This window comes from Callionymus lyra, chromosome 15 (assembly GCF_982586985.1).
Source record: "Callionymus lyra chromosome 15, fCalLyr1.hap1.1, whole genome shotgun sequence".
NCBI lineage: Eukaryota > Metazoa > Chordata > Actinopteri > Syngnathiformes > Callionymidae > Callionymus > Callionymus lyra.
This window is the reverse complement of record NC_141832.1, coordinates 17,513,423-17,568,363: the sequence shown is the minus strand read 5'-3', so window position 1 is coordinate 17,568,363 and position 54,941 is coordinate 17,513,423. Positions and strand designations below refer to the sequence as shown.

At 38.1% G+C, this 54,941-nt stretch overlaps 2 protein-coding genes across 2 annotated transcripts; both read left to right on the top strand.

The window, feature by feature from the left end:
* Window positions 1-8,322: 8,322 nt before the first annotated feature.
* Window positions 8,323-10,069, top strand: LOC148065162 (tripartite motif-containing protein 16-like). The gene has a single exon (XM_087808373.1). The coding sequence runs from the start codon at window positions 8,323-8,325 to the stop codon at window positions 9,916-9,918; it is 1,596 nt and encodes a 531-aa protein (XP_087664499.1). The 3' UTR covers window positions 9,919-10,069.
* A 26,927-nt stretch (window positions 10,070-36,996) lies between these two features.
* On the top strand, window positions 36,997-53,212 carry galr2b (galanin receptor 2b). The gene is made up of 3 exons (XM_087809089.1): window positions 36,997-37,046; window positions 41,343-41,726; window positions 51,754-53,212. Exons 2-3 carry the CDS (start codon window positions 41,356-41,358, stop codon window positions 52,508-52,510), a joined length of 1,128 nt encoding a protein of 375 aa, XP_087665215.1. The 5' UTR covers window positions 36,997-37,046; window positions 41,343-41,355; the 3' UTR covers window positions 52,511-53,212.
* The last annotated feature ends 1,729 nt before the right edge of the window (window positions 53,213-54,941 follow it).

The following is a 54,941-nucleotide window of genomic DNA, read 5'->3' as shown; positions in this document are numbered from 1 at the left end:
AAAAATTGCAAAATTCTGAAAAAAATTAGCTAAATTCTGAAAACTGTCAGTCTACAGTCTAAAACACATTCAAATATATATATATATATATATATATATATATATATATATATATATTTATAGTGTTACACATTTGCAAAATCGTGATTCAAATGTTCAACTCTTTGAGCAAATGTACAGTGTTTTCAAACAAATATACAAAAAAAATACAGATTTTAACAAATATACTCATTAGTGAAACAAATTTTAAAATGAGTGAAACAAATTTTAAAATTAGTAAAACAAATTTAAAGATTCTTTTTAATTAATATGCAAATTAGTGAAACAAGTTTTAAAAAGAGGTAAACATAATTTAAATATTTTTAAAGCAAATATAGAAAATCATGTTTTTGCAGGTTGAATTTTAATTTTCGAAAACATGTAGATATTTCTTTCATGATTTAAGAAATTTGTTTGACAATTTTTAAAATGTGTTGCATACAAAAGTCTCAAATGGTTATTTGAGGTCTATATATTTTTTAAAAATATTGCTGACATTTCTTTATGCCTTGACATTTTCTATTATTGTGTTTATTTATTCATCTTTTTCTAACGTTGCGGTGTTACCCTAAATCGTATATTTTATACTTTTTTGAGTATAAACTGTATAATATATGTTCCATAATTCATATTTTGTTGTGTAATGTTGAGTGAAAAAGTGTGTGTTAGGACATATTTAAACAATGATGCTGAACTTTGATTCGTCATCCCCCGGTTGGGGTTCTTGTGTTCAGTAATCCTCTTAATGCTTTATAATTACACAACTCTGAATGTTTCCCTGCGACACAGCATCCAAATCACAACATGTTCTTTTCTAGTGGGTGGAAAAAAAGCGTGTGCACTTGTCATTTGTATTCTCCTGTGGATGCTAGGGAGAGAAACTAACTTTTTATCATGCAGTGGAGGTTTTGTTATGTCTATTAGTCAAGCTCCAGGTCAAGAGGGAGACGGGAAAACACCGTTGTGCCATTATTCAGACGTCCACAAGTGCCCAGTCGGCCTCTCTTACAGACTCATAGATATCATGACACACTGTTGGACTCTTGGATGCTTTTTTACTCTTACTTTACATCATGCATTTAGTCAATTCTGCACATTATTTCCCTCCCTGATCTATCTTTCTGGGTGTTCTTGATGCGTATTTCATCAGCTCCTCGCCCTGCCACGGCAACTGAAACATTGATGCCTCATCTGCATGAATTTGTCTCATCAAAATAAATTGCTTGCATGCGGATTTCGCCGGCAAATCACCGAGAACATAACACCTTAAAATGACACGTTCAAATCCAGATAATTCTGCTCCCATCACTGCTGTAAACTTGTCAAAGTGATAGTTCACTCAAAATGTACTTATTTTCTTCTCAGCCTCATGTCAACTAAGGGTTTGGATTATTTTCAGAGTAATCCGTTTCTTTTAAGAGTTATAGGCAAAAATGTCTATATAGCGTGATGCTATAAACAAGCTTAAAATATAGATATATATATGATAAAATGTTAAAAATATAGATATAGCCCAGTCTTTCCTCTCTCCAGCTACATCATCTAGCCCTTTACCACTACTCACTCCCATGTCGACTCATGATTATTTTCCGAGGAATCTGTTCCTTTTTGGAGTTACAGACAAAAATGTTTGTTCATTTGAATGTAGCGACTGGAGCTTGGATCGAATCTATCTTTGTCCAACATGACCCGCTTAAAAACATCCATATATATGGAATTGTTCCCAAAAAACCTAAAGAAGTCTGGGCCGTCAGCCTAAATCTCTCATGTCGAGGCTACAATAAACGATACGTTACGGACGAGCAGTTTGGTGGCATTTGGATGTTTTTAAGTGTCTTTTTGGACGAAGATGAAGATGAGGACAACTGAGCTACAGTCGCTACATTAAAATGAACTTGCATTTTGTCTATAAAGGAACAGATTACTCTGAATATTGGGTGAACTATAACTTTAAGCATTGATAATTATCATAACAATGTTTAATACTGTATATTTACTGTAGTTTGTCCTGTTGAACGGACTCATGTTTGTCTTACTGTTGAGACTCTGAATGTTTATATACATTAATATACATTATAACAAATGTATCATCATACTTATCATTCCAACAATGCAAAACACTAAATAGGTTATTCAAAATGAAATGATTTGCTATCAAACCTAACCTAATTTAAACAGACACTACCAACCGTTTGAGAACATGTGTAAGTGTTAGAACATGGATTGACGGGGAATACAGAGAGCTTTGCCTTTTGGCTTAGCTCTCTTTTTAGCACCACAGATCAGTGCAGCGTACACAAATATGTGGATTCTGCCCTTACCCATCTGTCAATCTCATGCTCCATTGTTCCCTCATTCGTGAACAATACCCCAAGATACTTCTTCATACAGGATCTCATCCACAATCGTAGTCCATAAACAACAGTGTGTAAAGATAGCTGTGTTCTCTAACTGTGTTCTCGATAAAGAACTGTCAATCCCAACAGCCGGCTGTTATTAAGAGCAATCTGTCTCCGGGGGAAACAGAAGGCTCTTCAATATCCTCATAATAAATCTCAGCGGTGACAGGTTTTATGACGAAACCTTTTATTTTTCTTGCACTTTTATCCGTCAGACACTTCCACAGATACTGTTAGTCCGGATATTCCAACTGCAGCAACAGAACCGCTCTTAAAGGATCTGTTACCGCGATGGGTTCGTCGGGTCGTGATGAAGATCCATGTATTTGTTGCACCGCAAGATGATGCCATTGACTGTGTTTGGCAAAGGTCCTGAAAAGGCTTGAGCCCGGCAGCGTGAATCATCCTTCAGGCACCTGAATGGCCTTTTCAAGCTGGTCTTTTGAACACACTTTTGAATTCTATGAAACCACTCAGCACCTGAATAATCCAAAGGATTGAAGACACAAAATCAAATTATTTGATTTTGTGTCTTCAATCTTACCTTCCTTCTTACCTGACTTCATCAGCTTCTTTGAAAATGTTAAGAGAGGAATATTCTAGTCAAGTTGAAAATGAAACGGTAACAGAAATGGATTGGTGTTCAAAGAAAGAATTGTGAAATAAATGATGGCTGAAGGCAGTGGGTGATGGTATTATACAAGACGTTGTGAAATGCGGGATAAGGTTTTTCCCACTGTGGAAGATAGAACAGACATTAAATGAATGTGCTTCGGTCTAAGAATAGATTTTTTGTCAGGGGTCTGGGACTGTGATAGTACTGCATTTAAAGTTACACTTGGTGTTCTATTGTTTTTAAAAAATCAAATCTTTTCACTTTTTTATGTTTTGCCAAAAACATTTACTATATTAATTGTTTACTGTTAAACAGTTTTTTATCCAAAGTTTCCTTTATTTAATATACTATACATACAGTACATAAACAAGTATAATATTTTTCTTTAAAAAAGTAGGATTTAAGCTGTTCCAATAACATCACGCAAAAACTGTGAAGGAGCCGAGATCTCGAGAAAGATTCCCACATTCATCGCATTCATCTTTTTCTTAGTTAGTGTCTGTTAAGCTTAACATAACAACCCTGACAACAGAACTAGGAAAGTACTATAAATTGTGTCTTTTTACAGGTATTTTTTTAACTGAACGTAATACCTTAGGGCTTATCGAGATGATACCAGAGCTACTTGTCGTAATTCTGATTTCATTCTGACTTTTCTAGAATGATATTTTGTTGCAAATTTTTTCCCAAACTCTTTGATCTCAAGCTGAATTTATTAAATATTAGTTGCTACATTAGGACTAGGCATTAAAGTGTAATAACAATGTGAAGATGTCTTTTGGACTTTGGAATGAAAACGACCCACGAAGTTGTAACACACACATGTAAAAATGGGCCAAAATCTTAAGCAATTGAGGTCGCAATACTGTTTATTTAGTGTGATTTCCATGTTGTTTTTTCCTTTCTAGGATGCTCGATCAATCCTGATTATCTCTTGTTGAAATGCTGACATCAATAATCCCTTTCCATAACTCAGACTGATTCAAGCCCGTCTTTGATGTGAAACATTTGTTGTTTGATTTTCTCAAATAAATCCAATAAAAACTTACACATGACATTCACAAACTCGAAAAAAAATGAGTTTCATTTGAATTGGGACCGTCCATTGCACATGTGTGAGGCAACACACTCTCTTATATATAGCCGTTTTCCACTTTTCCACTATTTTCCACTCAATGGTGAGCACTTTATTTTGTGGTATTTATAAAGCCTGCTGTTAACCATGAAGCCAAAGTCATGATGTTGTTGTTGTGTTTTTATTTGTTTTAAATAAAAACACATCAACCAGGTTTGGTGTTATGTTTGTCTGAATTGGGGGTCACATGAAAAAATGGAAGCATTTTTGCCTTATTTTATTATAGACTAATTATATTAATTTGAGTTGATGTTACATGGAGACACTTACACTTTAATTTTGTTGGGGCTACATTGATTTAATGGGTGAAAAAAATCTTTCTGATATCAACACAACACACTAAACAAAACGACACAATTTGTTTATACACATTTCCCGAACGTCGATTAGTCTCAATTTATGCAGCAGATATGTTTCAGACGAGCTACTTGAGCTCACGGTGCTGCCAACCGTTCAATACAGACTCACTTTAGAAAAAGGTAATTGATGCGATGCTACCTTTTGTGAAGAGCTGCGGCGTGAGAGGAAGTATAATGACTTGTTTCCATCTAAACAATAATCCGGGGAAACCTTGTTAGCTAGAGCTTGAGGGAAGTTCCCCTGATTTTATTTTTGTCCACCACTCTGCAATGAAGAGATTGGTGGACACAGCTGGATGAAATGAGTTTTCTCATTGGACTTACAGAGCCCCCTCGCTCTGTGATTGTAAGACATCATTGTACAAAAACATAGGATTATGCAGTTTATCTTGATGATGAGTATCTCTACAACATAACAATATAAAGAAAAGCCAGATGAAAAGTGATTTAATATAGACGTCAAATGTCTACTTTTTGATGTGGGACATTTATACGCAATTTAGCACATTTATATTCATTTACGACTTTCTATATAATTTGTCGAGCCTTTATTTATCACAAAATTAAACTGATACTTTATAGCAGCATACTTAGAAGGCGACTTTTAAAATAGTCTGTGACTGTTTTTATGCCTTATAACGCACGCTCACTCTTTGTCCCAGTGACCAACGTTATAGTGAGGATAGATGGTTGACTGTCGTTTTTTTAATAATGCAATGCTATTATGGTGACTATATGTTACGGCAAAAATCTGTACTGTCCGAATACTGCTCTATATTTGATTATAATACTTATGTACGTAAGTTAGATTTTCAGAAATTTGTCTCGTTTTTGCAAATGTAAGACCGACATCGGCCGGAAGAATCTAATCCTGAGCAAGGCTACAGGGGGTCGTGTGACGCTATATTGTTGTGGTCAGTGACGAACACGTCTTCTGAATGTGTGCTGAAGGATTCTCTGTCATTGACTGTAAAAATCTTTTCATGGCCAGAGCCATAGCTTTTGACATTCAAGGCTGTGCTGTGGAGATGTATTGTTACCCAAGTGATGGACGGATGAATGCCAGATGGCTTTAGAAACGGTCAGCACTCGAACACAGTTTTTAACATTCCAAATCGGGCTTTCAGTGCTTTTACCTCCATGGATTGACGATTTAATTTGACTTGAATGTTGGCTCAGCTGAACCGTGACGGCAACAGAAGGTTGTCGATGAACTCAAAGATGGAGTCGGATAAAGATTCCAAGGTTTACATCCGGAGGTTTAACCATCGTGCTTGACTTGTCATTTTTAACATCTGAGGCAGAATATTTTGGGTCGTTGTTTGAATTTCGTAATTGCTTAGAAGAGAGTTTTCAGTCAATTGTAAAAGTAATTCTATTCTTCAATAGTTACTGGTTGATTTATGTATTAAAAAATACCTCCAAAATGACAATATTGAAATGGAATAAGGAAATAAGGACTACTGGTGACCCACATCTGGGCAACACTGTCCATGAGGAGTCTTTGGAATTAAATAAACACCCTTGTGTTTCCTCTGGGTCAAAGTCACATTTGTTTTAGGCCACCGGGTCACCTCGACCCAGAGACTGCTCAGGGGTCATAGTACATTTGCAAAAGCCAACATGTAATAATGTACGTAAGAATTTGAAGATGTTAATTGTTCTCAACTATTTTTTTGCATTTTTACAGAGCCCTGGAGGTGACATGAATATATTGATACTCATAAGTCATGATACTTGTATCTGCAGATATTCATATCTCATGACTTCCACGTCTTGTGGTATTTGGACGCGCCACTTCACCACACTTTAGCTTAAAAGGACCAGTGATATTCTCCAGTAGTAATGGCAGAGCATTTTTTAGTGACTTTGTTTTTATGTTTTACAGGTACTTGCACTTCACTTGAATAACAATGACTAAGTTATTGTTGTAGACATTGTTGATTGTTTAAATGTGTCCTTTGGCATCAGGACAGGTCGCCTCAAGCCAGGACTTCCCGGATCTTGTGTGTTTACAGTAATGTCTATTTATGTGATTCAGGAGCGGCAAAACTGGTCCTCAAAAGGCCAGGGTGGTGCAATCAGGTTTGTTCGAACCTATCAAGCACGCACAGTTTAAACAATGAGGTTTCAGCCGAAACAAACAACAGGCTGACAGTCAACTGGTTACACCTGGTGAAAATGTGTCCACTTCATTGGTTGGAACAAAAAAACAAACATAACTTTGTGGAACACTTTGGTCACCCCTGGCGTAAGTTGGACTTTGAGTTGTTTACGCACGTGTGTGTGATCATACATCATTTATTTGTGTATTATTTAGTTACTTAATGACTAAGTGATCGATTGGAAATTTGGAGCTTGAAGAATTATTGATCGATGACTGAGCATAATTAACGTTTTCCAAACATCCTCCGAGGCCTGTTCCTTTACTCGTCAATAAAGTGAATCACTTCTTCTTTTTCGCCAAAGTTGCTGTGCTTTAAGGATCCTGTCTAGATTTCTCCTCCTCAAAAAATACAATTTTTTGAGCTAAGATGGAAAAAAGTAATAGAAAGTACATTATCATGGGATATCAATATTTTTAACTTGGATAAAAAAAAGTTACTTTCATCTCACCTCTCGGTATCATACATTTAAAAAAAATGTTTAGCCCAGAAAAAAAACATAAATAAAAACAACTTTTAATACCTTTTAATCCACTTTCCTGTTGTAGGTTATTTTCAGTTCCTTAAACCTTTACATGGATTGACAAGAACTGCCAAAGTTACAGTTCCTTTCAGTACAGTACAGTTATTTCAGTTATTCAACAGTGACAGGCCTCTCCTTTCTATCCGTGTGAGAACAAACTATTCAGATGACAAACATTTAGAAATGCAAAAGGTTATTACTTTTTCATTAAAATATACCCCAAAATATATAAGTGATGGAAAATGACTAAGCTAGTGTGTTGATGGTTTTCAAATTTTGCTGAACCACAGGTACTTACATTGTACATCATTGATTTAGTTTCAGAGCGCTGCTTGGTTTTCATCTGGTTTTCGGAATGTCGGAGCAAGTTGTAAAAAGACACATTAGGAGACAGGACGACTGATTCTTCGTTTGCTTCTTTAACACCATTTTATCTGTGTTTTCCTGTGTCTCGGATAAGGAATGACTTACACCAGAGTATAAAGATGCAACCGAAACAGCTCTCACTTCAGAGTGAAATAAGACATTCTAAAGAGGAGGTTCTGTATTAAACTCTCCTCATTATGAGTAAAATTGTTGCGATTCTGAGTCAAAAATCGATTTTTTCTTTATTTGAGTTCATAGCCTTAAGTCCGATTCTTGACCTGAGAATAATAAAGCTACATAAACTATAGCCTGACATAGTTACGCTTAATTTGTTCACCGCCTTAATCGACATTTAAAACTAAAATCATGTATTTATTCATTTGTATTCAATTTTATATATAATATTTGCACCATTTTAGCTTCTTTTTCAGCTGATTTCTTAGGAAATAGAATTGCAAACTTACGTTGTAAAGGGTCTTTACTGTCAAAGGGACACTTGGGATGCATATAAAAGCTGAGAAAAATATTTATTTCAAACTTATTAGTTTTAATATTTGTTGGAAGAGTCTGTTTGGGTGGAGTACAAGACCAAGCCCACACATTTCCCGTCACTTTAAGGGAGTTTACTAACCAGTGGAACCACATTCAAGACTGATCATGTAATCATGAAGTTAAAGAGGTTTTTTTTAGATTCTGCATCAGTCTGAACAGAGCACTAGAATGAGAAAGGGCAAAGTCACTCCGAAGAGCAAAACCCCCTCCTGCTCCATCTCTAAGGGCGTCCAGCTTGATCCCGTCGGTCTCCCCTGTGGACATGACATCTGCGAGGCTTGTCTTGAAGGCACTAGCAAGTGCAGCAAGTGTCGAAGGACCATGCCTCTGAGGCGTCCTCGACGAAACAAGATAAAGTTAGCAGAGTTGGTGGAGGACATGAAGAAGTTCGGAATCCAAACCAAGCACCCTGCTGGACCAGATGACGTGGCCTGTGACACCTGCACCGGGAAGAAGATCAAAGCCGTCAAATCCTGCCTGGTGTGTCTGGTTTCCTTCTGCGACCGTCACCTCCAGCCTCATCTGGCAGAGCCGGGCTTCAGGAGACACGACCTGGTCCAGCCGTCCAAACAGCTCCAGGAGATGGTCTGCTCTCTTCACAACGAGGTGAAGAAGATGTTCTGTCGTACCGACGGGGAGGGGGTCTGCTCTCTCTGCTTGGTGGACCAACACAAAGACCACGAAATGGTCTTGGCCGCGGCAGAGAGAAGCGAGCGACAGAATGAGGTGGATCAGAGTCTAGGAAGCATCCAGCAGAAGATCACGGAGCTGGAGGTAGCGGTGAAGCTGCTCCAGCAGGAGGTGAAAGGAATCGGCGTCTCGGCTGATGAAGCCTCGAAGGACAGTCAGGAGGTCCTCAACGGGATGATCCAGATCCTCAAGAGAAAGATGACCGACGTGGAGCAGCAGATCAGATCCCGGGAGCGAGCTGAAACCATTCGAGTCCGAGGTCTTCAGGAGCAGCTGGAGCAGCAGATCCAGGAGCTGAAGAAGAAAGAGGCTGAGCTTAAGCAGCTGTTAAACACCAACATTAACATCATCTTCCTGCAGAACTTGACTTCACTCTCGGGGGCGAGCAAGGACCTGCTCTCCCCCTTGACCGACGACCACCGCTGCTTTCAGAAAGTGGCGGCAGCCGTGTCAGCCAGCAGAGACCGACTCCACGACTTCCTCATAGACGCCTGTACAGACATCTCACTCACGCTGCCCCTCAAGACCAGATCAATGTTCCTCAGATACTCCCAAGACATCACTCTGGATCCACACACCGCACACTCCCAGATGAAGCTGTCCGAAGGAAACAGGAAAGTCACCAACATGGGGAAAGATCAGTCTCCTCCTCATCACGCGGACCGATTCAAGGATTATCTTCAGGTCCTGAGTCTGGAGACTCTGATGGGACGATGCTACTGGGAGGTGGACTGGTGCGGAGAAGTTCAAGTAGCGATCGCAAACGAGAACGTCAGCAGATCGGGAGGAGAAAGTCTTTTCGGGTCAGACGCCAATTCGTGGTCTTTGTGTTGTCGGAACACCGGTTGTTCCTTCAGACAGAACGGCGTCACAATCCAAGTATCCACCGTTCGGCCCCCGAGGGTGGGGGTCTACCTGGATCACTCGGCCGGTCTACTGTCCTTCTGGAGCGTCTCTGAAACCATGACTCTCCTCCACAGAGTCCAGACCATGTTTGCTCATCCTCTCCTCGCTGGATTCTGGGTTTGTTCCAAATCCACGTGCGAGTTCCATAAGCTCCCTGAAAGTGCTTAAAATTTTTTATTTTTTTTGTGGGTTTTCGTGTGAGTTGGATGGACTTTTAATAGTTTCTTTCATGTTAAATTAAATCAAAGGAAGAAGAAAAATGTATTGTAAATTCAGAAATGTCAATAAAAATCTATATATTTATTTTGACATGATTATTTCCTACTTTTAATATAAAAAACAAATAGAATTTTAGCCAAACTCAAACAGCTTAATAAGGACAAAGGTGTATTTAAAAAAATATTGTTGGATTAAATTATATTCCTATATTCCTATTTACCTTATTCTAGTATCACATTCTGCTTAAACACTTGACATTTGACATGCGAGTTCTTTAAACTCCCTGAAAGTGCTTAAAATTTGTCTTTTTTTGTGGGTTTTCGTGTGAGTTTGATGGACTTTTAATAGTTTCTTTCATGTTAAATCAAATCAAAGGAAGAAGAAAAATGTATTGTCAATTCAGAAATGTCAATAAAAATCGATATATTTATTTTGTCATGATTATTTCCTACTTTTAATATAAAAAACAAATAGAATTTTTGCCAAACTCAAACAGCTTAATAAGAACAAAGGTGTATTTTTAAAAAATATTTTTGGATTCAATTATATTCCTTCTATTTACCTTTTTCCAGAATCACATTCTGCTTAAAACACTTAAAACATTTGACATTTGCAAGTGTATATCAGCAAACATGATTTTTTTGCAGCAAAATAACAGCAACATTTACAAATATGCCTTAAATAAAATACTTCTATAAGATTTTATATAATTTAATTTCCTAACCAGTGCACTAAATTAGTGTATCATCTGCTAAATTGTCATCCAACATGTAAGTCCTGCTGCTTTACTAAATAATTTCATTTATTTTTTAAATTATTTACCAAATAAATCCAGGAAAAGACAAAATGACTATGTTTAAATGTCAGGGTCCCAAAAACACACCGAAAGAACAAATAAAAAGCACAAAAAAATATGTATTTAAAACAGAACTGTCAATGAATAATACAGAAAACAGATACATCTTTTCTAATAGTAATACGACTATTTGTTTTATTCATTGTTGCTTGCACTGGACAGCATTTGTTTATCATGTACATAAATTCCCAAGACGACCTCTCGCGGCTCAAGCAAATAAATAATGTAACGCTGCTGTTGAACGTTCAGGCTGCTTTGGTGAAATCATTTTAATTGCTGCTCTACAGTCGAAGTCAATTCGAGATCGCTGGTGCGACTCTGCGAAGAGGCGTCAGAAACATCCCTGCCGTCAATTAATAACCGTTTTTTACAGACTTTGATTCATGCTGAGACGCAGCAGTGGGTGTTTCTGATTAAACATTGAACGTGATTGATTGACAACTTCTATATTTCATGTCGGCTAGTTCGTGAGGATTGATTAGTGCTCGAGTGAGTAGGTGTTTGATGGGTCACTGTGTGGTTTCCAACAGCTCCAGTTTCCTGTTGTTGCCGAGATCCTTGTGAACTTTCAGTATTGAAAAATATGAGTTGTTTTACTAAACACATGGTTATTTTAAGGTACAGAGCAGGGGCCCCCAAAGTTCTTTGCACCACGGACCGGTATTATGTCTGCATTATATTCCTTGATTTTCTGGAACTCCTGTTGTATTATCAGTTTTATCTTGCCCTTTAAGTATATACTTTATTGAGTATTGTTTTGATTGTTTAAGCGCTTTGTGACCCTGGTCTGGAAAAGCGCTATACAAATAAAAATTACTTACTTACTTATATTCACGGACCGACAAAAAAAATGTCGTATGGAAACGAAACCAAGTGTCTTAATGTGTTTAACTTCAGAGAAAATACCATATTTTTGTCAAAACAAAACACATTCCAGTCAGTAATAATCAACGTCAGGGTTTAAGATAAGATAAGAAACGGAGATTATTGATGTCGACAACACAAGTATAATTGGAATTTGTTTGGTGAAGGAGGATATGGACCGGTACCGGTCCCTGTAGAGTTCTTTCTTTTTTGCAAATAGACTCAAAATTGTTTCATCAATGCTCTCTAAACTCTAAATTGGATAGTACGTCATTGTAAAAAATTCTACGGTCCACAATCTTATCATCTTTTGATTCGTAAAACCCTTAAAATGAAGCAGTGTCTTGTCCTAAACCTGGGGTTCCAGCTCCTGATTGGTGTGGCTCTAAGATGACTCGAATGTTTAGAATCTGAAAGTATTATCTCTTACAGTTCTTATCCTTCCATCTCTTAGGGTCTCGGTCGGCCAGAGGGCAGAACGAACAAACCCTTCCTCTCTCCAGCACTCCATCCGCCAGGGCCAAATGGGCAGGAATTGTCTCTCCCTGGGTCTGCCACGAGGTCTCCCCCCATCAAGACACGACCAGAACATATCCAGACGAAGGCATCGGGAGGGAATTCCCGAATTTCCCGAGACTCGCTGTGAGCTGAACTCAATCTCCATGGCAGGTACTGTAACAACCATAGCCATTAGCACCGCCGATGGCTCTTTTAGTACTTTTAATTAACGAGAATATTGGTTCGTTTGGTGTTGTCGTAGAAGTGGTACTTTAGGCATCAGATTTAAGAACGCTATAAATACAATACCTGTGATGTAAAACCACCGCTAGTAAAAGAGTCTAATAAAAACAAGTCATTAGGATTGATGAGATGATAAAACAAACGTGTGAGTAATCTGAGTAAAAGAGGAACACGTCCTAAAACACACACACACACACTATAATTTGTATCTCATCATTAAGTGCAGGCCTAGCTCGATCTGCATTAGTTTCCATGACGACGTCAGAGACCAAATAAGCATCGTGTACAAAGACCTCGGCTGACCCGTGGAAAGTTGTGTGCGACACAAAAAGCCTGCTGTCCTCTTCCCACTGCCAGGTTGATCAGTCAGTGACTCTCCTTCATCCTCTTCTCCTTCATCCTCTTCTCCTTCATCCTTCATCCTCTTCCTCTCAAAGCAGCAGGGCTGATGAAATGCCCGTCGGCTTTTAGAAAGAGATTTCCTTTGTTGTGGAACAGGTTCAAAACACAGAGAGTCATTGTCTTCAGAAAAATAACTTGAAGTAAAACATTTTGATAAAGCAACATTTTTGCTTTAATGCTTCGAATAGTAGGTTTTTTTGAGAGAGCAAAACATTTTTCATAAAGTTTAAATTTGTGTTTTTGTAATGATGAATACTGTTATTGGTTACATGGTGTTACGTCCTGAGGAGGTGCGGAATTTTTGGTGAACATCAGGGCTACTCAACTCAAAGCTTCCCATTCACCTGTAAACAAAAATTAACCATAATCAAAAGGCCAAACTAAACTTCACTTTGCGTCCCTTTTTTCGGCAAAGGCGGCGTTTTACGGTAAGTTGAGAGGCTCCAGTTTTACGGGGCTATTTTTGTCTCATAATTATTTGTTGTGTTTTGTGATATCCACAAATGTAAATTAAGTGTTTTTAACTCGTAATTGGGTATTTACAGATACATTTTTATTTGTAAATTAATCATTTCAATATACAAAACAAAACATACTTATTTGGAAAAATTAAAATGACGTGCGTGAAATTACAGATCAGCGATTACACACATTTGCCACTTCTTTAAGTCTGGCGTTTTTTTAGGAAAATTGTAGCGCAAAATCTCCTTGAGATTCACATAACAGCCACTAGAAGGCAGCGTTGTAATCAACATTGACTCTGAACATCAAGCAGCATCAATCCTCTGTTAGTACAAAATATTAACCTTGTTCTCAATTGGATAAACTAGACCTGTTTGGTCAATATGCAATGATTAAAAATTGAGCTTTGACAGATTTTGGTGGCTGGTTCGTAAATTCCAAGGAGATTTGCAAATCTCAGCTTTTGCGGATTTTGCGCTACAATTGTCTCAAAATACGCAATACTTGTAAGTGGCGACACATGTAAATAAAATTTCACACACAGAATTTTAAGTTTTACAAATTTTATTTTTTTGTTTTACAAATTAAAATACAAATTTACAGTAACAAATGTATCTGTAATCACCAAAATACAAGCTACAAATATTAATTTTCATTCGTGGATATTACAACACACGCGCAACCATTGACTATTTTCCAGTCACCCTCTGTACAAATAATTATGAGACAAAAATAGCCCCATACAGTTTAAATACAATGTACAATGTGCACTCTTTTGTCCGAATGTCAACAACATAAGTACAATCTAAGGAGTAACCTTTCTGTTGCTACTTCAAAACATAAGTGCTAAATGATTCATAAAATTGTGTTCTTTTGAAAATCCGTCTCTCAGGAAGCTTTTATTGAACAGCGCTGGTATACGTAGTTTATCAGAGGTCATCGGAGATGATGGTACTTCTTTTATTCTGAAGTCTGCAACAAAGAGGCAGTTATGTTTGTGGAGAGAATGATTCGATGGATCAGGAGAGGTTCGTTTACTGAGAAAACTGCACAATCTGGATGGAGTTTTAATCCCCTGACTGAAGTCATTGTCAGTATTTATTTTTCAAACTCAATCCCATGCTGGCCAAACAAAATGGAGCTATTATTCTGATTTGGTCTTTTCATTCTTTGATGCTCAATTTCACCTACCGGTAACTATTTTTGTGTTTATTGTTCTTCACCAATTTTACTGGTGTTGTTGACATCCATAATCTCTGTTCATTTTCTTATCTTAACCACCGACATCTTTAAAGATCAAAATATCAACATGAATATTACAGTAACTCCACCGAAGCATACGCTCAGACTCTAGTGGTTTATTAGCACCTGCTTTACGAACAGCTTGATCTCCAAGTTCACAGGAAACACTTTGAAGGATAATAAAGGAAAATAAATGTATTAATATCACACAAACAGCCACATTCACGGCATGTGAAATGAATGATACAAATTATAAATAAAACGAATACAATGTCCGTTTCATGCAACTTGAGGGTTGTTAACTGCCGTAAGTCACCTTCTTCTTCTTCTTTTTCTTCTTTAATTTACTTAAACTTTTGTAAACATTAAACTTCTATGTTTTATTTTACTTGCTCTTTAAGCCGTGGCTCATGTTCTTGTTCTTGTAACAATATACGACTGAATCCTTCGTGACTCCACAGAATCTTAAGAATGGACAAACAAAAAATGTAAATTAAAAACCTAAACTGTACATATTTAACATAATATCATCAATTATTGAAATAAAAAAATAAAAAATGCAAAAATATTCATAACCACAATTTGTTTTTTTCCAATAGCCAGCAATTTTTCATCAACAATAAAAAATAATACATAAAAAATAAAATAAGAAGAAGAACATAAAGAGAAAGAACAAGATGACACAATCTAAGTCTAAAGATAAAGATAAAGAACATGGGTCAAAGAAAAACAACAAAGACAAAGGATACAAAGACTAACATAGAACAGAAGTCTCCCCGTAAGGTAAAACTTTATTGATCCCTCAGGAGGTCTCCTTCGGGAAATTGTTTAAATATATATATATAATATATACATATATTACATATAATATATATATAATATATACGTATATCAAGTATTTTCATTTTATGTAATAATATGTAACAATAACAGAAGTCAAGTAAGCAATACAATCCCTCATCATTTCGACAGAAAGTTTTTACAGGAAATAAGAAATTCATATATTTAATTTCATCCAAAGGTAGTTTCGTAGGGGAAACGTGGATCTGGAGTGGATTGTGGGAGTTTTGGGATTATTTTTTAAGTAAGTAATTAAGTACATTTCAGCAGAACCTAAGTAAGTAAGTAATATTTGTAGAGTGCTTTTCTAGACCAGGGTAACAAAGCACTTAAACAATCAAAACAATACTCAATAAAATATATTCTTAAAAGGTCAAGATGACACTGAGAATAACACAGGAGTCTCAGGAGATCAGGGAAAAGTCTGCACAAATAAAATTGTCTTAAGATGTTTCTTGAAGGAGTCAGTAGATCATCAAACACAGAGGGAGATGAAGATCGTTCAAAAGCTTAGGAGCAACAGTCTGGAAGGATTTCTCTCCTCTGGTCCAGGAACCATCAGCAGATTCTGATCCACAGACCTCAGAGCCCGAGCTGGGGTGTAAGGCTGGATCAAATCACTTCATGTAAGGTCTGACCATGAATAGATCTGAAAGTAAGAACCAGAATTTTAAAATTGATCCTGAAAGAAACTGGCAGCCAGTGAAGAGACTTAAGGATTGGAGAAATGTGAGTTCTTCTACTAGAGCAGGTCAGAATTCTCGCTGCAGGGTTTTATAACCCTCAAGGTTAGTGGATTCAATATGAAGTGTACCTCGGAAGAGAAAAAACTTTTTTCTTCCGCTTTAATTTTAAAGGATATATTATTGATTATCTTCCATTAAAATGGAGGCAAAACGTTTTGTTTTCTGAAGTTTAATTGACTTTAATGGTGTCAAAAAAGAACATTTTGACTTGAGGCCATTCACAGTGTTTAAAGCAGATTGTATTGTCAGGTTTCTTTCATTGTAAACATTTAATAATAATTATAATTTTAAAGAAAAAAAGACAGGCGAGCGATACTCCTCCTGTCTTACACTGCAGTAACCCCCCCTTGAGGTGCAGCATTAAAGAAAATTTTGTTCTTCCTCAATCTATTATCACGACTATAAAAAAAAAAAAAACTAAAAATGAAAGATCTATTTTCTATCTATCTATAATGTGGCTGAAAAACAGCATGTCTTTTTTCACTGCTGCGATCAAATCCAGAGAACTCTGCTGGGGTTATTTTACACGCTGGTTTACACCTACATAATTATTTTTAATTTGACTGTCAGGTGTTACAAGGAATAATCTCGCTTTCAGTCTGTCAATGTCAAAATTATTGTAATAATTAAATCCATTTTTTATGCAACTGTGGAGATAGCTGAAGTCAAATCTTTGTCCGTTTAACATGAATATATCGACCAAATTTGTATCCGTTTTTATCTTTAATTCAAAACGATGCTGCATATTTAATCACTGGATCATCTGATGCTTCATCTTATAGTCTTTTTTAAAAGGGCTGAAAACGTTCAGATCTGGTTCTAAGAACGTGTTTTAACTGCTGTTAGAGCTGTTCCTGTCCAATATAAAGTGGTAGTAAAACTCTCTCTGAGTTTCTTCTGGTAAAAATGAGGAGTACGTTTGGACAGACTGGTAAATATTTACTGATGTCTGCCGGAAGAATCCTAGACGTCTGTGGTCGACGATCAGGAGGAGTTTGTTTGCTTCTTTTCATGCTGCAGCTGAGATACAGCGATGATTCCTTGAAAAAAAAAAACGTTGTTTATCCTGAACCGTCAGTTTCAAAACACCTGAGAAAATACTGAGGGTGGCTGCCAGATATTTTTGAACAAATAGAAACCAATGGTATTTTAAAAGGAAGGACAAGTATCTGTTTTCTTTTCATTATCAGAAACAAAAGTAGACTTATTTTTATTTTATTGGAAGATTTAAAGCTTTAATAGAGATCTTAAGCTACATATTAAACTTGAAATAACTTTTACAATTTCTAATGCTTTAACAATTTCCTGCTAGGGTCACAGTGATTTCACTCCCTTTAAATTGCTTCAATATTAACGTCCTGTCAGGCAATTTCCCTGTGTTAGGGAAGACCTGAGGACGGTTAATCTTCTCCAGCCCGGAGAGAGGAAATCATCTGGCAAAGGTCGAGATGATCTCCGTGGGAGAGGTTAGCATCAGGTGTGTCAAGAACTTAACTGGAAGTAGGTCGACCTAAACCACAGGCTTGCAATCAAGCCCTCCAAAAAAAAAAATGCACGACTGTGCACTTTTTGTGAAAACTGAAAGGTCTCCATGAGTTAGCATATTATTATATTTGCTTACAAAAAAAGTCTATGTTGGTCGGTTTTCCTCTATTTCTCTTCTTAGCATTTTACTCTCAGTTATTCAGGTATGATGGAAATGTAGCAAACCGCCGTCTCTGATCAAGTGTCAAAAAGCAGTTTGATGGTGAATATGTAGACCCGAGACCGACGTAGTTTATGTGTAAAACGGTTAAAACTGAGTCCGTTTCCGTTGCTCCAACACGTCGTCACGTCCGGGTCTTATACTTTGCTTTATGGAGAGAAAAGGTCAATGCAGAGTGTAGCGGGTCGTTTATTCGCCGCTTCAAGACAAAAAATATAAAAGCTTTTACGATCAATCGGACGTGCTCTTTGCCGGCAGCTCTACAGGTCGATAGCTCCGGGAAAGACTGTCCGGAAGGATAGAAACATCGCTATATTGAAGGCAAATTTCCCCTATCGCCCTATTGGTTCCTTCAAACTCCCTGTGTCACGATCTCCTGTGGTGAGTTCTTCCTACTTTGTTTCCTTTTCTAATCATTCAAATGTTCTTCAGTGGGATTTTCTTTCTCCTAGCCCCCCCCCCCCTCACAGATGTGTCCCTTTTTCTTTCTTTTGATCCACGACCCAAGGTGTGAAAAGGGCAGACAAACGCATTTAAATAACCGTTGTCATGAATCTACGTCTGTTCCAAGCTTGCCTTGAAGACAGTGTAAATCAGTCTGAGTGAAATGTTGATTGTGTATTGTTTAAGCTCTTAGATCAGGGATTAAAGTTTTCCGTCAGGGTGACGGAATTCCGTCAAATTAAAATTATGAGACGGAAAAAAAAATCTAAAAATTCTAAAATAAGAATCCCTGATTTCGGCGCGTCCTATGCATTCGTTTGCAGTGTGATTCCAAGTGCCTGGTCTCTGTGCGTTTCTGGCGCCCTCTATCTGCTGGCTGAACAAACCGATGTAGCTCCTTTCCCATTGACCTTCAGCAACCAATCAGAAACAGAGTCTGCCCCTGTGAGAACGGTGTGCTGAACGTCAAGTGTTTGTTTACAGCAGCAGTGACGCTAACTCATGTGTGGTAGTCCTAACTCAAAAGCAATAGCCGTGTGGATAGACCTGATATGGATATGGATATGGTTGGGCCATGGATAAAGATCAGTTTATCAGGTAAGTTAAAAAATGTTCTGCTTTTCATGTTGGCATTTTGTCGTTCTGCTGTAAGCTAGCCTAGGCTAGCGGCAGTATAACCAGTTGAATGTATAACCTTCAGTGTAGCAGTAGACATTTCGCTATATTCTACTTTATGGTTTACGGTAGGTTATTGCGGGGCGCGTTTCTCTTTTTGATTTGTTGTTTGGATTCAGCACGCTTAGTTCGTAAAACCTTCCCAGGTAACTTGACTGAGCCTAATGACAGCATGGAGTCGTTGTTTGCTGAAGAGGGTACTGACACTGGTCAAATTGACGGGAAGATTAAAAACAAATGGAGATGGGCTTGGTTAGACGAAGCGGGGGATGATGGAAAGCTGTTTCGCACATGGTGCAAAAAGATGACATTGTCAGGTGTGTGTATGTGCGTGATTTGTCATAAAAAAAATCCTGTATGGCGGCAATGGCAAGAAAGTGTTAGCACGCCATGCTGCAGATGCTAAACACAAGGCTGCTGTTCGAGCACTGCAACATACCTCCTCTCTGCCTGGTGCCGTTACAGTAACAACCGAGGCCCCTATTTCCATGGCTGATCGTGTGTGCAACCAAAAAGTGCGCATATGTGCTTTCATAGCTGAACACGATCTTTCGTTTACTCTAGCCCAGCCCCTAGTAAAACTAGTTACTGCCATGGCCGAGGATCGAAGTGCTCTGTCTAGATTGTCGATGTCAAATGCACACGCGTCGTACCTGTCTACACATGGCATTGGTGCCCAGTTCAAAACTGAGTTGTCATCCAAGCTACAGGGTCATATGTTAAACATATGACCCTGATGCTGATGCTCCTGCTGCCTCCAAGGCCCCTGCTGCCTCCTCCAGGGCCCCTGGGCCTTCCACTGCCTCCACTTCCAATAGAAAGTCAAGCCAAAAAAAACGAGGGTCAGGTGTAGCCATGCTTGAGACATTTGGCTTCGTGGCTAAAAAGAAAAAGTGACTTAAGTTTTGCCATGTTTGCAGCTGGGGTTCAAACAAAATGTTTACTGTATTCTGTTTTTGTGAGGTTTAAATAAAATGTGCACTGGAATCCTATTTGGACAATTATTTCTTAAATAAGCTAGGTAAAACCTTTCTTGAAATGATTGAAACCTAAATGATTTGACCATATTCTTAAGGGCCTTTTTGAGACCAATTTAAACTAGTAGGATAAAACTATGATGATTGTTGATGATTGTCATTCTGTTTTATAGGTGTGTGCAGGTGCCTATGTGGCAGCCGCTTCAGTCGGAAAAGCACTTTGCATGTAGTGGGCTACTGTTAAATCACTATATAATGCATACCATGTGGGTTGGGCTTGCCAATTTTTTTTCAGTCAAATCATTTTTTTTCACTTTAATCCCTGCTCTTAGATGAAGCTAGTAATTTATACTTTATATTTTGATGATCTTTTTAGCATTAATTATTTTAATTAAGTATGGCGTATACGTATAATGTATAATAATTTTTAATCTAACATGTGCCGGGACTTTTGTGTTTTATAGCCAGGTAACGTGGGTAATTTGGAGAGGTCGCCCTGTTCAGCCAGACTCGGGTTAAGTGACACAGTTTGGGGGACATGAGTTATAATTTATTGAATGTAATCACAACTAATATGAACTTGAGTCAAGTCAAACACGCCACTTATGATACGAAATCAGGAAAAAAAAATGTATTGGCAATATGATCAAAATTGGCAATGTGGAAAAAAGTGTACCCCTGAACCACGGCAGGGAAATAAGTTGTTGGGCCAAAGCTAGGTTGTTTTTTTTTAAACCTGGTCGAAAATGTGTTTTTTAATGCTTTAAAAGGGTTTGTTAGTTTTTTTGCTGTGTAAACTTTGGTATTTCTGCAGCCAGCCTTGAGAGACACTCAAAGAACTGCAGCTTTTTAAACTTCAGCATTGAGTTCACTTTTTAAAATCAGATGTTGCCCTTGGTGAACACTGGCCAAAAAGTTTGCGCTGGAATAGCAACACTTTTTTGGAAGTATGAAGAAAACTAAATTGTGTGGAAAATCTTGAGCTTTTAAGCAAATTTCTCAGTTTATTTAGGTATTCTGGTTGATCCAGGGGGCGCTGGATTTGTCCGCCGCTGCAGACAATCGAGCTTTGTTGCTTTTTACAATTTGTCATAACACTATTTATTCTACCATATTTTCTGCACTATAAGGTGCACTTAAAAGCCTTTCAATTTCTAAAAAAAACCACAGTGTGCCTTTCGGAGCGCCTTATATATGAACATTACTTGGTGGGTGACTTGTTTACAAACACTTTCATGACTCTGCGCCGACTGAGCCGACACGCCGTAGGCGGAATTACGTCATCACGGGGTGGAATTTACAACGCACGTCACATCATGGCGGAAGTCTATGGAGTAAGATTACTGCCACCGTTTTGATCGAGTGTGTCTTGGTTGTTGTACACTCAAAACATTTTTTTTTGCGCAAAATAACTCTGCTGCGATGCGTCATACACGTGCGTTCAACATGTCATACACGCGCTCTAGCTGTCATAAACGCGCTCAACTTGTCTGCTGGTCACTCAGCATTTGTCTGCTCACAACACCAGTCTCACGTGCTGCTGCTTGAAGCCTTTTAAACATCATTTGAACATCGTTACCATTTTAGTGAACGGAGTTGTCAGAACGCTTAATAAAGTTTGACTTTATCTGACTGTTTTGTTGACATTCCCTTTAGCAAAGCTTTATACAGTGGATGTATAACGCAACCCCAGTCAAACGTTTGACTGTATCTTTTATTCTATGCGGCTTATAATCCGGTGCGCCCTATTTATGAAAACAGTTCTAAAATAGGCCATTCATTGAAGGTGCGCCTTATAATCTGGTGCGCCTAATAGTGCGAAAAATACGGTATGTAAAGTAAAAATAAAGTAAAAAATGTAAAAAATTGTGTCAAGCAGAATTTGTATTTCCAACCTCTTAATCAAGACTATTTTAGGTTTTGTTATTTTTAGTTTGTTAGGTGGCTGTTTTAAGTGGGAAAGTAATGACACAGTTTTACAGGTAAAAAAAATTTCAAATGTCAAATGTCAAAATGTTTTATTTATCACAACTAGTATTCGTCCGGTCTGTGCTTGATGGATCTACTGACTCCTTTAAGAAACATCTTAAGACGTTTATATTTGTTCAGGCTTTTCCTTGATTTTCTGGAACTCCTGTTGTGTTATCAGTTTTATCTTGACCTTTAAAGTATATACTTTATTGAATATTGTTTTGATTGTTTAAGCGCTTTGTGACCCTGGTCTGGAAAAGTGCTATACAAATAAAAATTACTTACTTACTTATTACTTACTAAGAGTTTCTTTACTTATGCTAATACTTTCTAACCTCGCTCTGCACTTTCAAAAAGTACATTTGCAGGTATTTTTATAATCTCACGTTTGGCACTTTAATTGTCATTCATTCATCAGTTTTATTCAATATAACATTTTCTTCATCTCAGTACATATTATTTTTATCCATTTTAATCCATTTTTCATCGTCAAATTTGTTTTAAGCAAACACACAGTCATCAGAGAGAAAAACACAAATCACTTAAATTGGCTGCCAGATTGATGTGACTCAATATTATTATTATTATTATTATTATATCCCGGAGCAGACCGAGCTCTCCGAGCAAATAAGAAAAGGAGCCGAGAAAGAGAACATCTGTTCATTCAAACAAAGACACAAATACACCGAGAAAGAAACGGATGCCATGTTTTCGCTGACCTCTCCGGAATCATATGGGTGGTCATGTTCGCATTGAAATCAGTTTGATTACCATATTCATGGGGAAACAGGCGGGCAGAGAATGCCTGACTTATATAATGCCAAACACACACAGTGGAATTGCCTCCAACCCGAGTAATTGCTCATCAATATGTCTCCTCCCCGCGAGTAAAGGGCCCGAGGCGAGAGGTGACGGAGCTCCTCCTCCACACCTACGGCATATTAATTGCTTCGTCTGCTTCTCTGTGGTCGAAAAGCTGTGAGAGATCATTAGAGCTTCCTATTGTGATGTGATAGATTGTTACTTTAAGAACCCGCTATTGGTCATTAGCTAAAAAAAACCTCCTGTACTGTAGCTTGTCATTGACATTGATTGATTACTGTGACGCAAGCTAGCATCTGTCAATTTGAGCCGTTCTCACACCACACTCGACATTTCTCACACTTATATTTCCCTTTGAATAGTATAAAAAAAAACTTTGGTCATTTTTGAGTTTTAAAGCGTTTTTATTTGTTCATGCTTTTCCTTGATTTTCTGGAACTCCTGTTGTGTTATCAGTTTTATCTTGATCTTTAAAAATATATACTTTCAGAAGCAACAAAAGGCGGGTCTACGTACACATATAGAGACAACGTTACATAAGTTATCCGTACTTTCTCCATTCATGGTCATGCTCTGTGTCGATTAAAATCCACATTTTTTAGTTCATCTATTTTTGCCATATTTATTGATTGTTCAAAAACTCGTTTAGATTTGGATTGTCACCTAGTTAATAGGTTTCAGATCATTTAAAATGACAAGTTCAAGATGGGAAACAACAGCATTTGAATGTAGAATTTCAGAGAAATTGATAATCCCCCAAAATATTATATTATATATATATATTATTATATTGTTTTGATTATATATTATATATACTATTCAATATGGACTTTTAGAGAGTTTAAAACCGTACAATTTTATAACTCACCAGTGTTGTGAGTCAGGAACATTAGAGGTATCTCAAAAATTCAGGGCTGTTAAAAGAGGAGATCAATAAGCATTTTTAATCACAGCCAAACATAAACAGTACAAAATAAGGACTTGTGTCTGTGATGTCACCCGTCTGTTAATTCCACGGCGGTAAAGCCAATAAATGGTCATGGCCATCTTGGAAATTCAGTGACGTCAAGTCGACCTGAGATTTACTAATAACAGGTAATATGATCAAAAGTGAAATATTGAAATTACTTTTTTATCCTGGCGGTAAATATGTTTTTTTTAAAGTCGTAAAAGGTTTTTTTTGTTGGTGCGTGAATGACCATTTCTCAAATATCAGAAGAAAAAGTGGAATATATTATTCCACTAGCATTTACTTTGCCTGGTACCGATTAGGAAAGTGCACTAATGCTTTGCTTGGAAAGATTAAATAAAAGGTAAAAGTAGACGGATCGAAAATAACTACAGATTCTTCCTTTCAGCCTGAGGGTCAAACCAGAATAAGTATTGATGAATGTCAATATGAGTAAGTAAGTAAGTCATTTTTATTTGTATAGCGCTTTTCCAGACCAGGGTCACAAAGCGCTTAAACAATCAAAACAATATTCAATAAAGTATATACTTTAAAGATTAAGATAAAACTGAGAACACAACAGGAGTTCCACAAAATATACAAGTTTGCATGATGATCATTCTTTGAAAGAGGTACATGGTCTTAATGTTTAATGTTGCACATACAGTATGTACCTAAGCGAACCTACCACTAATAATGGCAATAAAAATTATTCTTATTCTAACGTTGCTCAAAATAAAAAAGGCAACAGATCTTTATCAGGTTTATTTTGTAATAAAGGTTAGGTACCAGCTTAGCTTAGCATTTCAATCCGTTGGTAGCGTTTCAATTACAAAAATACGATAATTGTGATATTGTTGACCCTTAAAGACATTTAGTTTAATTACGTGTAATTTAGACAGTTTTTTTTTTCTACTGCAGTCTACAAACAGATCATTAACCCATCACGGCTGTCCAGAATAAGAACAAACCAACGTTTTTAAGTCAAGTTAAGGATGCGATTTCAGTCTCTGAAGATTTTCCAAACAACTGGGAGCTCATTAAACCAGGCTGGCAGAAAAGACGGCTCTTAGGAGGAACAGCAGTATTTCAAAAATGATGAAATCTACTCTAGTAATTACTCCATTTATACTTGATTTCACCTTTTCTGACCTCTTAAAGATTCATTGTATTTTCCAAGAAGGAGAGAATAAATAAATACGGAATTTGCCAGAGAAGAAAAAAGGTGAAATGGAGGCAGCTCAGACTTTCTTTAGATTGCTGCTTCGTCATTCTTTTTTGTCCTGATTTTCTACTGCAGGATTTTGAGTCATCGGCTGATTTTGTGTTTTTTGACTCCAGTAATGCGAATATATAGCAGCGAAAATGCTTCAGGCAGGGAAGACAAATAAGGAGCAGATTTTATAATGATACAACCAGAACAAGCCAAAGGTATTCACGATTTAAAATGATGGATCATAACTATCATAAATTCGACACTTTTATTTGTGCAGGTTTTTCCTTGATTCTCTGAGACTCCTGTGTTTGTCTCAGTGGTGTCTTGATCTTTTAAGTATTTATTTTATTGAATATTGTTTTGATTGTTTATGTGCCTTTGTGACCCTGATCTAGAAAAGAACTCTACAAATGACTTACTTACTTACTTATTATGTTATAGTTTGTTTTTTAACTTCATATTTTGGACATTTATGTTAGGACCTTTTCCTTTAAACATTCTATTTTAAATTACATTTAACTAGTGTTCTCAAGACCCACTATCTATGTTTTTTGTCTCAGTGGTCTATGGTCTCTGACTTATCTTGGTCTTGATGATCTAAGGCTGGTAGTCTTGCTCTGATGGTCTTGTCCTGGTCTTGGTTATGATGGTCTATGGTCTTAGTCTTGATTGGCATGTGATCGTGGTCTTGGGTGCTCTCCGTCTTACCCAGTCTTGGGTCTCAATAGTGAAGACAAACCGATTCATTTGAAGTCTGTCCAAGTCTGTCCACTCAACCTTTTCACACCAAGCCATCAGTTTCTGGATTTCCAGCATATCTCGCTTTTACTAAGCAGTTTTCTATTATATTTTTTATTCAATATTTTTTGGTTTTATTTCATTCCATTTTCTCATTTTGTCCGTCTACAGTAGTGATCTTTTTGCTGAGCATGAATCCAAGTCAGTTTAGAGTGGCGTGAGGATGATTCAAATATCCAAATTTACCACTTTTTTTTAATTTTCTGTCCTCATAGTAGAAGTATTTCAGTTGCCTGGTCCATGTCAAATGTAGTTTTTTATGCCAGTGTTTCCAAAGGATTTTTTAGGTTTCATATTTCTCCAGGTGTTTCAAACCAACCACACACTTTGAAAACATACTGTAACAACAATTTCAATGGCAGGATTAGGAATCTCTCTGTACATACCATAAGACAACAATACAATAATTAGCATTATATATTTTTTTAAATGAGTAACGATGGACATTAAATCAGACAAACATGAATGAAGTCAGCAGAATTCTCCTGTTAAAATGTTTCCGCTAACCTTTACTTTTAGCAGAAATCTGAGTTTCCTCTGCAGGTGAGCCTGCATCTAAAGATCTCGAGTGTTCACTCAAAAGAATGGGCTTTTTAAAAAAGGTTTAACAATTCAATTAAATTCTTAAAGACAGGAAGTCTGTACAGGTAATAATGGTTTCATGTGCCGCCGTTTGTTAGGACCAGTGTGGAGACGTTGTTGCTGAAACAGCAGCAGGCTATAGAGTTGTATTGCCAGTGTTTTATAGAATACGCTTTACAAAGCAATAGTAGGTACCGTGAAAATAACAGGAATAGAGAGACTTGAGAAACCACTTCTCATTTTACCCGGATTGAAAAAAAAAAGCTGCTTCTCAGCTACAGATTTGTTTCGCCTTCGAAAACCATAATGGGAACAAGTGTTTGTGGCTCACTGCCTCCTTCGACAAACTGCCACGAGATGCAAGTGAGGCATACAAAACGTCTCTCTGTTTTTTGGTTCCGAACAATCAATGGTCCGGTCCCGTTTCAATTACTCCGGCGACACCCAACCTTTGTATTCATCACCTGCTTTCAGATTGTGTCATTTAATGTAGCCTCTAGCGCGCTCTTCAATAATTCAACAGTCCTTCGCGGTCCTGTGTGGCCCACTCTGTAAACAGCCACTCCGTGTGTCCCGGTTGAATATTAATCCTATGTTGTTCCTGTGCTCCTGTTGAAATCCATCTTGGGTTGCTATAGAAACCGTTCATGGAATCAACAGCTAGAGGTTCATGTGAATGTCAGATCACCTGAAATGCCGGAATCCATTCCTCCGTTCTCCGGGGATTTCTTCAGGGAACTGAGACTCATGTTTCCATTTTTTGCACCTTATTTGAACTATTTACTTAGATTTACTGTCACCAGTCACTTTTAAGCCGCTGCTCTGTGGTCCTGCTTTTGAACTGAGGATGAAAAAAGAGAGGATGTGTAAAGTGTCCGGGCGTCTGACGGCTGTTTCTACCATCAAACCATAGAGGTTTGATCGTAGAAATGTGTCAGTTTCTGTGAGAAAACACGCTCATGCTCGCAGAATTGGTCAGATTTCAGCAATATTCCAGCCAGGCTTTTTCGTATGAATGAAAAAGAAAAAAAAGAGATTTGACTTTTTAGAACAAATTCAGCCCACACACCCCTGCAGGCTTTCATAAAAGTACAATTTGTTGCTGACTTTGATAGACTTTGACCCTCCCCAGTCCAGAATACATTTCCAAGTACTTTAGATTCACCAAATTCAATCCTTAAAGTTATAGTTCACCCAAAATTCAAACTTTCTACTCTCCCCCATGTGGACTAAGGGTTGGGATTATTTTCAGGGTAATTTCTTCCTTTTTAGAGTTATAGACAAAAATATTTGTTCATTTCAAAGAAGCAACTGAGCGCCCTTGGACGAACATGCTCCAAAAAGATACATATAAACATCCAAATACCTCCATTCTGCTCGTCTGTAACGTCCATCTTGTATGGAAGCCTCAGCGAGAAGATTGTACCGGAAAAAATTTAACAAGTCTATATTTTAGGGTCATTTGCGGCAGACTTTTAAAACAGTAACAAGCCATATAAAGCAGAAGTACGCCGGGTAATATCGTTATCATTATAGTATCTGGAAGAGGTCGCGATATTTCTCAAGAGTACTTTCTGACTGCTTCCGGTTTATAGCGCAGTTATTCTTTCAACCTGTCACAAATAAGCTTGAAAGATGCTTTTATTTTAAAGTTTTTCCGGAACAATTCTTCTCATCGAGGCTTCAATACAAGATGGACGTTACAGATCAGCAGTACGGAGGTATTTCGGACGTTTTTAAGCATCTTTTTGGAGGAAGTTCGTCCCTGGGCGCTCAGTGGCAACCCTAAGTCGACATGAGGGTGAGCATTTTTGGTAAACTGACCCTTTATTAGGAATTTTGAGAAAAGTATTTTACATTATGATCCGTTTTCCTGGTTACTTTTTATTTTACATTTTCCCCAGAGTCACTGAGAATGATCCACAACAACTTGGTTTTGTGGCAAAGTAACACAAATGTAGAACCTTCACTAGTATAACACAACTGACTCTGTACTTATTCATGTTTCTTATAGTAATTTCACTGTGGATAACAACCTGTTAACTTACGCAAGCATTATCTCACGGCTGTGTCGTGTCTCATGGAGCTTTTTGTGTTAAAAAAAAACAAAGCACTAGAACACAACCCTCCTAACCTGATAGCTGTAAATATCGTGAAAGGCTCAAACAAATCCTGTCGGGTTAGTCAGTCCCTTCTTTTATGGCGTCATTAAATAGCACTAAAGTCAATTATTGTCTTTATTGGATCGTATTAACAGTCGAGAGAAGGTCAGGGAGCTAAATCAACACTTCTATTGAGTGTATTAAAGAGACAAAAGTGCTTCAGATGTATGTCTAAATGTTTTCCAGAGACCCTGGATCGACTCTCACCTTTGTCACTCGCGCATGAATGTTTCAATTTACTCACTTCCGGCACAATAAACACAGAACCACTTAACGGCAGAGTCTTTGTCTCGCTTTAGATAATCGACCTTCGTGGATTAAAGATATCCGGTGGATGTCGTTGGAATCTAATGTGAAAGAATAAAAACCATTCGGCTGATGGGACCCGATTATCACAGTAGCTTCTTACAAAAGGTCAGAATCATATGATGGAGGTCGTTGATTTAATTTCAGCTCTAAAGCCGCCTTCGCTTCTCTGAATTTCAATTGTCTATCGGGCAGCTCAGTTCTACTTCTCTGAAACTGTAAAAAGGCTTAAAAAGTTACTTTCTTAATCTAAAATCTATTGTCATTAAAAAACAGTTTTTGTCAAGATCTGGATGAATCATGGTTTATAATTCTTCACGAGCTCCATCTGTCCTTGAGCTAAGCTGCCTTTTCCCGACTTTAGCAAGCGAAGAGTGCCGCTTTATTTTAGACAACTTGTGAGTTCAGAAAGCGTTTCTAAACAAGCAGGATATAAAGGGAGGCAGATGGACAACGAGGGGAATTAGCAGAGCAAGCTGTCATGATAGCTCACTCGAGGGCCTGGATTATGGGATTAAGAAAATTGATTTAGTACCAATTTTTCTGCATTTTTAAAATAAAATCTATGAACAAAAAAAGAGGCATTTAGTTTGGTGTTTAAAAAGCTAGTACATGTATATTTATAATAACAAATTCATGGTATGTGACATGTACCTTGAAGAGTTATAATCAGAAAAGTCAGAAACTTTTTTTTTTTTTAAAGGTTTATATGGTGCTTTGGATCCAGGAAGTCTTTATGGATTCATTGCAAGTGGATATAAGGAAACATATTTGTGACCTGTGTTCCTTACTTTAGGCGCTATACAAATAAAAATGACTTACTTACTTAAAGTTTGAACTCTGTCTTTATACGATTTAATGCTTTTCTTTTCCTTTCCTTTTTTTATCTGGCATAACCACCTGGGAAAAGTCAGTCAGACGTTGGGGAGACTTTTGTCTTTCGCTTGACCTGGAGTAGTCCTTGACCTCTACTTTGTACCCTCATGACCCAACCTTGGTTAAGCGGTAGAAGATGGATGGATGAATAGACAATTAGATGGATGGTCACTTTGAAATTAACATGATTTCCAGGATAACATACTGGAGCTGAAACACAGTTAAATTTCCACCTTTTACTATTTAATTTAATATGTTTTTTTCCTCATTTTTCTTTGTTTCTTTCAACCACGTTTCTTTCCAAACTTCATAATAAAAGGAAATGCAATCTACAAATAGGCCCAAAGGCTTCCATTTGTTGACACAGTTAATGACTTCTTCTGAACCACTACAGGGAAAAGTGTTTCTCTGCTCAATCTAAAGCTTTAATAATAAAACTCTAAAACTAAAATGTTTGCGAGTGGTTTCCTTGATGAGTTGAAAGTAGTACTTCCCCTAATCTCAGCCTTTTAAAGCTTTTAAACCCACCAGTTAAAACGTTTTGCTTAAAAAAAGTGAAATTAAGAAGATTGTGAAAGTAATTTAAAATAAAGTTAATTATTCCACCTCCAATTACAAGGGAGTGCAGAAATATTAGGCAAGTTGTATTTTTGAGGATTAATTTTATTATTGAACAACAACCATGCTCTTAATTAACCCAAAACACTCATTAATATCAAAGCTGAATATTTTTGGAAGTTGGAGCAGGGCTTTTTTAGTTTTAGCTATTTTAGGAAGATATCTGTGTGTGCAGGTGACTATTACTGTGCATAATTATTAGGCAACTTAACAAAAAACAAATATATACCCATTATAATTATTTATTTTCACCAGGGAAACCAATATAACAGTTCAGCAATCACAAATATACATTTCTGACATTCAAAAACAAAACAAAAACAAATCAGTGACCAATATAGCCACCTTTCTTTGCAAGGACACTCAAAAGCCTGCCATCCATGGATTCTGTCAGTGTTTTGATCTGTTCACGATCAACATTGCGTGCAGCAGCAACCACAGCCTCCCAGACACGGTTCAGAGAGGTGTACTGTTTTCCCTCCTTGTAAATCTGACATTTGATGAGGGACCACAGGTTCTCTATGGGGTTCAGATCAGGTGAACAAGGAGGCCATGTCATTAGTTTTTCTTCTTTTAGACCCTTTCTTGCCAGCCACGCTGTGGAGTACTTGGATGCGTGTGATGGAGCATTGTCCTGCATGAAAATCATGTTTTTCTTGAAGGATGCCGACTTCTTCCTGTACCACTGCTTGAAGAAGGTGTCTTCTAGAAACTGGCAGTAGGACTGGGAGTTGAGCTTGACTCCATCCTCAACCCGAAAAGGCCCCACAAGCTCATCTTTGATGATACCAGCCCATACCAGTACCCCACCTCCACCTTGCTGGCGTCTGAGTCGGACTGGAGCTCTCTGCCCTTTACCGATCCAGCCACGGGCCCATCCATCTGGCCCATCAAGACTCACTCTCATTTCATCAGTCCATAAAACCTTAGAAAAATCAGTCTTGAGATATTTCTTGGCCCAGTCTAGACGTTTCAGCTTGTGTGTCTTGTTCAGTGGTGGTCGTTTTTCAGCCTTTCTTACCTTGGCCATGTTCTGAGTATTGCACACCTTGTGCTTTTTGGCACTCCAGTGATGTTGCAGCTCTGAAATATGGCAAAACTGGTGGCAAGTGGCATCTTGGCAGCTGCATGCTTGACTTTTCTCAGTTCATGGGCAGTTATTTTGCGCCTTGGTTTTTCCACACGCTTTTTGCGACCCTGTTGACTATTTTGAATGAAACGCTTGATTGTTCGATGATCACGCTTCAGAAGCTTGGCAATTTTAAGAGTGCTGCATCCCTCTGCAAGATATCTCACTATTTTTGACTTTTCGGAGCCTGTCAAGTCCCTCTTCTGACCCATTTTGCCAAAGGAAAGGAAGTTGCCTAATAATTATGCACACCTGATATAGGGTGTTGATGTCATTAGACCACACCCCTTCTCATTACAGAGATGCACATCACCTGATATGCGTAATTGGGAGTAGGCTTTCGAGCCTATACAACTTGGAGTAAGACAACATGCATAAAGAGCATGATGTGGTCAAAATACTCATTTGCCTAATAATTCTGCACTCCCTTGTATTTGAAAATCCAATGTTTGGGGTGATGAAGCCTTTAAAGTTAAATGTAAAAAAAACAATCCAGTGTGATTCGCTGAAACTCCCTCTGCATGCGTTGTGAAAGTAGCTCTGATTATTTCAGTGCCAAGTAAGAATTTGTGCCAACTTTGATTTCAATTTGAGATGATATACTTCAACAAATATTGAATTTGTCCAGACCATGTAGTAACTCTGATTTGCACATCTCAAATGATGTCGGTTTTTTTTGGGGGGGGGCAGAACAAGCGGAAAGGAAAATTTGTATGCTTCACGTTCTCCATGTTTTGCCAAATGAATCCCATCTCACCACTGAAAACATCCAATAAAAATCAATTTGACTGCTCGAGATTGGCTCCTGCATTAAGTGAGATCTGCTGTCTGTGATTTCACTTTGAGAAACAGTGTCTTTGCAATAGCTAGCCACATATAATATTTTGATTAATTGTTTAAATTTAAATGATTTGACTATTTTGACCTTTTTAAAACTGACTAAATTGTATATATTTATATAATGAAGCATTCATTCATGTAATCATCAAAACTACTAGCTGACTCTTTATCGATACATATGAACAAAATGGCTTCTAAAATAAAATCGCACTTTTGCTGTTGAGTAGGTAGATAACCAGGGCCGGGTCTAGACAGGCATGTATGAGGGTGCAGCCACAAATCTTGAGGGGGCATTGTGCTGTTACTTACTTACTTACATGTAAGTTTGAGGGGGCAAAACATTTATTTGCCCCTGCCTAGACCGGGCCCTGTAGATAACTATTGTCTTTGATGTTTAAACTTGAAAAACAAACTACATTCATTGAACCCCTAATTCTGTTTCAAGATATATATTTAAAGGGCAACTGATCCCATCTCTCACTCACTCACATGTTTCAAATGTTGAAGTCTTCCTCTCCAAGATGCATTAGGTCCCTCATTATGACCATGTTTTGAAGTTATTACTTTATAAAGTTATCCGGTGTCTGAAATCTCAGCAAACGAGAGGTTACGAGAGCAGAGTCAGTTATGACGTAATAATGGCTTCACTCCTCCAGCCAGCTGTAATCACCCCCCCGCTTTGTTTATACAATGACTCCTTTGGAGGTTGAGACTTTCTGGATTGGTGACATATGGTGACAACCCTTGACCGATCACAGCAGAGTGGGTGTGGTTATGGTAAACAAAGCGAAATGTTTTGAGTGGGCGGGGCTTAAACACATTTTGTAATGTAAATATTTCAATGAAAATAGAGTTTTTTACAAACAGACACATACTGATGAGTCCAACATCTATTTAAGACACACTTAAATCAAGATCGTTTATTTGATAAATCTGCCTATAAATACTGTTTGAGTCACAATTGTATTTTTTTAGCAGTTTTGAGTAATTCCCTATTCCTCTGAAAAACCTACACAACTCAAGAATAAAGAATAAAAGTAAAAAACTAAGTTAGTCTGTGGTCCAAGAATAGAAGCAGAAGAACATGTCTGAGGTTCTTGGTGAACCGATGTCAAGCGGCTTTAAGACGGACGACAGGAGTGACAGCTGCACACCCCACATGTCAGGCCCTTTATTAGGAGAATCACCAGAGAGGAGGAAAATAAAGAAGCTGGTCTTGTTGAAGTGTCCGAGAAAACTCAGGGCACAGATGTTTGCTCATAATGAGAAGCGAGGTCGTCGGTCCGACAGGAACCTCGGGGGGGAAGGAAGCATTGTCCACGACGAATCAATAAGTTGCGTGGGTGGCTGCTGGTGGTCAAGTATACACAAGGATCAAGTCATGGACTCTTTATGGACATAACGCTCACCATCTCCCCAGGAATCCTATTTTCTAGTTACTTTTTCTTCATCGCATGTTGGCTGTGATCACGACGATCGAGCGTACGAGGCGTCCGGCCTTGGTACCAGGTCTATAGATGAGTCACCAGGATCCCTTGTGCTGCATCTAAATTTCAATTTCAGCGTTTCACCCACTTACAGTGACGACCAGCCGAGCCCGTCGTGATTGGTTGCCTGTGATTTTGTTTTCGCAGCGTCGGTGTGTGGATCTCCGGAGAAATCAAAACAAATGGAGAAGCTCTTCTCCTCTAATTGATTGTGTTCATATTGAAGAATGAAAAAAATCCATCAGAAAAGGATCTCATTTTGTGAAGAGCTGTACATAAATGTAGCTGCGAGGGCTTCGTCTGGAGCAGCAAATATAGCCCAAAACTCATCTCTTACATCCAACAAACCCTTTATCTCTTAACCCTTGTGTTGTCTCAGGGTCAAGGTGACCCGTAGGCCCGAAAAACAAAGGCGTTAGTGGTATCCCTTGTTTTGCTTCTGGGGTCATGGTGAATGACCTTCACCACTGCATATGTATTTAAGGAAGCCAGGGAGGTCTTGACTTAAAAGGCAACACAAGGGATACTACAAACACATTTGTTTTTGGGCCTTCGGGTCACCTTGACCCTGAGAGGACACATGGGTTAAATGAACTAAACAGTAGAAACATGCTTCTTTTTTTTCTACCACATCCTGGTTAAACCCCCTTGTATTCAAAAAACCTCTTAGATTACGACAAAATCTCGACACTGCTTTCCACATTCTTTCTGAATTTTGATGATTAAATATATGGCTAATGCTCAATGGTTCCAGCAGAAAATGTCTCGATATGTGCAGTGACGCATTTCGGGTAAGACTCTAAAGTTCAGATTCATGCCCCTCGGCTCGCCTCTGAATTCCAAGAACCCACGCACCCCTGAGTTTAAAAACCAAGTCCATTTTTTACAAACCCAGTGGCTTATCTACTAAATATCGTCATTTGTATGTGTCCGCATTATTTTAAAGGCCACATTTAATGAACAATTAGGGAGTTAGTTAGAAAGAAAACAACAAATGTTGCCAACAAAGGAAAGTATTGAAAAAATAATGATGTTTTTTGTTTTCAATTCTATTTTAATTTGTGTGGTTTAACTGTGGATTTTGTTATTGAAACAATAGTTTCGAATGAAAAGTATCGTTAAAGTCTGGTAATACTTGTTTTTGTTACACAAAGTAATTAAAAAAGTAGTTTTTCTTACCAAAATCAATGTATTTATTCAGGTTTTCATTTTTTCGAACTGTAGCTCAGGAGGCATCGATATCTCACCATCTGTTCCGAGGGTTTCATCTTTATTTTATAGCTCATCATATATTAACAGTGATCAGTGCTGCTGTTCCATAGTGAGTCTAGTTCTTGCTTTAAGGGTTTCCTCGTAGCAATCTGGTCTTGGTTGTTTCCAGCTCCAGGGATGAAGTTGCTACATTTTTGTCCTCCTGGTTTTGTCAATGATCAAGTATTGATTACCTTTCTACAGCTGGTACTAATCTTCATCTTGTTGTCTTAGCCCTAGTTTTGATGGGACTGGTGGCAAGAAGACCTGTAATTCTAGTCTCCCCCCCCCATCGCTTTGAGAGACCTTTGATGGTGAGCAAAATATACTGGTGGAGAAAATGGGTGGAAGAAAGCAATCCCTCAGCCAGGAAATAAGTGGTTTTAAAATAGTACTTCCCACAATGACTGTTGAAGATTAAATTCCTTCAGAACCGGGAACCTACAGCATAACAACCGTGATAATGTTTAAGTTGTGACGATTTTTTGTGGGATTTTCGACAGAAAGCAGACTTTCTGTAGAATTAATGGACAATTGTTTTGTTTATTATTTGGAAAATTACTTTTATTACTCATAATTTTTCTTTTCACTCAAGGACATTACATACTGGCAGGTTAAAAATAAAATAAAGTAAAATAAAAGTATTAGATTGGATACTCCTGTCGAAGATATTTTTCCAAAGCCCAGCATTCCAGAAAAATATTACATTTTTGATGCGATTTTTCAATTATTTTTTATTCATTTTATTTTAAGATGCTATTGTTGAGGTTGTTTCTTGGTTTATCTTCAAGGCAGCATCCAAAATTCTATCAGTGTGCCAAAAAATCGCAATGCCATGACATTCGGGATGCACCGTTGCCAAAAACAGCATCCTTTTTTTTTTTTTATTACAAAACATGATAAAGCCTATTGCTGGGGTCATTTTTCGGTTAATTGTCGAGATCTTCCAAAATACTACGAGTACTTAAAATACTAGCTTGAGAGTTATGCTACAGTATATCTCGACTGTACTATTAACCCAGGGTGCCAGAAATGTTCAATAGCATGACATTTTTCCTGCACCTTTGCTAAAAACAGCAAACCATTTTTAAAGGTTTTTAAAATGTATTTACAAAACATGATAAACACGAGGTAGTTTCTGGATTCATCTTCAAGGTAACTTCAAACATTCTATCAGTACTTGCTTGAGAGTTCAACGATATCACGAGCGTTCAAAATAGACCAACCATAATAGAATATATTTCCCCCAAAAAAGGAAAAATGTTACATATCAAAATTGGCAAGGAAATAGAAAATTGATAGGTCTTATTGTCGCCATAAAGGATGTCATTTTTTCATGTTCAACCGTCTTTAAAAAGAAGTGTATGCTAACAAAAGTACACAGAAAGTGTTTATAAGAGGAAGTTAATTTAAACATTTTACGACAATTGACAATTATTTTATTCTTATTTTAATTATTGAGTATTCAGTGCTTTTTCTAGTTCAACAGTTTTAAAACAACATTCTTATTCGTCCCTTGGCTTCAAATCTTGGATTTATTTTTATAGTTTTAGTTGATAAATTATAAGGTAAAATAAACTAATATTTGAAATGTTAGTTTGGAAATGTCTTCTAAAAACTGTGCGTCCCACTTGTTGTATGCAATTCCTCATGTTTGACCTTCCCGCCATCTGCCTTGACCTCCGTACATACATGATAAACCGAGTAGATTGGATGAAGTTGACCTCCGGAGACATCCATGGAATCCTGCTTCTCTCCAGCATGCACTGGTTTTCCCTCCGGACACAACAACGTTGCCGTCGAGCAGGTCCTGCTCACGTCTACGTGTAGAAAATATTATCACCTCGTAAGCTTTTGACGCCCCTTATCACCCCCTTCATATCTCCGCAGAACATTCCATCGTCCGCAGTGGAGCGCTGGCGAGGAGGAGGAGGAGTCGTATGAGGTGGGGGAGTGGAGGATGGAAAGAGAGAGAGAGAGAGAGAGAGAGAGAGAGAGAGGGGGGAGACGGCAGCATCACACCGGCATCTGTGCTCATCATCATGAGAGTGTGGAGGATGCGCATCTTCACACTGTGATCTGAGGCGAGGATCTCTTCTCCTCATCGACGCCCAGGGTAGGTCCTTTATCTGCATCATCTAGAAGCTAAAAAAACCTGGATTCTCAAAGTTTTTTTTTTTACGATGAAGGAGAATCTCCTGCTGCTGCTGCTGCTGCTGCTGCTTCTCAGACACTGTTTGATCCACTTTCTTTCTGAGCTCACGCCCCGGAGCTGCTTGAATATGACTTGAAAAAAAAATATCGACTTGATCTTCTTAAGTTGGTTTCTTTTGTCGTGGCTTTTACATTCGGGTTAAAACTTTAATGTGACAGAATCATTTTGGGATGAAGAAGGCTTGAGGGAGGAATGCACATTGCTGAGCAGCGCTTTTCATCCTCCGAATTCTCCTGCTGGTTCATCCCTTTTCTTCACATCCCTGCATCTCTTGAGTGTCTGCTATTGTTCTTCTGAGATCATGGTTTTTAAGCTTTCTAGTGTCGGCTCGACCACAAGGATCCCTTTTAGCGCAATTTAATTTCATTTTAGATCCGTTAAGTTCCTGTTAGCGTCTACTTTATCAAGAAGGTTTTCAACCCGAGACGGTAAAGATGGAAAACGTATTGCAACGGTGATGTCGGAAGCAATATTGAATTTGGGAAGTTGCTTTAAAATACTAAAGATTGAGTCTAAAAATGAGCTTTCAATCAATTAAATTACACGTTTTCAATCAATTAAAATCCATGTTTAGAACTATAACTATACAATTCCAAACTAAAAAAAAGGTTTAAAAATGTAATTTTCTTGTTTTGTTTTTTATATTTATTTTGAGTCTCTTCTGTTGGATTGATCTCCCCCCCTCCCCCCCCCGCACCCTGTCACAAAGGGGGAGGTAAGAGTCTCCCTCCCCGTGAGAGTCGGAACGTTGATGGACTTGTAAATCGAGGGGATTGTCTTCTGGCTCAGGTTTCTACTTCAACACCACCTTGTGCGTGAAGAGGCTGATTCTGTTTGTGTGTCGGTGCTACCTCTCAATTCATACAACCCTCACTCGTGATCAAGACCTCAATTTATTTAGATCTCACGTCCTACAGAACATTCCACATTTTACCGGCCGGATTAAAACAACAGGATTAGATTCAGGGGAGAAGTTGCATTGATACTGTACTAGATTTTGGTCATAATGTCTGATACATTAGTACTGTTGGGTTTACTCCATTGTATTGACAATAATCTTGAAATACGACATATATCACAATACAGGGGCAATGATCCAATATATTTCGATATAATGCAATACTGTAGGAACAAGGATATATTTGTAGTATTGTCGAGTACTTGACTCTGGTGTGGCAGAATTTACAGACCACATCACTCTTGACAAACTCATTACTGCTTTCATTCGTTTTGGAACCAAAACAAGCTGAGGGTCAACTGTATCCTCTCGTCCTCAGTCATCACTGGGATTTCATGGGATTTCAATGTTTATTTAGCTTCAGAGGACAGAAGGACAGCTGCCATCTAGTGGCCGGAAGCTTATTTGCGACACAAAAATGAACAAATATTTAGATGCTGATTGTAAATTCTGGGATTTTTTATTTTTTATTTTTTTAATAATTGATGCACTGCTGTCCAATATCGATACAGTTTTGTGGAACAAAATATCGCAATATATTGCCATTTTGAAATTTTCTAACACCCCTACTAAACATATTTTTTAACTATATTGTTCATAACCTGTAGATCCATCTGCCATTTTGTCCCCCCGGAGTTTTTCAAGGCAGTTTTTTCAAAGAGAAAAACAGGTTATAGTACAAACATTGTACTTCTACCGTCTTTGACTGAGTCATACATTTGGGCGACTGAATCTTGCTCTATTATCCCTGACTAGGGGTCTCCAGCTGGTGCTGTCTGGCACTAACAGCATGATCACATTACACCACAGGTCGGCCCCTCGACTTCCTGTCACCGTCAGGATCCAATTTAAAGATTTTATTGTTTGTTTCTAAATTGCTTGGCTCTCGCGTACCTCTGCCAAACCAGATCTATAAGGCACAGTTTGCTCCTGAAACATCCAAACACCAGATGGACGACCAAATTACATTTTAGGTTGAGGACGCAGGATTTTAAACTGACTTTCAACAGGACTTAAGGACTAATTTGATCAATTTAAATGTGTAGTTTAATCTATTTTTATTGGATTTTACAGAAATTCTACCAAATAAACCTGAGGTTTTTATGCATAACAATTTTATATCTAACATTTCGACATTTTTCTGTACATTTTCTCTAATGATAGTTTTCATTTTCATTCGATTTTAAAACAAATGTACATGCAGCAGCAGCAGCATAACGTAGATTTGACAACATTCCCATTCTGCCACTAGGGGGAGCCAAAAACAATATTTTCATTATTACGTTTTGGTGCGTGACTACACTAAAGCATTGAAAAGCACTTCTGAAAAGCGATTCATCAGCTGAATTCAGTGATTTAAAAATACTTACAACCTAAAGTTTTATCATTATTACTTATCAATAGGGATATTTTATCTTTAGCTAAATGACTTGGGAGCTATATTTAATAGACTTTTATAATATCTAGTCAGTAGCTTGTACTCCTAAAAGCTTTCTGAGTATCTGGAGACTCTGGTCTTAGAACTTTAAATGAATATTATGAGAACAGCCAGCTGGTGATGGATACTCTAAATTTGCATCTTTATTAAACTGTATTTCCATTCGTCTAAAAGCTGCTCCTCTGAGTGTTTGAATAAAGCTGCTTGAATATTCACGTCCATGCACTTCGCCGTCTGCTCCGAGGAATACAGAAAATGTGTGAATAAAATATGTACTTTTAAAGAAAAAGATTTAATCGTCATTAAAAGTAAACTGACAAGATAAACTGGATATTGGGGCCATGGGTCGGTGATTTGATTTCCTCGAGTGCAACATTAAAAAACTGCGAGTGTTGTCAGGAGCCATCAAGCAGAAATAAAGAAGGGAAAAATAAAAGGAGTTCATGTTTTTCATTTGTCAAAATCAGGAGGGTGACATTTAAAAAAAAAATATTTATACATATGTCAGAGTACAGATTGGAATCCTACTACTGAACTGGGATCTGAATATTGGGATTCCAACCTGTCCTAGGAGAAATGAGAATAATCTACCAGGACAATCTCCAATTCTAATAGGAGAAATTTGGATTACATCGAAACGTTTTAGAAAATAGACTGAATCATGGAATTACAATCTGTCCTAGGAGGATTCCAGATACTACCGGATTCCAATCTGTCCTACTACTGAACTGGGATCTGAATATTGAAAATTCCAATCTGTCCTAGGAAGGATTGGAATTCTACTACTGTATTGGGATCCAATTATTGGAATTCCAATCTGTCCTAGGACAAATGGGAATTCTACCAGGACAATCTCCAATTCTTATAGGGGAAATTCAGATTACATCAAAATGTTTGGGAAAATAGACTGAATCATGGAATTCCAGATTCTACTAGTGAATTCCAATCTCTACTAGGAGAGATTGGAATTCTACTACTGTATTGAGATCCAATTATTGGAATTCCAATCTGTCCTAGGACAAATGGGAATTCTACCAAAACAATCTCTAACTCTAATAGGGGAAATTCAGATTATATCAAAATGTTTGGGAAAATAGACTGAATCATGGAATTCCAATCTGTACTAGTAGGATTCCAGATCCTACTATATTCCAATCCATCCTACTACTGAACTGGGATCTGAATATTGGAATTCCAATCTGTCCTACGAGTATTTCAGATTCTAATAGTGAATTCCAATCTCTACTAGGAGGGATTGGAATTCTACTACTGTATTGGGATCGGAATATTGGAATTAAAACCTGTCCTTGGACAAATGGGAATTCTACCAGGACAATCTCAAATTCCAATAGGAGAAATTCAGATTACATCAAAATGTTTGGGAAAATAGACTGAATCATGGAATTCCAATCCTACGGGTACAGATTGGAATTCCAAGTAAGATTCTAGATCCTACTGGATTCCAATCCGTACTGTGACATATATATATATATATATATATATATATATATATATATATATATTCTGTATAGGAAAGTTTATTGAGCTTTGTTGGTTCCATAATTGTACATGTTTTGTTTTAATAAATTACTAGCTGAAGTACCCTGGGTTTGCCAGGGATGAGAAACAAAACAATTATCAATTAAAAAAAAATGTATATGACCTTATTATTTATTTAAAACTTATAAATATTTTATTATCCCTTTAACATGCATGGATTTAAAGGGGTGTTTGGTCTCTTGAGCTGCACTTTGCAACACGTCTTCTTCAAACCAACTAAACCATCATTTTCATCTCCTAGGACTGAGTCCACGATGTCCGACTTTGAGGACTTCAGCCGGGGGGTCCAGGCCAACGTGTCCGAGAGCTACCAGCTGAACGCGGCCAGCGTGATCGTGTCGGTGGTCTTCTCGCTCATCTTCCTGCTGGGCACGGTGGGCAACAGCCTGGTTCTGGCCGTGCTGCTGCGGAGCGGCCAGCTGGGCTACAACACCACCAACCTGTTCATCCTGAACCTGAGCGTGGCCGACTTCTTCTTCATCATCTTCTGCGTGCCCTTCCAAGCCACCATCTACTCGCTGGAGGGCTGGGTGTTCGGCTCCTTCATGTGCAAGGTGGTGCACTTCTTCATCAACCTCACCATGTACGCCAGCAGCTTCACGCTGGCCGCCGTCTCCGTCGACCGGTAAGACCCTACGATCACACCGTCCAGGTGTCCGACCGCTGACAATAACAACACCTCATTATGTCCGACTCGCTTGGCAACGAGCTCGATGGCATCATCACGCTAATGGCTACGGAAACATGGCAGCATTCCAGCAACACGCAAGCCAATACACTTATTTGTTTCATTGTTGTTTCTTCAAGTTGATGAATTGAGGGATTTAAAGAAGTGAAAAATGATTGATTATTACGTCAACAAAGATGTTTTTGGGTTGTATTTATATTTTATTCCTGAAAAATAGATGATAACATTTTTTTAGGGGGGTAGTTTTATCAGGATTTAAGTTTAAGTTTATTGTTTACGACGAAAAGGTTTTTCTACAACAACTACAACAACTGCTTTTAAAATCAGGGGGGGAACAAAGTATTGTATATAATCATATTATTATAATAATTATAAATAAAACTACTAGATATACTTTAAAAAACATGTCATGTCAATGTTTTATGTTAAGTAATATATTAGTAATGATTAAAAAGCATTTATTTTGAATGTAATTTAAATTAATTATTAAATAAGCATATTTCTGCACTTTTTTAGTAAACACAAAGGATTTTTCCGTTACCAGGGGGGAAACAACCCCTTTTTAAAGTATACAGTACTGTGCAAAAGTTTTAGGCAGGTGTGAAAAAATGCTGTAAACTAAGAATGCTTTCAAAAATATAAATAATAATTGTTTATTTTTATCTATTTACAAAATGCAAAGTGAGCAAACAAAAGAGAAATCTAACTCAAATCAATATTTGTTGTTACTACCCTTTGCCTTCAAACCAGCATCAATTCTTAAAGGTACATTTGCACAAAATCAGTGTTTTTTTAGAATTATAGTGAAGTGTATGATCAACAATTCTACCAAACAGATGCTAATGATCATCAATTTCACAAACAGGTTGAAACACAGTAATTAAGTGAAAAACATACAGTTGTGTAGGAGCTTAAAACTGTGTGAGGAGCAAACTCTGCTACCAAGCTGAGGTTGTGGAAGACAGTTTCATGTCACATGTCATACACCATGACTGAGCTCAGCAAACAAGACACAAGGGTTTACTTTTACAAGTTCTACTGCATCAAGGTTTCTAAAAAAAGAAAAAAACAACAATTTCCGGCACTTTTTTTTTTACATACACGAACGCACATGCACACACAAGCGCAGACACACGCACACAACTTTTCAACAATTTAACAAAGGTCTAAATATGTATCCCTGTCACTGTGTTTGTGTACCTCAAGCAGCTACTAAGACAAGCTCCATGAAATTGTCCAAAAAGAAACGCTGAATGATACAGACTTCGAAAATTATTTTCTATAAGAAAAATCAATGAAATAATTCAAATATTTTGTATCTAAAACACTCCTAAATGTAAAATGTTCAATTTGAGAGAAATTCCAGCACAAATTTGTAATAAATCTGTGATGCAAACCTGCCAAGGAATTACGATGTACCTGAACGCAACAGTGGGAATAAACCTGGAACTCCGCCATCTTCAAGTTGTGTAACAAACCATCAGTTTATCCTCAATCCTCCTTGTTATGAGGTGGTCAAATCAATATGGCCCCTTATTGGTTGTCGAGCTTTGAAGGCATGAATCCCACTAAATGTTAAATGATCATTTCTTAGTAGGAACTTGAGCAGAAAAGAGACGATGAGACTTTTTTTTTTGTGTGTGTGCTTTGGAAGTCAAAGTGTTTTATTCGTCATCATTTTGAACGTTGCCATAGAGAGTTGCCTCCGCGCTTATCCGCCGACCAGGAGGCAAATTAGTAAGTGGTCGACCTGCTGCTGAGACCTCTGTGTCGCCGGCTCGGTCAATATAGACTCAAGGACAAGTCAATATCTCAGTTTTTCCCAATTAGTCGTACATGGAAAAGAACCAGACCATTGTCTGTTTACCCACGTCTTGTTTCCTGTTGAAGACAGTGGAGTTTGAAGAGCGGAAAGATATCCCGTCCCTGCAGGAATTAAATCACAGCTCAGCCTCGATGACTTGTCTTGCTGAGCTCGCAGTAGATCAACGATGCACCGGCGGAGAAGCTACCCTGTCATGATGACTACATTTCAAACCTCGCAGTCAAGCCGGGGAAGTATATGAGAGTTTCGTGTCTCGAGGAGTCATTGATCTAATGATATGTGTCACAATTGATCACTGCTGAAATCAAAGCCAAGGCTCGAGGCCCCGAGGTTGAATGAGGCATGGACTGGAAAAAGATTTAACATTGTCCTGTTAGGTTTGTTGATGCTGAACCCAAGAGCAGACAGAGGCGATGTTCAAGGGAATTCAAACAGGGTTTATTGAATAGGAGGGGAGCAGGTAGTGGATGAGGAAGCCGGAGGGAGAGCAAGGTGGGTGAGCTGGAGTGAGTGATCTGGGTAACTGCAGGTAGAGGAACAAAAGGTTAGATGTGGTCCAAAAAACAACAAGAGACTAGAGTTCAAGAGCGAGGTAGCAAATAACACTGAACCAGGCACGTATAGTTACCACGGTTGTGCGTAGTACGATCTGGCGCCGACCGCGGGGAATCCAAGGGTTTATGAAGGGGGTTGATTGGGGATCAAGACCAGGTGAGCATGATTGAAGATGAGGACCATGTGTGAGGTGAGACGACAGGGGGAGTGGCAGACCAGAAGCAGGAAAACACAGCAGACTGCTGTGACCACAACAGTACCCCCCCCCTCAAGGGACGCCTATAGGCGACCTAGGCCTCTCTGGGTGAGCCAGATGGAAGTCCCGGATGATGGAGGGGTCGAGGATGAGACCCTGCGAAACCTTCTCGTCAGAGGCAGAGCGCTGGGACAGGACCGCCCCCACCCCCGTGTCAGACGCATCGACCTCCACGATGAATTGCTTGGAGGGGTCAGGTTGGATGAGAATGGGGGCAGACGAGAAAAGTCTTTTTAGATCCGAGAAGGCAGTCTCCGCCTCGGGTGACCAGGCAAATGGGAGGGCAGGAGAGGTGAGACGAGTGAGAGGGGCTGCAACCCTGCTGTAGTTCCGGATGAACCTCCGGTAGAAATTTGCAAACCCCAGAAACTGCTGCAGTTTCTTGCGGGAATTGGGGATGGGCCAGTCTGTCACAGCACTGACCTTCTCGGGGCAGGTCCTCACTTGTCCGCTCGCTATGATGAACCCAAGGAAGGATACAGAGGTGACACTGAACTCGCACTTCTCGGCCTTCACATACAGTTTGTTCTCCAACAGCCGCTGAAGAACTTGTCGGACGTGCTGGCAGTGCTCCTCCTGGTCCTGAGAAAAAATAAGTATGTCGTCCAAATAGACAAAAACGGAGCGGTTGAGAAAGTCCCGGAGTACGTAATTTACAAGGTTCTGGAACACAGCAGGGGCATAAGAGAGACCGAAGGGCATGACAAGGTATTCAAAATGGCTGAGGGGGTGTTAAAAGCAGTCTTCCACTCATCCCCTTCACGGATGCGCACCAGGTGGTAGGCATTGCGTAGGTCCAATTTCGAGAAGACTGTAGCGCCCTGCAGTGGCTCGAATGCGGAACTGATGAGGGGCAGGGCATACTTGTTCTTGATTGTAATGTTGTTGAGTCCCCTGAAGTCGATACAAGGACGAAGAGACTTGTCCTTTTTGGAGACGAAAAAGAAACCAGCACCAAAAGGGGAGGAGGAGGGTCTTATGAGGCCAGCCGAAAGAGAATTTTTGATATACTTCTCCATGGCCTCCCTCTCAGGCCGGGACAAGTTATACTTGTTATACTTGTTTAACTCATATAAGCCTTCATCTGATTATATATTAAAGCCACTTAAGAGTTCATATAAAGCGTTTCTCTTACCGTAAGGTTCAGATATAGCTTCTCAGTTTCACAACAAAAATTCCACATTGAATATACTTTGTGGATATCAAGTTTCTTCCTTTAAAGTTTTGAGTGAATGTCAGGGACACGCGTGGTCCTTTCAACATAAAGATGAAAACCCCAAATCTGTTCCCACGATGCTGCTGTCACTGTCTGCGCAGCAGGAGGTCTTATTAATACTTTTATCATTTTCTTCTGCGAGCTCCAGCAAGTTTCGTTCGGGTGATATTTTGATCACAAGTAAAAGTTTGATTACATTATTTAGAAAAAAATGCATTTAATCACGTAGCTCATGTGTGGCAGATAAATCCTTTGAAAGACTCGACTCGGAGTTAACATTACTTTCTTAACGTCCAGCTTTTCTTGAAATAACCTTCTTGAAAATGGCTTTGCAAATATATCCACGAACAGATCAAGCTCTTCACCCCTTGTGTGTTGAAAAACAATCATTTAAATTAACCCAAATCATCGAATCTGATTGGTTAACACAATCCTTCGGCTGCCGTTGATTTCAATGGGAAAGGGCCACTTCTGAAACGACTGAAGGCCTCGGGTAGATTTCTTCTGGCAACACGTGACGGCTCAAATACGATTGGACGAAAGCTCTCACATGAACGTACAATAAACATATATACAATAAATTAAATGACAAGAAAGACTAGGATGAATGATTTAATACATATTTATGAAAAAAACGATAAAAACAACAATATTTTTAATTAAAAATTAAATTTATTTTCTGATTATGTTTAGGCCAGCAGAGAAGGCCTTGCTGGCCATGACCCACCACCGATTATTTCCTAGTGCCCTTTAACTGTCAGTCATCCATCTTTTCTAAAGGTCTATGTGCCGTCTTTGTCCGCTAACTAGCATAGCGGCTAACAGGATTAGTTGCAGTGTCTTTGTTTTATTTTTGTAAATATATATATTTTTCTAACTGCAGTTTTATAGCCTGTTAACGTTCAAGCATCCATCGCTTATAAGAGCAATTCCTCATGTTTGTGTCTTGAGTTTTCTATCCAGTTTTTCTCTCATTAGCTGGAAAAATATTGACATATTGTTAATTTAGGACATTTTCAGTCGGGACTTCATATTCGTTCAGCTGTTTACTCTAATTAGCGCTGCATTAGAATTCTGCATGAATTCCCTATGAAGGTCAGGGACCGTCGAATCCAAAAGGACGACATCATTTGCGAATCATTCGGGAGGGATTCTGAGCCATCGAAGTTCACTTTGTGCTCGTGCCATCGAACGCCGCTCCAAGAAGAACGACAAACAGGACGACATCAGCGAAGTCCAACGACTTTGATTCAAACGGTGTATGTGATTAAGCATCTTTTTTCCCTTTCGTAAGATGAATCGTTGAAAGTTGCTCTTGGCCCAAAACACCTACACTCAGCATTCATAAAGAGTACTAGCTCTCGTCCGGCCGTCCAGTAACCTACACCACAGACTCTCCACTAGCACTTGTGTAGTCCACTTTCGTCAACACGGTCCTAATCCAAAGGTCCTCCCACACGTGTCACATATATAAACGTCCCTGTGGGTGGGTATGGCTGTTACCATGGCGACGAAAGACCAGCGACATCTTAGCCCAATTTATTACTTGAGTGAAAAATGCAGGACTTGATACCAGAATTTCTTGTGGAATCTTTTAGTTATTATTATAATTATAGCAATTTGTGTTTTAAAAGACGGTCTCTAATGAAGTTCAGTTTCAATTTTTATCATTATAAACGCATAAAATACAGGTATTTTCAAGAACAAAAAAAAACCTATGGAGCATAGATAGAAAAATGTTATTAATACAATTTTAACAATTTCATTGAGCATTAATACAAATTTATTTCTGTAGGTTTTTTTACTCCCAATAATAGATCAATTTTTTTTTATGAATATTTTCTGATGTTTTTTGAGCGCTTTTTTTGTCGTTACAGTCTAGCTAGCAAGTGTTTTTCTGTCGTCACAGTGTAGCTAGCAAGGGTTTTTTTGTCGTAACAGTCAAGCTAGCAAGTGTTTTTTTTGTTGTTACAGTCTAGCTAGCAAGTGTTTTTTTGTTGTTACAGTCTAGCTAGCAAGTGTTTTTTTGTCGTAACAGTCAAGCTAGCAAGTGTTTTTTTTGTTGTTACAGTCTAGCTAGCAAGTGTTTTTTTGTTGTTACAGTCTAGCTAGCAAGTGTTTTTTTGTCGTTACAGTCTAGCTAGCAAGTGTTTTTTGTCATCACAGTCTAGCTAGCAAGTGTTTTCTTGTCATTACGGTCTAGCTAGCAAGTGTATTTTTGCCGATACAGTCTAGCTAGCAAGTGTATTTTTGTCGTAACGGTCTAGCTAGCATGTGTATTTTTGTCATTACAGTCTAGCTAGCAAGTGTATTTATGTCGTTACGGTCTAGCTAGTGAGTGTTTTTTTTGTCGTTACAGTCTAGCTCGCAAGTGTTTTTCTGTCGTCACAGTCAGGCTAGCAAGTGTATTTTTGTCTATACAGTCTAGCTAGCAAGTGTTTTTTGTCATTACGGTCTAGCTAGCAAGTGTATTTTTGTCGTAACGGTCTAGCTAGCATGTGTATGTTTGTCATTACAGTCTAGCTAGCAAGTGTATTTATGTCGTTACAGTCTAGCTAGCGAGTGTTTTTTTGTCGTTACGGTCTAGCTAGCAAGTGTTTTTTTGTCGTTACGGTCTAGCTAGCAAGTGTTTTTTGTCATTACGGTCTAGCTAACAAGTGTTTTTTGTAGTTACAGTCTAGCTAACAATTGTTTTTTGTAGTTACAGTCTAGCTAGCAAGTGTTTTCTTGTCATTACGGTCTAGCTAGCAAGTGTATTTTTGCCGATACAGTCTAGCTAGCAAGTGTATTTATGTCGTTACGGTCTAGCTAGTGAGTGTTTTTTTTGTCGTTACAGTCTAGCTAACAAGTGTTTTTTGTAGTTACAGTCTAGCTAACAAATGTTTTTTGTAGTTACAGTCTAGCTAACAAGTGTTTTTTGTAGTTACAGTCTAGTAAGTTTTTTCAAATACATTTGGAGAGAAATAATTCATTAAGACTAAATGCTGTTTTCACTTGGATTTAATAAATCGTGTTTCATTTTCGATGGAGCTGCTTTTCGGTTTCAGAGGAAATGGGTTTTTCCCCCTCCTATTTTTATAAAGTGCTTTCAAGTGCTTTTCAACATTTTTCCGATGGCCATCGAATCTAAAAGAGCTCTTTTCTTTGACTGCCGAGAGCTGGTTGACGACAGATGCTGTGATTCGCTCTAAGAGGAGCCACAGCTGGGCTCAGTTCTTCCCACGTATAGAAGTTGCCTATAGAGAGGCTTCCAGGGAATCTCATGCATAAATCAGTGTCACGGAGATGAAGGGTGTTTTTAAAATGTTTGATAACATCTTGCTCTTGATTGATTTGTATCACTGTCTGTGGTTCAGCGATGTCGAGGATGTTTGAAGTCATTTGTATTCACGTCGATCTCCGGCCCCGACATCGTAGCGAGTGAAGGATCCAATCAAGTCGTCTTATAAAAGGAGCCTCTTGTCTTTTAAATCAAATATTTCCCGGCCTTGATCTCAACTTTTTTTCAGTTGACAAGTTTTCTTTTGGGATTTTCTTCTTTTTTTTTTTTACTGCAGGCTTGTCTTCCTGCTGTTTTATTCTTTCATTTTTGATTTTCTTCTCAGAGAGTCCAGGCTCTGCTTCATCCCCTCGACTGACTTTTTTCTTTTGATTCTTTAAAAGAAAAAAAAAAAAAATCCTTGAAATTCATTTTTTCCACCCAATACTAAACTTTATTTTGCCATTTTATAAGAATAAAACTGTCTAAAGTGGTTTAATTCCTACATTTTTCAGTCTTATTTTTTGGTGGAAAGTCTGCTATAATTGGGAGTCTGTACATGAGCAATTCAAATGAAAAACTATATTATTGCTATTTAAAATAAAAGGTTTTTTTTTTTAAATATTTTTATGCATTTATCCATCCATACAAAGTGTTGTACATACAGGAACTTTTTTGGGATATTTTACTAATTTTACTTCATTAACTGTCGTTTTCCTAGAATATCTTTTTTTTTTTATTCAGTAAAAAAAAAGAAAAAGGAATAAAATTTCAGTTTAACTTTTTAAATAAATACATTTTAGCTTTTGAATCTCTACTTTTGTTTAAATGTGCTTCTTTAAAGTGTCAGAAACACATATATTTTATTATCCAACTGACTTTACATTTCTTGGGTTGCCTTTTTGAAAAATTCTGGAACTTTATTTTATTATTTCTTTTTTTTCTTTTGGGAAGAAATAAAGGTCTACCATTATGGAGTGTGTATTTGGGCATCTGTGTCTTTTTAAAATGTTGTTTTTTTGTCGTTACAGTCTAGCTAGCAAGTGTTTTTTTGTCGTTACAGTCTAGCTAGCAAGTATTTTTTGTCGTTACAGTCTAGCTAGCAAGTGTTTTTTTGTCGTTATGGTCTAGCTAGCAAGTATTTTTTGTCGTTACAGTCTAGCTAGCAAGTGTTTTTTTGTCGTTACAGTCTAGCTAGCAAGTATTTTTTGTCGTTACAGTCTAGCTAGCAAGTGTTTTTTTGTCGTTACAGTCTAGCTAGCAAGTGTATTTATGTCGTCACGGTCTAGCTAGTGAGTGTTTTTTTGTCGTTACAGTCTAGCTAACAAGTGTATTTTTGTCGTTACGGTCTAGCTAGCAAGTGTTTATTTTTTGTCGTAACGGTCTAGCTAGCAAGTACTTTTTTTGTCGTTACAGTCTAGCTAGCAAGTGTTTTTTTGTCGTCGCAGTCTAGCTAGCAAGTATTTTTTGTCGTTACAGTCTAGCTAGCAAGTGTTTTTTTGTCGTTATGGTCTAGCTAGCAAGTGTTTTTTTGTCGTTACAGTCTAGCTAGCAAGTGTTTTTTGTCGTTATGGTCTAGCTAGCAAGTGTTTTTTTGTCGTTATGGTCTAGCTAGCAAGTGTTTTTTGTCGTTATGGTCTAGCTAGCAAGTGTTTTTTTGTCGTTACAGTCTAGCTAGCAAGTGTTTTTTGTCGTTACAGTCTAGCTAACAAGTGTATTTTTGTCGTTACGGTCTAGCTAGCAAGTGTATTTTTGTCGTTACGGTCTAGCTAGCAAGTGTATTTTTTGTCGTAAAAAAAAAGAAAAAGGAATAACATTTCAGTTTAACTTTTTAAATAAATACATTTTAGCTTTTGAATCTCTACTTTTGTTTAAATGTGCTTCTTTAAAGTGTCAGAAACATATATTTTATTATCCAACTGAATTTACATTTCTTGGGTTGCCTTTTTGAAAAATTCTGGAACTTTATTTTATTATTTCTTTTTTTTCTTTTGGGAAGAAATAAAGGTCTACCATTATGGAGTGTGTATTTGGGCATCTGAGTCTTTTTAAAATGTTGTTGATTCAAAACCTTTTTTCAAAATGTATTCACTGTTTTGCCATTCTTGATTCAAACAACAAAATAAATCACTATTTTTAAGCATGAAGTACTTAGAAGTTAGCAAAAATATATATATAAAATTTATTCAGGAGCAAAATGCAACCACGACTACACAACAAAAAAAGTATGATAAATTAAAGCCCTAATATGTAAGATTGAAATATTGTTTCCGACTCCCTCTAGTGTCGGAGCTGTGTAACCATAATGTGGTGAAATTTCAGTTTCTAGTATTCTAAATGTTTTGTTTTTTTCAAAAGTATGAGGAAAGTTCAAATGTAACGTAAGGCGGGTTTATAGTAAGACTGGGTTACTGGAATATATTATAATAAACAATAAGTTAAAACTTATTCTATCGCAATTTCTATCTTATTTTAAATCTTGGATCCTTTATTCCATATCTGAACTTCCTTTTTTGCCATTTAAAATTTTACAAACAGGAACTTTGTTTCATTTTTCTTTATTTACAAATACATTTATTAACTTATTAACCATTCCTTTAGTGTTATTTTATATATATATATATTTTGTTTTTTTCAGTTATTTAAAAGGAAAATAGTTATATAATACATTCATCATCCTGTTTGCAACCATGGTTACTGAAGGTCCACTATCTCGATTGCGAAACCTCAACGGTCAGAGTCCAAGACATTATTAATCAAAAGACGATCTCACGCGAACATCACTAAAATCACATCAATAATCCGTGCTTGAAAAAAAAAAGGTCATAGTTCAAGTCTGTACTTTCATTCCAGGTACCTGGCCATACGCTACCCGCTGCGCTCCCGTGAGCTGAGGACGCCTTGCAACGCGGTGGTCGCCATGGTGGTCATCTGGGGTCTCTCTCTGGTCTTCGCCGGACCCTACCTCAGCTACTACGACCTGATCGACTACGCCAACAGCACCGTGTGCATTCCCGGCTGGGAGGCGCAGAACCGGAAGGTCCTGGACACGTGCACGTTCGTGTTCGGCTACGTCGTCCCCGTCCTGATCGTGAGCCTCTCCTACACCCGGACCATCAAGTACCTCTGGACGGCGGTGGACCCCCTGGACGGCATGTCCGAGTCCAAGAGGGCCAAGCGGAAAGTGACCAAGATGATCATCATCGTGACGGTGCTCTTCTGCATCTGCTGGCTGCCCTACCACGTGGTCATCCTGTGCTACCACTACGGGGACTTCCCCTTCAACCAGACCACCTACGCCTTCAGGATCCTCTCGCACTGCATGGCCTACGCCAACTCCTGCGTCAACCCCATCGTGTACGCCCTGGTGTCCAAGCACTTTCGCAAGGGCTTCAAGAAGGTGTTCAGCTGCATCCTCAGCAAGAACGGCCGGAACAAGGTCCACGTGGTCCACGTGGCCAACACTGTGCCGGGGTTCGAGGCGGCGTCCACCGAGGTGTCGCACATGAACGAGGAGCACGGGCGGCAGAACGAGTGCGAGATGACGAACAGACGGATGGTGGAGCCCAGAGAAGCCACCGTCAACCTACCGTTCCACCGCCACACTTGACACACCGGCGCCCCCTGCTGGGTTTTTTTTTTTTTCGTGTACAGATTCCGCCTCGAGCGCCGCAGCTTCTACTGTCACCAGCGAAGATTGCGTCTCATCCTCCCGTGTGTCGTTTCAGCAACTGCAGATCTGCGGTATTTTCTCTCGTTTCTCAGACAATCGCTCCTTCGCTGAACAGTTTGCTTTGTGATCGCCCCCCCAGGGGAGAGGAGGGAATGTTCCAAAAAAGAAAAGATGCTTTTGAATTACTTTTAAATCCCAAACCTCCAGTGAAACATCGCAGTTGTTGCTACCCTCGCGTTTCTTTTCATTCGACATGACGACCTCTCCAGGAGCAAGAGAACCTTCTAATGAAGGTTATAGCTCTACTGTGCTGATCTCATGAGCTCGATCAATACTTGTCAAAGGTTGCTGGTGTGTCACTGCCTGTAAAGAGACTCTTTTGAGCGATTTATCTTCCTCAAGTTTTGCTTTTTGACGTCTGCCGTCTGATACTGAACCCAGGATTTGATGACAACTTGCGGCAATTTTGGAAACGCGGTGTTTTTAAAGCCAGCTTGAATTATAGATATTTAAAGTCTTGGAAACCAAGAAAATTTAATCAAAAGGAAAGAAGGTCGACCAGGCTGTGAAGATGTTTCTTGAAGTCTTACTTATTATTTTTATTGGCTGGATTGATTTCGGGAGTTTGTGCAGCCAGCCTCAAGTGGACACTTGATGAACTGCTGATTTTTGCTGCTAGTTTTAAAACCAGATGTTGCGTCTCGCATAAAAAAACGAAAACAGTAGAGAAATTACCCTGTGTTGTTTTGCCAATTTTTGATTTGAACAAAAAAATAAATCACTTATTTAAGCATGAAGTACTTAGAAGTTAGCAAGTGCAAGTACTTAAATCACGTTTTAAGACACGTCCACTTTAATCTACGAAGTAGAAAATTAGCCCTAAATTAATAAACATACATATTAATTCAGGAGCAAAATTGCAACCACGACTACACAGTAAAAAAAAGTCTGTGTATTTCAATCTTAATATGTAAGATTGAAATATTGTTTCTGACTCCCTCTAGTGTCGGAGCTGGTTAACCGTAATGTCGTGATATTTCAGTTTCTTGCTTTCTAAATGTTTTTTGTTTTTTTCAAAAGTATGAGGAAAGTTAAAATGTTACATAAGGCTGGTTTATAGTAAGACAGGCTTACTGGAATATACTGTAATAAATGGTTAAAAAACAGCTTCAAATGAGCTTGAAAGAGAAGAAGAAATTTATTTTTTAAAGTACCACATCCCTTCTCGTCAATATAAGTATAACATTTTATCAATACAAACTTTTAAAAAGAGTTTTCAAAATGCAATTTGTTAACTTAAGGGCTACATTTACGCCTTTGTTTTAACAGTCAGCATTAGTTCATCTCTGATGTTCTCACCTCGACCTGTGAAGACGTTTTACGTTTGTTTGACAATTGAAATTCAAAAACCAAAGGTAAAAGGAAATCGATGGAAGGTAAAGTACATAAATCATCCTTCATCGATCTGGCTTTTTGTACGTCAAGGTTCTTGTGTTCTTTAATCCGACAATTCCTCGACTCGTATGATACTTTCTTTGGACTATCATTTCCTGCGAATACACGTGTGGTCTGGCCCAGCATTTGGCGGCTATGCTAGTTGCTACTTTGACGTTTTATGCTACACACTCAAAGCGCCTTTTTAGCCTTTTTAAAAGAATTAAACTAAAGTTATCAGCAAAAACCAATAGGCAAAAATTAGTTATACTTTCAACAAGGATATTGTTAACACAAGTTTTTCACGGCTATCAGATAGCATGGATGCTAGTCATTTCTTACTAAAGCATGAATAATGTCGCTGAGAGTGTGAGCCCAGACCGACACACAAACCACTTTCGCATCACAAAAACCGTAGCAACACATAAATATTACCCGAGTGCTGAAACTTTTACAGTGGATACGTTTGATTTATGACTTGCCATTAGCAGTGTTGGAAACCGAGTCAAGCTAAACTGATTAATTTGAGGCTAGAAATGCTGCCAAGGTTTTCCAAGGTTCTTTGGAGGAATTGAATGTCCGGCTTTAACAGCAAGTAGCATTAAGCGTAAAATCAACTTTTGTTTTTTTTAATTTCTATCAACATCCGAAAATAATCCTTTCAATGATACTTTGCTTGTAATTATATATTTCACAATGTCAACAGTTATTGGGATGCATTTTTTTTTTACATGTACATGTGATCAAAGGTGACTCGGCAGCTTCAGTATACCTCAAGTTTGTTTACAAGTCCGTTGCTAGTAGATGCTGCTAGCATTAGCATCGACATACAGTGTAATGATCGTTTACAAAATACATTTTATTTTAAAGCGAATCTAAATCTATAAATGTGCTCATTTATTCATGATTAATTGTCTTATTATAGTGTTTTAAA

Bases quoted from the DNA above. Each gene is read 5' to 3' on its own strand.
- LOC148065162 (XM_087808373.1), top strand. From the start codon at position 8,323: ATGAGAAAGGGCAAAGTCACTCCGAAGAGCAAAACCCCCTCCTGCTCC.
- galr2b (XM_087809089.1), top strand. From the start codon at position 41,356: ATGTCCGACTTTGAGGACTTCAGCCGGGGGGTCCAGGCCAACGTGTCC. The intron at 41,727-51,753 runs GTAAGACCCTAC...CTTTCATTCCAG, and splicing joins GCCGCCGTCTCCGTCGACCG to GTACCTGGCCATACGCTACC.